The 72,089-nt window shown below is 33.7% G+C and overlaps 2 protein-coding genes and 1 pseudogene across 2 annotated transcripts; 2 read left to right on the top strand and 1 right to left on the bottom strand.

Moving 5' to 3' along the window:
- The first annotated feature begins 30,600 nt into the window (after positions 1 to 30,600).
- LOC127833150 (uncharacterized) lies at positions 30,601 to 33,244 on the top strand (annotated as a pseudogene).
- On the bottom strand, positions 33,055 to 36,913 carry LOC127833266 (THAP domain-containing protein 2-like). The gene is made up of 5 exons (XM_052358456.1): positions 36,781 to 36,913; positions 36,303 to 36,440; positions 35,444 to 35,589; positions 34,571 to 34,677; positions 33,055 to 33,907 (listed from the first exon to the last, which is right to left on the bottom strand). Exons 1-5 carry the CDS (start codon positions 36,894 to 36,896, stop codon positions 33,662 to 33,664), a joined length of 753 nt encoding a protein of 250 aa, XP_052214416.1. The 5' UTR covers positions 36,897 to 36,913; the 3' UTR covers positions 33,055 to 33,661.
- Positions 36,914 to 58,545: 21,632 nt separating this feature from the next.
- On the top strand, positions 58,546 to 63,341 carry LOC127833543 (beta-1 adrenergic receptor-like). The gene is made up of 2 exons (XM_052358883.1): positions 58,546 to 58,673; positions 59,672 to 63,341. Exon 2 carries the CDS (start codon positions 60,770 to 60,772, stop codon positions 62,288 to 62,290), a length of 1,521 nt encoding a protein of 506 aa, XP_052214843.1. The 5' UTR covers positions 58,546 to 58,673; positions 59,672 to 60,769; the 3' UTR covers positions 62,291 to 63,341.
- Positions 63,342 to 72,089: the final 8,748 nt, after the last annotated feature.

Here is a 72,089-nt window from a genome sequence, read left to right on the forward strand (position 1 = left end):
GACCTCATCAAAAGGTAGAGGTCCATGCAAGGTACCTACATGCAAAATATCAAAGAGATCGGTAAGGTATTGAAGGTGGTATGAGAAACTGTAACAAAAGTGTGACCAGAGCATGACAAACGGCTGAACTTGGTATTACAGCGCATAGATGAACATAACTTGAAACTGAATAAGGACAAATGCCAGTTTAGAAAATCATCAATTAGTTATGTTGGACATATATTATCAGGAGAAGGTCTCAAACCTGATCCTGAGAAGATTAGAGCTGTAAAAGACATGGTAGAACCCAAAAACACAAAGGAGCTTATGACATTTCTGGGTTTTATAAATTATTTAGCCAAGTTCATTCCAAACTTATCTCAAATAAGTGCTCCATTACGAATACTTCTGGTGAAAGAAACAGAATGGCACTGGGAAAAAGAACAAAAAGAGTCTTTTGAAGCATTAAAATATGCTGTGAGTACAACGCCAGTACTTCGATACTTTGATCCTCAAGAGGAAATCATATTATCTGTAGACGCGTCATCAAAAGGAGTTGACGCAGTACTTCTTCAGAACAATCAGCCTATAGCATATGGATCCAGAGCTTTAACTACAGCACAGCAAAATTACGCGCAAATTGAAAAAGAGGCTCTCGCGATTTCATATGACTGTACCAAGTTCCACCAATATGTATTTGGACAAAACATAAAAGTTGAAAGTGATCATAAACCACTACAGGCAATATTCAAAAAAACGCTACATCAAGCTCCACCGCGTTTGCAAAGAATTTTTTTGGCTTTACAAAGATATAACATTGAGGTTGTCTACAAACCAGGGGCGGAAATGTTCATTTCGGATTGCTTAAGTAGGGCGTTCTTGAATGAAACAATAGAAGACTTGAATTCTGAAGAGTTAACGTTAAATCTAATATCATATTAGCCTGTCTCAAAAGAGACAATGGACACATTTCAAACAGAAACACACAATGATTCAGCCATGAAAGCATTAAAAGATGTTGTATTGACAGGTTGGCCAACCAGTAAAAAACACATTTCAAACAAAAACACACAATGATTCAGCCATGAAAGCATTAAAAGATGTTGTATTGACAGGTTGGCCAACCAGTTAAAAACTGTTTGATTATAGAGTACAACCGTACTGGAACTTTCGCGACGAAATTACGGTAGTTGACAATTTGTTGTTTAAGTCTCACAAACTGATAGTGCCTGAGTCATTGAGACCAGACATGTTGGACAAAATACATGAAGCACATTTTGGAATCACCAAATGCAAAAGCAGAGCTAGGGAAACGCTGTTTTGGCCGGGAATGTCCACTGAAATTAAAAATAGGGTAGCCGCATGTGAGAAATGTGTAGAAAACCAAACTAGAAATCCATAAGAACCATTAGTCATTACAGAAGTTCCAGAAAGGCCGTGGTCAAAAATAAGCGTGGATTAATTTCAATTCAAGGGACAAAACTACTTGCTTTCTGTTGATCGATTCAGTTCATGGCCTGAAATCGCGAATCTAGACGATTTGTCGGGTGATAATACCATAATGTATTTAAAGAGCCAATTTTTAAGATATGGCATACCAGATGAACTCTATTCAGACAATGGACCGCAGTTTTCCAGTGCTCGTTTTACCAAATTTGCCAGAAATTACGGTTTTGTGCACGTGACTAGTTCTCCAATGTACCCACAGTCTAATGGACTGGTTGAACGAGGGGTACAGACAATAAAAAATCTGTTAAAGAAAGCCAGTGATCCATATTTGTCCATCATGATCTACAGACACTAATATAGAAGGAATAGATAAATCGCCAGCACAACTATTCCTCGGTAGACGACTGAAAACGACACTACCAATAACAAAGCCGCTTTTGCAGAAAACGACTACCAACAACATAGTTAAGAAAAAACGTTTTCTGCAAAAAAATGAACAAAAGCCAATTTGATAAACACTGTTCGAAAGAACTGGTTAATTTACAAGATGGGCAACAAATCATCATGAAACGAAACGAAAATTTAAAATGGGAACCGGCGACAGTAGTTCAAAAACATCAATCTCGAAGATCTTACATTGTTCGTAACAAAAACAATGGAGAATTATATCGCCGCAATCGTACACACCTTCGTCCAACAAAGGCGTGTTTTACACCACATGGGAACGACCGAGAAGATGTTCCTTATCTACATCCGGAGGATAACCACCAATCAGAAAATAAGCACCAACCTCCAGCTGACATTCCATTACCAGTACCAACAACAGAGGGAACAACCACCCGTTCCGGTCGAAACGTTAAGATGCCAACAAAATACAGAGATTTTGTGATGACAAAGTGATCTGTAGTGTAAATGGGCATAATAAACCCCAAAATACAGTGAGTTTGTGATGACAAAGTGATCTGTAGTGTTAATGGGCATAATAAACCCTTGCAGTCACTTGTCAAGATATTTAGCTGAGTTTCATAAATAACAAATAATTAAGAAACACCTCATTTTAATGTGTTGCTAAAACAATAGGTGTTAATAACATTTCATAGCTCTAGTCAAGTGTTATACATTTTATTATGTGTTTTTTTGTGTGTGTTTTTTGTTTTCTTTTCATTTTAAAGAAATAATTTCTGAAAATTTAATTAAGCATTACATGATGATGATACAATATAAACATTCGGAACATTTCACCAAGAAACATTCCAGAAGTCTAAACAGTTGGAACACTCCGTCAACAAGAAGTTCAGTGATCATTGTTTTAGTAATATATATATATTTATGTACTGTATGTTTTTAAAGGCTTCAACTTATTGAAAAAAGGGAGATGTCGTATATTTATATAGACGATGTTAACATTTATATGCATACCTCTATTCGATAGAGTTTTAGCAAGTCTGCTTTCTAAGTCGAGGTCTTTGAGAAGCTCATGTAAACTATGTACGTATTTGCGTCAAGTAACGCTGATTGATTAAAACGTCATCAAATGGAATCGAGCATGTTCGTTGTGATAATATTACACATAACGGCCTATTTCAAGTGTGTAAATATGTATATGTATTTGTCGAAATAAAAGTTCTTCTTCTTCTTCTTCTCCTTCTACGACAGATAATACGTATATATATATATATATATATATATATATATATATATATATATATATATATATATATACATAGTTAAATAGCTTGCGTTGTTTAAAATGGTTAATTCTTAAGCGAATAAACATTGTATGGTATTGTTCAATTGTGTTTTTGTTTGTTTCTATGAACCAGCACATATAATCGTTCATCCTACAATATCTTGAAACTTAATGCTTTTAAAAGAACTTATATATTCGTCCTGCGTACCTTTTGCTCGAATTGACCTTCGTTGTGACCACCATTGAAGGTCTCGGGGGAAAAAGATATGCAGTAAAACATACCCGTTAAAGACTATATTAAAGTAAGATTATAAATGCTCCTCTGACAAATGACAAATATACAAAGCACTGTGCGGTAAACAGTTTAAGATCTTGCAATACATCCTATTGAAGATTAATATGTAATACAGTTCTTTTGCAATTTATTTACATGGTTATATATCGATAACTGTTTATTGCGAACATGAAGGCTAGCCTGATTTGTCTCAATGTCGTTAATATGATAAGTATTAGACATATAAGAAAGGATACCACGGGTCAGCATATCATGAACAAGCTGACTTTGTTATAAAGAACTAGAATTACAAACTACTGATGACGGTATGAATAGATAAAGGAATTCGCACTACGAGTTTAACGATATGCACTAATGTTTACGTTAGCGTTAAAGCAGACAACACTTGTATATCATCCGTGTATTCAAGCTTATGCTTAAGGAACATGTATAAATATATATGTGTGTATCATAAATTTTAATTAAGCGTTTAGTCCAGAAGATTTGAAAACATATTTCAATATCCTTTCTTGAAAGTCCATAATTACATAGATTGTTGCCCAGTTTTAACTTCGTATATGTCTATGCCTGGTTTATGTTTTTTTCCAATAGTTATGGAGTTGTATATAACCATGTGAACTTGGTGAATGTCATTAAAATACCAATCCAAAAATGTAACTATTTGCTCTTCAATAAATACATATATAATAAAGTGCATCTAACTACCGCGTATTCCACGTTACATGAATTTAGTGCTCTCTCCCTTGCGATATTTAACGACTAGAATTCAGAGGTTATCCACAACATAAACAAGACAAAGACATATACGACGCTAAGGATTCGAAACAAAGACATTTACGACGCTAAGGATTCGAAACACTTTATGCATTAATGCACTTGCAAGAAAGGATATTTAAATATGTGTTAGAAGTGGTTGTTTAATAATATTAAAACTCTGAAGTTTATTATGCAATGAGATTAAAGCAATCGATAACTCAATAAACGTGATATTTTGTTTTTCTCATTTTAGCAACAAACGAACATAAAATGCGTATTTTTCTTTCCAAATCGATTAATTATTAATCAATAATATGGTTTTTAGATAATAAAATATGCAAAGCAAATAGATCATATTATGTTAGTATGTCAGATTTTTTTCATATATATATATATATATAAATACTGCACTTAATATCTTATATCCCATTTCCCATTATAAGACTATACGAAATGTTTTTTACATTTATACGATTAAATGCTTTTAAAATAGATTCATAGTATAATATGTTGACATGTAAATATTAAAGTAATATAACTAAAAGACGCATGAAAGTCATGAATGACTCTTAATATAAATATAAACCTCAACATAGCTGCCTATAAAATAAATTGTTGACATAAAATTGTTATGTGGATGATGCCACCGCCATATACGTAATTGCAACTTTGTAAATGGCAATATTTCCGTAAACACTAGACCTTTTATCATTCGTATTATATATTGTTGTAAACGTTAATAGCTAGCTTCGCTCTTTATCATACATGCAGCTTGTTTATACTTGTTTTGTAAGCACTTGTCGTATTTAGAGGGCAATGATATGTTGAACACTGCTTTACGTTTCCTACATCAGAGATGCTACAAGAGCGAACTGTCCGTGACCTTGGGTCCATTGACCGAGTACAATAATAATATCAAGTATCTCATTACATCTGTTGAACATGTGCCTTACGCACATATTCAAGATGGCGACGTCCATACTGAGACATTTATTTTTCGCCGTTTTATACCCTTTATATGCTTCGGTTTATTTTTTAAAATGACGCTCACTTTTAAGCATATCAGTCAAAAGGTGATAAGCGTTTATTTCGTATTTATATTCGCTTTATATTTCGACTTTACTCACCGCAAATTTTCTAAGTGGAACCCTAATTAGGTCATCCCGCTAAGAAAAATTCGCACCGATCAACTTACTTCGAGATATAGAGCGAATATTACTATGAAATAAAAGCCAGTAACTTTCTTCCTAATATGGCTGGAAAGTGAGCGGAATAAAAAAATATACAAGTAATAAAGCGTTTAAAACGACGAAAACTACCTGCCTCGGCAAAGACGTCGCCATCTTGTTTGTCACGTGATTACCCCTTCTGATATACATCAACATGAAGAGTGATTGTTTATATAGAGCGAGCGCACCTTAACAAATTTTTTCGTCGCTGCTAATACCCTGTGGAAGATAAGGGGAGAAAAATGTAAGTGTTATAAGGCGACTGACGTTTAGCATTGTTGTTATGATCGTTGTAATCTACTGGTAACAGTTTGTTCAAAGCTAAACAATTTTAAAAGAACAAATATTGTATTATAAAGCTTCAATCATAAGCTATTAACCGGCAACCGTGTTGGGTTATTGTATGTTATGCAGATACAATCACATGTATCAGGTACCATGCCATTCACTCGTATTGCAATTAACCTTAACACACTGTTGAAGAAAATAAAACGTGTTGCAGTAAGTGTCAAGCAGCATGCTACAGTGTTAAGAACATCTTACAATGTGATACTAATCTTAATTTAGAACTGTAAAGGGTGAGGCAAAGGTCAGAATGACATCGAAAAATAAAATCAACTGTATGAAATATAAAACCTATATGTTCTTTACATATACCGAGTAAATTGGTATACATTGAGGATTCAATAAATATGTGTTGTCCCATTTCTTAAATAACCGGTTTTGAATAAAGTGTGTTGGATACAAAACTCCGACAATTAAAAACTTGGAAAGGTACGTTATTTGGATTAGTGTTACGTAATATGTAAAACTATGCTTCAACTGTAGCACGCAGTACGGTGCTTTAGTAATATCAATGTTACGGTATACATAATTGCCAAAGGCTTTTGTGAGACAAGTTCGAAAGTGTTTTTGCTAGTATAGACCATCAAAATTTAAAGGAAATGTAGAGACTGTTTTGTTTTGATAAATTTGAAATAAGTGTACTTATTACGTCTTAATAAATAATAATGTGCGCGATTATTACGAAATTATTTACAAAGATAAAACCGTTTGTGTTCATCTTTTATTATTATACTAATCAGTTTCACAATTTTTGACATTATGTTACTCATAAACATTTTTAACTGTTTGAAATAATGTATTCAGTTCTTACCTTTAGATCCGTTGAATCGAAACAATTAAACAAATTTTTTCTTGGTTTGACGTGAATTTTACTCACATTTGTAAAATCTCCACTAGGAATGTTAATGTGTATTTTTCTTGTTTGTGATGTTAAAGCAAATGCAGACATGCTTATAGATAGACAACTGTACTAAAATAATGGAAATAAAAGACCATTTGATTTTTCCTATCTGAATATATATTTGACTTTAAGTGAAATAAGTTATGCGTGAAGGAAAAGTTATCGTTATTATATCACTGCAAACAAAAATGCGTTCCTAAGCATTCTAAATGCATAAAACGTGCTTTAAATACAAATTACGAGCCAACATCTTAACATCGACTGCTCTTTCTCAATCAATATTTTACGTTTGTACTAAAACGATTGAAACCTGTAAAGGGAAGCGATGTTAATAGTTCGTTTTGCAATAACTGCGCCGACTAGCATGCGATGCTGAAACATCTACGATGATTTGATTTGGAAGGATTGCAAACAAAAGACTTTGTAGTGGGCTTAAGAACTCTAGACAGATGGGAGCGATTCCTATGAATTTTATTTCCCGTATCAATAAGTGGATGTGCTGGTAGATCTTTAGAACGCAGCAGCCGGGGCAATTAACCTCCGAAAAGGTAGTCTTATATTAGAAGGCTTTGTTTTGTCTTTTGACACGTAAACAAATACAAATAAATGTTTCAGAGATTAATGCTTATAATACCGTTTACATCATCTGAGGATAAAAGTGTAATAAATATCTTGTTTACAAATTATATTTTTTCTTTACTATAAAACACTTCACTGATTATAAAAAACTCTTAAGTTTTTTAATGTATTGATATGAAATCTATTATTTTGCAATTTTATTCGCAAGTTATTAAACAAAAGTAGCTTTAATTCAACTCAGACTTTTTACGTACTCTTTAAATTTATTTAAATAAATTACAAAGATCGCATAAAAAACGGATATTTTAGATCATAACAAACGTTATGAAAACAATATAAACGATAATACAATAACATATTGGGTAAATGTTGAACATGTTGAAGATCATAATTAGTGCAGTAAAGTCAAGCTTATTTAGTAATAATACTAAATAAGCAACAACAAACAAACTGGGTCATTCTGTGGTAAGAAGTGTGGTTCAAACCGCACATCATAATACAAATAGTTTCATTCAGATACTATGGATATACCTCAGGATACATATACGATTTGTTTACAGAATAATAACATCTCCATTTTTATTGAAGCAATCATATTAAACAGTAATACTTACGTTAGTCTTGCGGCACGCTCAGCAGATATAATCGAATCAAATGTTTGTTTCCATTTATTGAATGTTAATGCAAAACCCCAAAATGCATCTTCTTTTAAAGTAAACATGAATGATTCTACATCAACACATAAACCATCACATTTTAATATAAAGAAAATTATACACCACTGTACACCTTCGTGACATTAACATACATATTTAAAGTTTATTAACGACAAGAAAAAAACATGTGTCGAAGATATGTTTGTATTCCGTTGAAAATACAACATGATGTTAAAAGCGTAGTTTCTCATTTGTATGCGGTGTACATTTTGTTGAACGTGTATATGGACATTTTTAATTGCATGTCTTTAAGTCTTAATAAGCCATGCGAATACTAAACGCTCGTAAAGAACATCGACATGATAATAATGTTTGTATTGCGAGTTTTCTGTCACTTCATATTTACAGGGACGACACTTCCCCTTTTATGATAATTTCTGTTTAACGAACGTCTCTTTTTGGCAAATATCCAGCTCTGGCGGTAAGCGTTGTCCCAGATTATCCTAAACTGGATCTAAAAAGCTCCAGTTAAAAATCAAGAATAAAATTTAAAAAAAGAAAAAAAAGTAACCCTCAGCAGGGCTCGAACCATTGACCCATGGAGTCCTGGAGTAAAAAGTCCACCACTTAACCCACTAGGCCATCCTTCCACATACAATGTAGAATGTATTTTATACTTCATATAAGCAATCCTTGAAGTTTCATAAAATATAACGACAACAACAGAACTCTCAAAATTATGCAATCGTTTCGCGTTGCAATGCTTTATAATTTCCAGGTTTTTAAATCGTCAAAAGCACAGGTGGTTAGCGTATTGCTATGATATTAATTAGTGAAACATCATTTTGAATGATAAATAATCATATTATAACGAAAAATAATCTTTTCTGGAAAAAAAAAACTCTATAAAATATAGGTATTCAACTCGAAATAACCCGAAAACAGGTTGTATCGCTTCGAACAGCCATTACTTCATCAACTTTGCAGCGATTTTCACGATCTCGGTCTTATTCAACGCATAAATGAATTACCTTTCTGGAAATGTACATGTCTTGCAATATTTTTACAAATGCTTGGTCAACTTTTAAGAAATAACACGATACACAACATGTGTAGAAATATTACAAGATAGATACATTTCCAACGCTCGCGCTTTTTGTTTTCTAAGCCTCGCATGATAAACCTGATCTATAATCAACACTAATCTATTATTCTATTTATCCCACTTGTTATTCAGTAAAACGTTTTATTTAAACAAAATTAGTTTAACTTGATAATTTCGCGTTTTCATGAGTGTTTGTCGTACTTTGATAATGATTATAGTGTAACCAAGGTCAGTGTATTACTCCGCGTTCCAAAAATAATCATTGTTTTAGATCAGAATATCGTTCTGTGAGAAAGAGTCGTGCGTTATTAATTACAATTTTATTCAAAAATGACTTCGAACGTACTCTTACAAAGGGAAGAAAATTATACCGACTGACAACAAGTTAAATATGATAACAATACAGCAGACCGACACAGCTTGTGAAATTTAAGATTTTATTACGAATGCATTGCTTGTCTTTTAAAAGGTAACTATACATAGCTACATATTAAAGCAAACCGGTATCTACATTTACGCCATGCATTAGATAGTAAAATCATAAATAAAGTTATAAGCATGACACATATAGCTGGGTAACACGATTGCAAAAAGCTATACAAGTTGTCTTTTCAAGCATGTATTATCTTTCATAGGAAACGAATTGCATTTTATTTTAATTTGCATTGCATATCCTTGTTGAAAAATGAGTATGTTTCGGATGCTTTTTTATTGTCGCTATTAAATGTTACAATGCTTAATTTATTCCTTACATGATCACTTGTTAATTTTGTATGGCGTCCGACGCGTCACTTGTCTTAGGAAATCAACTGGAAGACCTGCCGTGTGATGTCTTCTAGAGGTTTCTCAAAGTATGACCAATACACCTCTATTTACGCATTGCAAATTGCTGTCCGATTGGGTCGTGGTTTACCTATTCAAGTAGGTGTTCTTCAACTCGCTGTCCAACATATCTTGATGATGTTTCGAAAATACATGTTCATGAAGATTTGGGGCTTGTAGGTCATATGGTTGGAGACTCTCCATGTTTCATAACAATTGATGAAGACGTACTTGACATTGCTGTTTAACATCTCTAGTTTACTGCCAATAGAGAGGGGTGCTGCTTTCCTGACTGGCCTTGAGTGTTGAAGGCATATTTGGCTTTCACGAGTTTAAAATTTACGTCTTCATCCGAACCATCTGTGGCTGACACGCCGTTGCCCAGGTATGTGTTATGTCTCGCTTGTTTTGTATCAGGATCCATATTTTGCCGGAAAGTCATTATTTTATTGTGTGGTCTCTTTTTCCCAGGACATCGTGGCACTTAGTGGCACGCGTCTTTCCATGTGTGCCTCAGAAACTCCAAATGTCTTACCGTGGCATTTTTGTTGTCACCATACCGAAGGCCTAAACTCTGTTCTTTAGAGAAACTGAGAAGGTGTTCTTGAAGTTTGATTGTTTAAGTCGTAAGGTGCTGAATTGTGACTGAGGTCTATATGCAGTGTTTTTGAAGGCTGAAAACTTGATTTGGATGCCTCCCATCACAGTTGATGGTAAAAATCAAAATTGTCCTATCTTTGAGATCCAGTACACATGCCTGTAAACAGCTAGCCATTTTCAGTCATATATTTGATGGTATTGGTACATATGATAAGTTCTTTTCCTGTGTTGTCTGCCCAATAACCGGATCCATTCGATCGTCTTTTACATACATGTATTTCAAGTACTTAGATGTTACAGCGCTTCATCCCATTTGCTATTTGAGCTGCTCTCCATGTTTCATATATAGTTCCTACAGTTTAAGTCCCTATGTTTGTTGACGCCTTCATTTTGAAAAAAAAAAGTAAAGAAAGGCGGGCTTACATGAGGCGTTCACCAACGTGGATTATAGTTTCTTCTGTATAGGCATATTCTTCAATCAAGCGCTCGTTTTCGTTCATTGTTGCTTCGGTTGCTTTAGCGATGAGCTTTTGTACGGGGTTGGATTACTCGACGACACACGACCTTCCTCCTTTAGCACTACATGTATATGTCTATTAGGGTGAAAACGTTAAAGATTATTGCGCAACTCAACGATAATAATTCAAACTTGTGAATTAAAATCGTGTCTAATACATTTTCAATTTACACGACATTCGAATATGCATATAACTTCTTTCGTATTTTGGATTATTTGTATTATGTCTTGCAACTAGTACATAGCAAATTCAGTTGAATTCATGACAGCTGGTTAATTGAATTTATATTTCATTTAAAAGTACAGTTTGTATCCAGAGACGAATAGTTCATGAGCATATACCACCACAAGCACATGCTGCGTGTAGCCTGATCCATGTCAATATGATAGATGAGATAACTAATTACTACCACCTGCTTACCAGCATATTAACTTGAGCTTTCACATAGTTATATCAATATGTGAAGTTTGATCTTAATGAGGTACTCAATGTTTGTATTGAGCTTTGTTAGAATTTTGGTAACAGATATTCGATGATATGAAAGGTTTGAAACAAAAGGCTTTGTATTGCGCATAAGTGCATACTTCAGGCAATTGGCCAAGGTTCTTTGGAAGTTAATTGTCCGTTTCGATTTGAAGATGTGCCCATAAATCTGTAGATCGTAACCTCTGCAGACCGACACAGTTAGCTTGTGAAATGTAACATTTCATTATGCACGCATTGTTTGTCTTTTGAAAGGTAACTATACACATCTACATATTAAAGCAAACCGGTATATACTTTACACAATATATTAGATAAGACAAGTTTTAAGTTAAGTTACAAGCATGACACATATAGCTGGTTAACACGATTGCAATAAGCTATAATTATAATTATATAACAATAAGTTTTATTATTAGTATGATTATAATTATAGTTATTAATAAGTATTATTATAATTATAGTTATTAATAAGTATTATAATTATTATAGTTATTAATAATTATGATACTTATAATTATATTTATCAAACCATTACATATCGGTTCAAGACTCATTGAATGAGAGCATATTTGTAAACAAATTCATGAGTCATGTTCCCATTGTCTTTGCTCGAATTGTTTTCAATCGTTTTTAAACGTCAACAACACGATTGTATTTCCTTTACGTTTAATTTATAAAATGTACAAAGGCGTGTATTTATGACTGACATAAAATCACCGTTCTTTATGAAGTGAGCCCTGGTAAATACAAATAAATGGAAATATGGAGCATGACTGAAACATAAGCTCGAATATTCGACCTTCTTTAGGGATCTTAATTTGAAATCGGCATATTTTACTCAGTCATCTATCTGTACATTATCTTTATTACCATTCGGAAAACGTTTTCATGCCTTTCGAAGTAGTTATCTATGAAGCGACCACATTTAGACATGATACAGATGGTCAGATCAACCCTATTTTATACATTATTATTGTGATAATACCGTTATGAGGCAATGAATAATTTGTCTGACAAAAACATACTCGCACAGAAACATGAACAACAAGTCTGTTGTTATTTGATAAATATTTTTCATAAAGCTTAAGACAAAACATTTTATTGGCGAAAAAAAACGTCTGCCATATTCCAGATATGATCTTTTATATTTTATACGAATACAGACTTTTCAAGAAAAAATATTTAGGTTTCATTAAAAAAACACTATATTATGTTGTATGTGTATGCAAACAATAATGTATATAAGTGCTTTATGTAATCATTTTTTTCGCTCCATATGACATGGTCGTGAAACGAAGCCATGAAGTATTAAAGTAAAAATAATATGAACGCCTACATTTTAACGAATTTTGTATTTGGATTATTGCAATTAATACGGTTTACACTCCACTATTTTGCATTTAAGTTTAAAGCGTGTTGAACCCATTGTTAATAATTGTACTTCTTTATTATATGTGATGTATATCTCGTCTTTTGCCGTATAGAAAATCGATAGTTTACATGAAATAAATAACGTCTGGAGGTAAACAAGATTCTTTTTCCCGAAAATATCTCCGGAGTTTCAGTGGTCCGTTATTCGATTATGATTTTCGGCACTTTATTTTATACTTTCCGGTGGTTTATAGAGAAATATCAGTGAAATAAAACTGGTATTTCACTGTTTTAAACAGTGAAAAATAACAGTGAAAAATATCGATATTTTTCACTAATTTACTGTGAAATGACGTCATTTTGTCGACGGAATGACGTCATAAATCCAGCGAAATTATCCAGTTAAACTCTTTTGCAATGTAAATAAACGATCAAAAAGCATAAAATAAAAAGAAAATTTGTTGGATTCGATGGAATATCGATTTTTAATTCACTCGTGATCATAAAAAATACATATTTTAACTCGTGGCTGCGCCACTCGTGAAAATATTAATTTGTATGATCACTCGTGAAATAAAATCGATATTCCATCGAATCCAACACATATCCTCTATATACTACGTAGAATGATTAGGCGTGTTTGCAGCATTGTTTTGTTGCACGCTCGCAAGCATGCTACATATTCGCATCACAAATATTCTAGTTATGCAAAATAACCGCTTCGAAAACACGTGAGTAATTAATGTGTGTATGAGGCTCTGAATATTTTCAACAAAGGCATTTCAGAAAGTTTGAATACGCACTTAATGTACCTGAGAACGTTTCTTAGATAGCAAATTGTCCGTTTCGAGTTGTCGAAGTGCCAGTAGATCTATAGAACGCAACAGGTGCACACAAAATTAATGATTCGAAGTAACATTACATATAATTGCCAACATATCTGAATATTTTTGAGTCGCATATTTATTTTATTATTGTCTTTTGTGCGGCGACTTGTCCTATAAACTCGGATACATTTATATGTATCGAAGTGATACATTTTATCGTCGTACAAATACAATTTTATGTTGGATTCATTTGTTTTTCACATTTTATACATGTTTTTTAGTTAATCCCTTTTCTATTTCCTTATCTATTTGAATGTGGGCATGCAAGGTTTAACCTTTCATCGCACCACAAAATTATTATTATGAAAGAAACACCAGTTGGCATGCCTCATGTGTTGTACATGACGAGCACATAAATTACATCACGATGTACACTCATTTGAAGAACTTCGTTCGTCGACCTTTTATAACAGAATGAAAATAATATGTTCATGGTATACAATTAACAGTACTTATTATTAAAAAAAAACAAACGTTTTCTTTCAGCTAATACGGCGAATGATTTACTATTTTAAAGAATGTAAAACAAAGTGCATGCCTGAAGTGAAAGTGCATGCCTACTCACAAAAAAATTATCCTCTTACATCACACGTTTTGATGTGACGATTTGATTAAAACGCCATAAAATAGTCGCTTTATCGCTAATTCAGTGTCTTGTACCACCAAGCAATTATCAGTGTATCTTACATCTGCATTGGGTGCTAATAGATATCATATATCTAAATATTGTAATAATGTTCATAAAAGTAGTAATATAAACCTAATTTGGTCCATAAAAAACTCCTGAAAAGTTATTGATAAAATTGAAAATAAAAAATAAAAGGTTTCACAAGTGAGCACTTATGATTTTTCTACACTTTATACAACGCTTCCTTACACTTTAATAAAATCCAAACTTGTTTCTTTGATTGAAAAAACATTTGCTAGAGAGAAGTGTTCGTATCTTGCTTTAAACACTAAAACAGCCTTTTTTTACTAATCAAATATTAGATAAACACAACATTTGGACTTGTCTTGATTTTTGTGCAGCACTTACTTTTCTTCTGAATAATTTGTTCGTTGAATTTAATGGTACAATATTTAAACAAATTATTGGCGTTCCTATGGTTATTGTGCGCCACTTATAGCTGCTCTTTTTTTATATTGTTATGAAGGCGATTTATGTTAGAATTATCGAAAACTAAACAACTAGATTTGATTCAACGGTTTAACCTAACTAGTAGGACATACCTAATTTAGATATCTCATTCTTTGAACAATATATTCACAAAATCTACCCAAACGAACTAGTCTTAAATAGATCGTGTCAATCCGATACAGGTGCTGCGTTTTTAGACTTACATCTTACTATTGATGATAATATGATTAAAACAAGTTTATACGACAAACGGGACGACTTAAACTTTGTAATTGTGAATTTTCCGTTCCTAGATGGTAACATCCCTAAAGGTCCACCCTATGGTATTTACATTTCGCATTTGATACGTTATGCCAGAGCATGTTCATGTATTATGGATTTTAATGATCGTAAACGTATATTAACAAAGAAATTGCTAAAACAAGGTTTCTTGTATCATAACCTAAGAAGTAAATTCGCTAAATTTCACTCCAAGTATGGTGATTTAATTTCAAAATATAATGTTTCTTTAAAATGGCATTTAACTAATAGAATTTCCAACCCATCATTGTATAACTCTTAAAATTTGGAATCATTAATGGAATGACCATTTTATATGTTTGATTCTTAAATATTCAATCACCTAAGCTGGTTTAATTGGTAATTCAATTTAACAGTACCGCCCCTGTAATATGTGTATGCCCCCCCCCCCTTCGAAAAAGAGGGGGTTTATTGTTTTGCACATGTCGGTCGGTCCGTCGGTCCGTCCACTGAATGGTTTCCGGATAATAACTCAAGAACGCTTACGCCTAGGATCATGAAACTTCATAGGTACATTGATCATGACTTGCAGATGACCCCTATTGATTTTCAGGTCACTAGGTTAAAGGTCACGGTGACTCGAACCAGTAAAATGGTTTCCGGATGATAACTCAAGAACGCTTACGCCTAGGATCATGAAACTTTAAAGGTACATTGATCATAATAGGCAGATGACCCCTATTGATTTTCAGGTCACAAGGTCAAAGGTCAAGGTCACGGTGACTCGACACAGAAAAATGGTTTCCGGATGATAACTCAAGAACGCTTAAACCTAGGATCATGAAACTTCATAGGTACATTGATCATGACTCGCAGTTGAGCCCTATTGATTTTCAGGTCACTAGGTCAAAGGTCACGGTGATTCGACACAGTAAAATGGTTTCCGGATGATAACTCAAGAACGCTTAAACCTAGGATCATGAAACTTCATAGGTACATTGATCATGATTTGCAGATGACTCCTATTAATTTTCAGGTCACTAGATCAAAGGTCAAGGTCACAGTGACTCGAACCAGTAAAATGGTTTCCGGATGATAACTAAAAAATAATTAGGCCTAGGATCATGAAACTTCATAGGTACATTGATCATGACTCGCAGATGACCCCTATTAATTTTCAGGTCACTAGGTCAAAGGTCAAGGTCACGGTGACTCGACACAGAAAAATGGTTTCCGAATGATAACTCAAGAACGCTTACGCCTAGGATCATGAAACTTCATAGGTACATTGATCATGACTCGCTGATGACCCCTATTGATTTTCAGGTCGCTAGGTCAAATGTCAAGGTCACGGTGACTCGAACCAGTAAAATGGTTTCCGGATGATAACTCAACAACGCTTACGCCTAGGATCATGAAACTTCATAGGTACATTGATCATGACTCGCACATGAATGCTATTGATTTTCAGGTCACTAGGACAAATGTCAAGGTCACAGTGACTCGAACCAGTAAAATGGTTTCCGGATGATAACTCAACAACGCTTACGCCTAGGATCATGAAACTTCATAGGTACATTGATCATGACTCGCACATGAATGCTATTGATTTTCAGGTCACTAGGTCAAATGTCAAGGTCACAGTGACAAAAAACGTATTCACACAATGGCTGCCACTACAACTGACAGCCCATATGGGGGGCATGCATGTTTTACAAACAGCCCTTGTTATTTTTTAATTTTACAGTCTGCCCCTGGATTTTTTTCACGTCATCGTGTCATTGCTTCTGAATTACGTCATACGATACACCTTACCTGTTCTTGGCTACATTTTTTTTGACATCATCAATTCTTTATTGCTTCATACGACACACTTTCACAGATTTAATCTACATGCATAGGTCAATGGGTTTATATCGTTCAATTTTATTATATTTGCTCTCGGACGGGCGTTTTATGTTTGATTTATTTTTAGCAGTTACATAAACAACCAAGCTATGTAATATGGATCTTTTACACCCATTATTGCTGCCTCTTACGGAATCCGGATAGTGCCATCTATAATCTCGCCCTTCTTTCATCAAGGGCGACACTACACACACGAAGCAATGCACGATATATTTCGCGACGCATGATAAAAATATTATTATTACAGCGATATTTGAACAGTACAAATATCATGCGTCGCCGCGACTGTCGCGCTTAATATCGAGTATCGCTTCGTGTGTCTAGTGTCGCGGTCTGAAATTAGACCCCGATACACGAGATTCAAATACTATGGACGATATTTGAATAATAAAATATCGTGCGTCGCCGCGACTGTCGCGCAAAATATCAAGCGATACACGATATTTTTTCGCGACAGTCGAGGCGACGCACGATATTTTTCGGGACAGTCGCGGCGACACACGATAGTTTGCGCGACAGTCGTGGCGACGCACGATATATTTAACACGATATATAGCCTTTTGGGCTACCTACACAAGGGTGATATATCGTGTTAAATACATCGTGCATCGCCGCGACTGTCGCGAAAAATACCGTGTATCGCTTCGTGTGTCTAGTGTCGCCCTTGATGAAAGAAGGGCGAAATTATAGATGGCACTATCCGGATTCCGTAGCTTCTTCCTGTATTTGCGCGATGATGATCTGAAATATTAACTTTATGATGCTATGTTCTTAAACCTTTTCTTTTAAAGACGGGATGTAGTTGACACTTGTTCTTAGTTTTATTTCATCGTTCCTCAAAATATTGCAACTGTGTTGCTCTGGTCTCTTTCCACCCAATGAGTAATTAAAGGGTAATTAAATTGAATGCGTTTTAATTCCATTTTATTATTGATTAATTTGAGTTGCAATGCTATAAGGTTAAATTTTATTTACAATTATACATCATGAGTATTGCTGGGCCAAGTGTGAGGTTGAGCGCTCTAAAACAGGTTTAAACCCCCAATGCTTTGAATTGACCGTTCCAAGGCGGTGACCCCAGCTTTATTCGTATATGTGTTTATGTTGTTTTGTATTGTGCTGTTTTGAACTGTTTTGGCAATTCATGGGTCTCTTGCCTTAAATAAAGGACCGACGTATTGTATATCATGAGAATGCAATACTGCTCCAGCAGTTGGAGTTTCACTTCTTTATATTGAAATGGAAAACAGTCTATATGTGTATCAACTTATAACTAAACATAGCATATATTACATTACTTCACCAATATGTTGGTTTATTGCATGCACACTTAAGTGTAAATATATACGTTATATATACCAATAAAAACATGTAACGACTATTGGTCAGAGTAACGAGTAAACATATCATTTCTAATACGACGATGCTATGCATTTATTCAAAATTAAAAGCAATGTTACATGTTTTTTTGGTTATAAATTGCATATATAAATTAAATGAATATAGATTTTTTTACAACAATAATATGTGTTCGCATTAATTACCCAGATAAAATATTAGAAAATTAGATAAACCATGCTCATTGTTTCTAGTTATCCAAAGCGTCTACCTCGGTTAGTCGTTTTGTAGTCCTAAATTGACAAATGCAGTGAAATGGTGTTCCGTAGCACGCATTGAAGCAAAAATTATAGATATATTTAACCAGCACATGAAAAAATACAAATAAGTTTCGTTATAAATGGCTGAAACCAAATGCTGTTATACCTATTACACAATGAATGCTAACATGACAAAACGACACCACGTCTCCATGTAATATTATATGATCTTCGATTGAAATGGAACGATGTTTCGACATCTGAAACGCAATCGTTGTTTACAAATATGTGTTTTGCGCCGTTGTTATGTTCGCTCATTATCATATCATATGAATATAATAGCAACAACTAACTATCAGACATGCTAATCTAGTAAAGCATCACATTTAATAAAATTATGTAACCCATCCTTCCTTAATTATACGACTTACTACGTTGTATGAGCGATCGATAGAAAACGATTAGAATATCGTTGACAATGAACAGCTTACCAAGATTGTGGTCCATTAAGCTTCATTACGCAAAGGGGGTTACCACGTGACGGGTAACCATGTGACTATCAAGATTGTGGTCCATTAAGCCTCATTACGCAGAGGGGGGTACCACGTGACGGGTTACCACGTAACTATTAAGATTGTGGTCCATTAAGCCTGATTACACAGATGGGGGTACCACGTGACGGGTAACCACGTGACTATCAAGATTGTGGTTCATTAAGCCTCATTACGTAGAGGGGGTAACCACGTGACTGGTAATCACATGAAGATCAAGATTGTGGTCCATTACGCCTCATTACACAGAGGGGGTTACCGCATGGCGATCAAGATTGTGGTCGATTAAGTCTCATTACGAAGAACGGGTAACCACGTGACTATCAAGATTGTGGTCCATTAAACCTTATTACACAGAGGGAGTAAACATGTGACCATCAAGATTGTGGTCAATTACGCCTCATTACACAGAGGGAGTAGCCACGTCACGATCAAGATTGTGGCCCATTACGCCTCATTACACAGAGGGGGTACTCGCGTGACGATCAAGATTGTGGTCGATTAAGCCTCATTACACAGAGGGGGTAAACATGTGACCATCAAGATTGTGGTCCATTACGCGTCATTACACAGGGGGGGGGGGGGGGGGGGGTGGTAACCACATGCCGATCAATATTGTGGTCGATTAAGCATAAATTACACAGAGGGGGAACCACGTGACGATCAATATTGAGGTCGATTAAGTCTCATTACGAAGAGGGTATAACCACGTGACGGGTAACCACATGACGATCAAGATTAAGTCTCATTACGCAGAGGAGGTATCCACGTGTTTATCAAGATTGGGGCCCATTAAACCTCATTACACAGAGGGGATAAACATGCGACCATCAAGATTGTGGTCAATTACGCTTAATTACACAGAGGGGGTTACCACGCTACGATCAAGATTGTGGTCAATTACGCTTCTTTACACAGAGGGGTTAACCGCGTGGCGACCAAGATTGTGGTCGATTAAGCCTCATTACGCAGAGGGAGTAACCGCGTGACGATCACGATTGTGGTCCGTTAAGCTTCATTACACAGAGGGGGTAAACATGTGACTATCAAGATTGTGGTCCATCACGCCTCATTACACAGAGGGGGTTAAACTGGTGACGATCAAGATTGTGGTCGATTAAGCCTCATTATACGGAGGGGGTAACCACGTGACGACCAAGATTGTGGTCTATTACGCCTTATTAATCAGAGGGGGTAACCACGTGACGATTAAGACTGTGGTCGATTAAGCATCATTACACACAGGGAGTAACCAGGTGACGATCAAGATTGTGGTCGATTAAGCCTCATTACACAGAGGGGGTAACCACGTGATGACCAAGATTGTGGTCCATATCGCCTTATTACACAGAGGAGGTAACCACGTGACGATGGAGACTGTGGTGGATTAAGCCTCATTACACAGAGGGGGTAACCACGTGACGACCAAGATTGTGGTCGATTGCGCATCATGACACAGAGGGGGTCACCACGTGACGATGAAGACTGTGGTTGACTTAGCCTCATACACAGAGGGGGTAACCACGTGACTGTTAACCACATGACGATCAAGATATTGGTCCATTACGCCTAATTACACAGAGGGGGGAAACCACGTGACGATTAATATGGCGACTCGCGTGCCGAAACATTGATTTTCGGAGTATTTTACCCTGTATTTCTTATGTTTCATTTTAAAATTTCCCTAATTGTCATATCAGCCATATCAGTAAAAAAATGATACCCGCACATTAAGTATTAATAAACGCTTTAAATCTGGACTTAACTCGCTACGATTTTTTTTTATTGTGAGCTGTACATTTGTGATCTCACTTAACAATTTCGAAGCGAGTAAAGTCAAGATATAGAGCCACTATTGACACGAATGAAATGCTTATCTCTTTTTTACTTATTTATCTGCAAAGTGAATGGTATTTAACAAAGTAATAAAAGTAATTAAAGTTATAAAACGGCGAAATTGTGGATTGATTTCCGTTAGATAATCAAGGTTATTACCCCCCCCCCCCCCTCTTTCAATTAACTGTCGCAATTATTTGATTGCTGTGTAATATCCGTTTATTCTGCGAAAATTATGTAGAAAGTAAGCTGCAGCAAATTGAAACTAAAATTTTATAAATAAACTACATTTTCATAATATATTGCGGTTAGATGTAGTGTCTGTGACATTTAGTTAAGAATAACGTCTAAATAAATATGAAATCTAGTTCTATATGTCTTAATTTAACATTGCTGACCTTTATTGACACTTACTCATAGCCTCATCATTTTGGCGGAGAGCCAATGAGAAAGTATGATAGAGAATATCTGACATTTTTTATTCGCAGAATATGTTGTTGCAAAAGTCGGGATGTTGTGTCGTGTTTTGGGGAAATTTATTTTAAGGCAAGTCTTCAATGCTCAGCAATCATATTGTTTATTCTAACCAACATTGTATGTCTTTGTGTGATGTACCAATTATGGAGGTTGTCTGGTTAGCTTAGGCACTTACGCATTCTATATAAAGCAGTATTATACTTACATGCCGTGGCGGGTGGGATATTTATTTAATCGCAAATACCTGAATGTTGTTTTTTTTTAATAAATAAAGACGACCTTTAAGAGCCATCCTTCTTTAAATACCGACTTTAAACGAATACATAAATGAGTCGCGCTCTGTGCAAAGGGGATTTAACGCATGTGCGGAAAGTGTCGCCCAAATTAGCCTGTGCAGTCCGCACATCTAATCGGTGACGACACTTTTTGCCTTTATGGTATTTTCTGTTTAAGAAATTCTCTTCTTCTCAATAATCCAGTTTAGGCGGAAAATGTCGTCCCTTGTAAGCCTGTGCGGACTCCACAGGCTAATCTGGGGCGACACTTTACGCACACGCATTAAACCCCTTTATATATATAAATAGCACTAATTATGAAGAGGGATAAACAAATTAAAACATGTCGGTTTTATTTTTTGAGACGCAATTCTATATGTATATATTCCAAATCACTGCATTATTCAAGTAGAAATAAGTCTGATTGACTTACACTAAAACCATCTTTCGCTCTTGAGTTTTAAATTATATTATGGTATTTTTGTCTAGCCTGTGAACCTATCTAGATCAAAAGTTTACTCACAATTCTTGTAGGTAAATAAATATATTCGATAGGCATCGCTAATATACGCTTTTATGTGGAAGTTACCTATTCGGTAGACGTGATGTTGGGTCAATAACCTAGGAATATCGAGTTGAATACATAAGGCGCCTGTTTTGAAATAAACAATACTTCAGAAACGGTTACATTACCTCCAACTGACAGGCCGACCTTTAAATGGCTATTTCATTTACATAGTTTGCAATAACCACATGTTTAATGCAAATATAACTTACATTAACTTACATTAAAATGAGTGTGTCAATAAATGTGTCAATAAATGAGTTCACGTAATGCTATTATACTTGGAATATTCTCAAACACATGCTGTTATAAAGAAAAAAGTTACAGTAGGCAGTATGCAATTTCTAATTGTAAAATGCAAGCTAATTCAACAATAAATTCAACATTTGTAGATATACTTGCACATATACATATAATACACATATTTGTCAAAATACCATTACATACGTTCTTACATTGTGATGTTCATATAATCATTGAAGGTGATTTACAAACAAAACGATGTTTTGAATGTATTTCGTTTTCTATGAAAGTGTTCATTGTTCTTAAATATATATTTGGCGAAGTTTAAATACTGCATACATTGCAAAAAGCACATACTCTTAAATAACGCCGCTTTCTACATTTAATTATTCATGCCATCAACACAGATTATTGAAACCAATTTTCTTAACTACATATCTACGATTTTACGAATGATTTCATTATCTATACCCATTTGCAATGGAGTTTTGCGCATGCCTTCAGCCACACGAGCCGTGCTCTGTTAATAGCGGGTTCAATTGTTGTGCGCAAAGTGTCGTCCCTGATTAGCCTGTGCAGTTAGCAAAGGCTTATAAGGAACGAACTTTCCGCTTTTATTGTATTTTTTGTCTAAAGATTGTCTCTTCTTAGCAAAAATCTAGTTAAGGCGGAAAGTGTCGACGACACTTGACGCATATGCATTAAACCCCCTTTTCACAGAGCACGGCCAAAATGTATTGAAGAGGTATTTGACACGTTATAAGCTAGATATCATTAGTGTGTAGCAAACGTACTTAACTGCATCACTGAAACTTTTTGGATATTATTTTAAACACTAGATTTTGATATGACCTGTAAGGCGTTGGAACGATATTACATATGATGATTCCAAGTAAAAATATTTCCCCATGATCGTACAATAAATATACACGTATGCGGCATCTTGTGTCTGTTGAAACAATTTCATATCATGCTTAAGTTTTGCTATTGATCCAACAATTAACTTCATTTTCTCAGAACATTATATTTTTCAACAGTATTGTTTCCCACACGCGCATTTGAATAGTACGACATGCATCCTTCAAACGCACTAATATGAAAGCAATTATCAAAATTTCACTCCAGAAAGAGAAACTATTTTTAAACGCATATCTGTTTATTTTAATAAAGCACATCAATTGCATAGCTGCAATGAAAAAGAGAACATATTGATAACTCTTATTGGTATAAATCTTGATTGACATGATTCGCTTTGGCTACCATGAGGGTTGTATTGTCTTAGAAAAAGTAACGTATGACTAACGAAATATCACAAACGGACAACATCTAGTTCATTCGATTCGATTAAATGTACTTATATATATTTTACTTAATTTTGACGTAATCCATTATACAATTCTGGATAAAATTGTCGCATCAAACTGTTATTTGCCTTTTTATCGTTAACTACATCAAATATAGTTCAATTATACACTTATAAACGTATTAACAAGAGAGAGCTTATTGTTGGTTTATCTTTTATTTTAGACAAACCACCATGTTCTGTTTCAATACAGTACACTCCGTTCTACAAAACATTAAACGTAAAAGCAAGATTACAGAGTTCGACACGGTCTTTGAACAGTCAAAAATGTATTATAAAAACATTTCAAGTTTTAACCGGTTAAGGTCTAGCCTATCCACAAACTAATCCAATAATAAATACCACAACACGCAAGTGTAAGTACACATAACACCAAGCTATTCTATTTTACAATTATAATGTGAAAAAGCTTTTAAAACATATGTATAACAAACACAAAAATGTTTCAGAGTTGCTTCATGCCTAATTGATGTCGGTCCAAAAATGTATTTGTGATTTGGCAGTTACTGGTGAGATAATGAAATTGTTCTGTCCCAAATTAGGTGTAATTGATTGCGTTACATCTTTAATTAACATGGTTTGTTTGTGATATTTGTATCATGAATATTGATCGTTGGCCAAATTTTGAAATAAGATTAAACCGGGAAAATGACTGCAATATTGCCCCCTTGTATAAAGCAATGAGATAGTGGGTTTCATACCCGGAATCAAGTAGTGTATTGAAAAGAGATTAAAACTTGCAATCTGTGAATTAAATTTATAGGAACGTAATATCACAACTTATTTCTATACAAAGTCATCGTATCTAGAAGGTTCATAAATAACAAGTTAATGAAAAACGGTTCAGGCAATACATGTGTAATGTCTGCATTGCGATGACAAATTATAATATTAACACGCAAGTGTTAATATATTGATCATGTTGAATGTTTAAAATTATTTCAATTAATTGCTGCAAAACGATTTTGTAAAAATTATTCTGAGGTGTTTCAATATTACATTTCCGGATACATACACAGTCCTAAAGCTACTTGTATTCTTCGCATCTAAGAATCTGTGAATCATTACTTAATCTATGAATGCTATGACTGTTTCTATAAAATACAAAATACATTAACATTAAATGAAGAATGTGCAGATAAGTCAAATCAATCGGTCTACTCTTTGAAAATTTCTTCAAGTCTGCAAGTGTTTATCTGACATTTTGTTTTGGGACATTCTCGTGTAGCGCGCACTTGTTCACTGACTATTACCGACACTTTCTCATCAATTTCAAATCTTTACCCCGACGCTGGCTTAAGCCTCACTTTTCCATCGTACATTTTGACAAACTATTGTGTGTATATTCCGCATGTACTTTTCCAGCGCCTTTAAACATAGAAAAAAGGTGTTTCCTATTCTTTAGGACAGCTTAATAACAGCTTAACCCATTTATGCTTAGCGTCTAGAAAAAAGGCTATAAATTCTGTTAATAAAAAGCTGTTTGAAATAAAGCATTAACTCATTTATGCCTAGCGTCTTGAAAAAAAATCCTATCCTTTAAAATTGGATCAATTTATTTCCAAAATTAGGGAGTTCTAGTATATTTATTTCTATATTTAGAATATTTCTTACAGAAATTCCTTTAAGCAAACAGCACAGACCCTGATGAGACGTCGCATCATGCGGCGTATCATCTGGGTCAACGCTGTTTGCCAAGGCCTTTTTTTCAAGACGCTAGGCATAAATGGGTTAATGCTTTATTTTATACAGCTTTTTAGTAACAGAATCAATAGCTTTGAATATAAACGTTGGTATCTTTTAATCAGATACAACATTATATCATAAATATCATATGACATATATTAACATCAAGACTCCAGAAACATCGCCAATTTGTTATCATCTGCTTGTCATGAGTACAATATCAATTGGCCGTGTCCAGTCAAAAGGGGTTTTATGCATGTGCATAAAGTGCCGTCCCAGATCAGGCTTTGCAGTCCGCCCGGGCTAATTACGGACGACTCTTTCTTTTAAACTTGATTTTTGCTTAGAAGAGACAATCTTTTAACTAAACAATACAATACCGAGCGGAAAGAGTCGTCCCTGATTAGCCTGTGCAAACGCATATTTTACACCCCATTTAACAAAGCACGGTCAAGATGAACTTTTTAAAACAATACTTATGTTTAAAAAACACTAAAATACGGTATTAAGAAACAAACATGTGAAATTTTACCATTTTGGATTATTCAATTGCATTTTTAATGCATTAATTTATCAAATTTTCAATGTGCTTACAAATAACTTGTTTATCAAGTTAATTTTATTATGCCCCTCTTCGAAGAAGAAGGCGTATATTGTTTTGCTGGATGTCGGTCGGACTGTCTGTAGGTAGACTATGTCGGTAGACCAGTCTGAATGTCGGTAGACCAGTTCGTTTCCGATCCATTACTCGTAAACGAATTGACAGATTGGCTTGATACTTCGCATGTACATTGGCTTTTGACAGTAGATGACCCCTATTGAAATTGTAGTTAGTAGGTCAAAAGTATCACTATCACACTTAGTGCGAAAATCGTTTCCGATTTATAACTCGTCAATTAATTGACCAATCGGCTTGATACTTCACATGTTTATTGGCCTTGTACAGTAGGGGACCCCTGTTAAAATTGGGGTCACTAGGTCAAAGATCAAGGTCACTATTACATTAAGTATGAAAATCGTTTCCGATCAATAACTCGTCAAAGAATTTACCGATTGGCTTGATACTTCACATGTGCATTGACATTGGATAGTAGATGACCCATATTAAAATTGGTATCACTAGGTCAAAGGTCAAGGTCATTATCACACTAAGTGCGAATATAGTTTCCGATTAATTACTCGTCAACCAGTTAACATATTGGCTTGATACTTCACATGTGCATGGGCCTTGGACAGTAGATGACCGCTTTTGTAATTGCAGTCACTAGGTCAAAGGTCAATGTCACTATCTTACTAAGTGTGAAAATCGTGTCCGATCAATAACTCGTCTACTAATTGACCGATTGGCTTGATACTTTACATGTGTATTGGCCTTGGACAGTGAGAACCCCTATTGAAATTGAAGTTATTAGGTCAAAGGTCAAGGTCACTAGAACACTTAGTGTGAAAATCGTTTCTGATCAATAACTCGTCAACCATTCGACCGATTGGCTTGAGTCTTCACATTTGCATTGGCCTCGGACAATAGATGAACCCTATTGAAATTGTGGTCACTAGGTAAAAAGTCAAGGTCACTATCACAACTAGTATGAACATCGTTTCCGATCAATAACTCGTCAACCAATTGACCGATTGGCTTGATACTTCACATGTGTATTGGCCATGGACAGCAGATTATCCTTATTGATATTGGTGTCACTAGGGCATAGGTCAAGGTCACTATCACAACTATTGTGATTTTTTTTACCGATCAATAACTTGTCAAACCAATTGACCGTTCGGCTTGATACTTCACATGTGTATTGGCCTTGGACAGTATATTAACCCTATTGAAATTGAGGTCACTAGGTCAAAGGTCACGGTCACTTTTTTACGCTTAGTGTGAAATTGTTTCCGATCAAAAACTCGTCAACTAATACACCGATAAGCTTGATACTTCTCATGTGCAGTGGCCTAGGACAAGAGATTACCCCTATTGAAATTGGGATCACGAGGTCAAATGTCATGGTCATTTGCACAATAAGTGGGAAAAGCGTTTCTGATCACTAACTCGTCAACAAATCGACCGATCGGCTTGATACTTCCAATGCGCATTGTCCTTGGATAGTAGATGACCCCTATCGAAATTGGGGTCACTAGGTCAAAGGTCAAGGTCAATCTCACAATAAGTGTGATTTTTTCCGATCAATAACTCATCAGCAAATTGACTGATTGGCTTGATACTTCACATGCGCATTGGCCCTGAACAGTAGATGAACACTTTTGAAATTGGGGTCACTAGTTCAAAGCCCTGTTTGGGGGCATATGTCTCCGACCGCGGAATACTTGTTTTTTAAGGTAACCCAGAATTAAATATTCAAATATAAAAATTAAATATATACAGTTGTGAATATAAACTAAACAGCGATACAAAGGATGTTTAATTATTTTCAAAATACAATTTAATAAATCGCACTGCAATACAATTTGCCGACACGTCAAATCAAAAGTGTTTGGTCATACATGTGATGTTGTTGATAATAAATACGTACGTATATATTCTACTGCGTGCAGACGGGACATCGTGTGCGTGATGTAAAACATTTTTGAAAGAAGTATGAATCTACTTATTTCATGCGAAAAAAAGTCGAAGATGCACTATTAAATAATTATGGTTCCGCTACAATTCAATCTAAAGACGCTCGAATTGTCTTGAGTATACATTTGAAACAAATTTCAGCTAGATTTTTTTTCTTCAAATAATGAACTTTACTTCAAGGATGATAATTCGATTTTAGAAAGTAATATAAAACATCAGTTTCAAACCATTGGCTTCGCGCCAGTGTGTTTTGTTGTGATGTTAGTATTTACTTTTTTATTCCTAAAACAAAATAACGAATTATGTTGTAATTGCAGAGATAAGTCTATTATAATATAAATGGGGGGCACCATTCCAATTCAATTAACACTAAACATATGTTGTATTATACACTGAGCAGAATGTTTATTGTAATATGCACATTTCCTATCGACTTTTTAAAGCATTCCTCTAAATAATGTTATTGGCTTAACACGATGCATGGATCCGTGTGCAACACGATTACCGATATTGCCTTAGCAACGTAACGTAACAATTATGGTGCCAATATGGTCATTATTTTAATCAATTTTGGGATATATATTTATTATTCAATCCACAAATAATGTTTATAATCATATACATACGACGAAAAACATTTTAACATACATTAACTTGTATAGTTATGGTAAAATGATCTGTTTTCACCAGCAAAACTTACAATATCGAATTTTGTTGAAACGTTCCTAAACATTTATACCTGTGCATGCCAAAATGTAGACCTGTGCATAAGCAATGACTTCATTTATTTACTCGTGCAATGTTTTTTGCAATGAGAATCTTTTTCGTGGAACTTTGTATTTGTAATCTTCATAAAGTTTACAACAAACTTTAAATGTTATTTATTAATTGTGTGTGTGTGTTATGCTTGGTTTCGGTTAATTTATTTTTTATTAAACAGCTCACAAGATATATTATACAGTCCCCAGACCATGGACGAGTCTCCCTGCGAAGTGTAGAATATGCAATTTTGTTCAAAAGTTTCTGTTCCATTGCTCGTCCAATTTTCTGACTATTGTGTACTTTAAGTACAGCTTTATTAGACAATATTCACAACTTGAAATGTTTTATTGATCTCAATAATCGGATTTTTCCACGCAAACATCATACCTATGGAGAATAAATGTACACCATAAAATAAAAACATAATTTGTATGATATGTTTATTATTTAGACATGGTTGCTTATTTTTATTTGATTTTTGTTAAAATATTGATCCTTTTCTTTTTTCGGGACCTGGTACTTTGTAATTAGATCAAATCGATGAGCATTTGTTTTCGGGATAAAAAACCACAATCCATATCGTTAGTGATTTTTACGAGATTCCCTTGAAACAGTGACGTTAATATATGAGTATGCTATTGCAAATCGCATCGCTTCTCTTTTCAGCAACTGTGGAAGAACACTATCCGATATTGCTGTTGTATATTGTATACATCGGACATGCGCCATATGTAAATCACGATACTCGACGTTTGCGATGATACTATTTGTTGGGCTTGTCATTCAAATCTGACATAATAAAGTAAATTTAGTTTTGATGAAAGTATCGGGTTTTATATATCGTTTCTTTTGAACATAATGATGGTGTACACGGCCAGAATACGGACAATCAGGAACATATGAAATAAAAACATGCCAATCTGCTTCCATTATTCCTATTATACGAGGAACACACTTTAACGCAGACCTATTTTAAGTCGAAATGGTTTGTATTCCAAATAATAGATGGCAGAGAATATCGCCTGTGCAAGCGAAAACATACGGCAGCAAAGTCATCTGTGTCCACTCCATGCTTCTCAAATTATTCTTCAAGTTTGATCGAGTTACGAGTTTATGTTATTTACATTATTCAAAGGCTGTACTTGTGCAATATTTACAGTGAATGTAGAAAATAAGAAGTAGCTTACATCAGCAATATCAAATGTCTTCATCAAGAATGTAATAGTGTTGACTGGTATATGGTAAATATGAAACTATTATTAGCTTAACATTTAGGGATTATTGTTATTTGTCACATGCCCTACCCTGTTTCCCATGTTATCTAACCATTACGAATATTTTTATCTTATCCTGTCACATGCATTTAAATCAGCCCGATAATCAGGTCGCCTAATATCCAAAAATTTATAAGGCTAGATGTATACGTGACCTTGAATATCCTTCAGTCGCTCTCCTGTGACGGACTACTTTTTTCTATTAATAATATACATAATACCTTATTGGGACGCATCATGAATGTTATCGTTATATTATATATCATCCTTTTTCTTCTTTAATATATATTATCGAACCAGCTTTCCGTATTTATCATATTCATGTACTTGATTACGCAATTTATGACGTATCTAGTGTGACGTCATTTCTCAGACCAAAGATACTATCTAGTTTTTCTTAGGATAGGGTATGTAAGTCTCGTCATGTGACCACCGATATTTCACGAGATCTCCAACTTCCGCGTACAAACAAAAAATCAGAATGGCTATATCAATAATGTACTGGTATAACTACGTTGAATCGCATGTTAAATTAAGTCGAAAGAGTGAAGCATCGGTTGAAAGCGACAGGGTATTGAAATTCTTTATGGACGAACTGCGTGTAATCCGTGCCAGCGTCCAGGCTTCGATTAAAAATACATCATATAATGTTACGGTTAGTTATATACATCCGAATTACTATGACAACGTAAAATGTTAATCGTACTCGTAATGGTTTAAACACTTTTTATTTTCTCATTCAGATTTTGTTATATATTTTTCATTAGATTCACCTTGAACCAGAGGACAATGGCGTGATACAATCATCGACATGTCAGTGTCCAATGAGGGAATTCAAATGTCATCATGTGGCTGCTGCCTTACTGTTTGGGTAATGCATAAAATTACATATATTTGTATTGTTTATGTTTTAAACATGCTGTAAATATACTCAGAGAAAATAATTATCTGTTAACTATTCATGATACTTTTTTCAGCTAACAATTACATTTGTAAGTTTTTCATAATAAACACAAATATCCTCACAGGGAATGTAGAAGCAAATGCTTATGTGTTACTATAAGTATTAAGTATGTCTTGTATGTATTAAAGCTTTTAAAAGTTGTTATTAAATTAATTCATGATAGATCTACAGATACAAGAGAGCGAGCAAAACTGACATTAAGTGTTCCTGGATCAAGCGTCCGAAATCCGCACCACCCAAGAAAACTGTGACGATGGCGGAAATGTATCCACCAAATCAGCCTGGATACAGGTAAAGAGCAAAAGAATTTTAAACTGATTAAAAAATGTCATCTCAAAGCTGTTATTTTGAAATAATAAAATTGTGTACTCTATATAATTCTTATTCGAAACATCTTAGATCTATTCATTAACTCATGAGAATAATTGTTTTCATAATTATTTTTTAATGCAATGTACCTTTTTTACTCGTTACTCAGAGCTCTAAACAGATCTGTCTCAGATGATGACAGAACTTTTATTTATAAACAACTTGGACAGTTGGGTCGCTTTACAGGTTCGCATAAGTGGTCCCTGTTAGAATTTTTTGTTCCTGTTATCATGATTTTTTCCTGTTAGCATTTTTGGTTACTGTTGAGCGGTTCCTGTTAGTATGAGTATTTCAGGTATGTGCGTTTGAATATATATGTATATGTTAAGCAATAATTTTCACGTACAAAAATTATGCTGCACAAATAGTGAGATATTACTTATTAAGCTATCTCATTGGCACTTATGTAGTTGTGATAGTATGACTTATACATAATAATTCCAAAAAATCCTTGGTATGTAAAAAATTATCAATACCACATGGTCTTGTTTATTTTTAAAAAATCATGAGCATTATTTTAATGGTCTTTTGCTAATATTTGACCTGTTCTTTTTCATGTTTAAAGACTTCTGAGTGCGTATAACCTGGAAAAAAAGGCACCTGTGCAGTGGGGAGTAACACATGAGCAGGTGTGCATAGCTGAATACTGTAAGGTTGGAGGAGTCGCTGTACGCCCGACAGGCAAGTGAAAAATGTGTTTTTTTATAAGTTTGAATTGATCTTTAGTTGTAATAGAATTTTATAATGTGCTTATTCTGCTGTTAATGCAGTTATGCTTTGTAATAAAATTAATTTTTAAGGTCATATCTTATGTTCTATCATTTTATTACAGGAATTTGGCTGCACGAGTCTGGTGTCTTGGGTGCATCACCAGATGGTTTTGTCGAAGGCGTGTTTAGGGGTTTAGTTCATCAACAACATGGACAAGCAACATTTAGTGCAAACATCATAGAAGTTAAGTGCCTACACTGCCAGAGACATGACTATCCAGGAGGCGTGTTCATCTATCAAGGATTTCTACCTAGGTAAAACTATTATTTCTACATTTTCAATGTTGTAATGCATATTGATATAGTATAAACAATTAAAAAATATGCATCAATTACCCATTTTGCATACAACATGCAATTACATCCATTCCTATAATTAAAATCAGTGTGATGTAAAAGATGGTCTTGCTTTTACAATCCCTTTATGTATATAACACTACTACAGGGATTTCAATAGATTTGTGTAAACCAAATTACCCCATGCTTGACTTTTTCGGGGGTCAAATAAAATAATCAGGGGTCAAAAAATGAAGTTATCTGTTCCTGAATAATTTTTATATAGTCTGTAAATGTTGTTTTGCACATACTAAAATGAAATACTATGCAAACAATAATTGTATAATAAGAAATATATTTTGAAGTTAGTTTCTTTGTTACATTTGTGTCAAAATGATGCTATGCAGATTATTTGCAGGAGTCGAAAAAACATCAATTTCAAAATCAAAATCATAAAAAAGCATGATTGTGCTTCAATTGAAATTCCTGCTACTAGCTGACAATTGCCTTATAACACATGGATGCATACTCATTTCAGATCAATCTTCTGATGGACGGCTTTCCCTCAAGCTAGCCCACAACTACTGGCATCAGATTCAAGGACAGCTACACATAACGGGAACTAATACATGCGATCTTGTTGTTTGGACAAATAAAAGACTTGCAAGTGATCAGCTTTGAAGAAATATGTTAATACATGTACTACCAATTAGTTGGTTATTTATATATTGTTTATATAAAGATAAATAAACCATTTTGTGACAGTACAGATATTCTTTAATTCTACATTTTCAGCAGAATGTTGTTTTTATGTCCCCCACCACTATATTGGGGGACATATTGTTTTTGCCCTGTCTGTTGGTTGGTTGGTTTGTTTGTGCAAACTTTAACATTTGCCATAACTTTTGCAATATTGAAGATATCAACTTCATATTTGACATACATGTGTATCTCATGGAGCTGCACATTTTGAGTGGTGAAAGGTCAAGGTCATACTTCAGGGTCAAATAAATGGGGACATAGTGTTTCACTAAAGTCTTCAAATGACTTCGGCATGGATCCTTTGCATTTGAGTTGGCTTGGAATTCCTACTTTAAGTAAAATTCCTTCAAACAATATTTCATGAAGCACTAGAAATATATGTATTTATAATGTTTGAAACAGTTCCTCTGCTTGTATCGAATCTAACTGCCAAATCTAAGTCCTTACAATTCAGACGTAATTTCATAAGGGTGATTAATAGTTGATCCTCTAGGCTGAAGCAGGCTACAGTCCAGCCAGCATAGTAGTTGAAAGGAGCTAACCTCTTCAGAACACCCACCAGGACTTGGAAGACATCGACAGGAAAAGATGTGTAGAGCAGCATCTGAAATAAAACAGTGTGACATGAACATATTGAGTTGTGAGTGAGCAATGTTTTAACTGTGGTAGGAAATAAAAAGGATTAGAAATGATATACAAATAAAGCTTTTTAATACAATCAACATTACATTTGTACTCCACTGACTTTATTCCATATTTTGTGTAACAAAAAATCATTCGGATTCAGTGATATAATTATTCTATATGTTCCAACTTAAAAAGAAAAGCAATTAGCCACTTATAAGTATACAAGAGATGTGTTCATCTGTGCCGCTTTGAAATATTTTATTTATTTTTTACCTTTGACCTTAAAGGATGACCTTGACCTTGAACTTCCACCACTCAAAATGTGCAGCTTCATAAGATACACATACATGCCAAATATCTAGTTGCTATCTTCAATATTGCAAAAGTTATGGCCAACGTTTAAGTTTTTTTTCGGAAGGACGGACAGACGGACATACTGACTGACGGACAGTTCAACTGCTATATGCATAAAAGTCATTCATATACTTGTGCACAGTATCGAAATGATGGATTGTACCGAATTGCAAATGGAACAACAATTACAAAAAAAGAAACTTGTATTATAACCAGAATGAATGAATGATATATTTTGTTATGTATTTTTTCATTGAGTACATTTTACAAGTATAAAAATAAATACCTTATCATTGTCACCAATAATGTCCTGAACCGACATTTTGGATGGGCGCAATTTCATGCGGCCAAGTTCACCCTCTAGACGGGCTATCTCCCTTTCTAACTCTTGAACTGCAAATAAAAAATAATGAAAACTTTTATTATTAAAATGTTGCTGTATATTGAATGTAAATCAGTGATTTTTACACCCAAGTCCTGCATCCTGTAATCACAAAAACATCTAGGGATGCAAAGTTTTGAATTATGTGAGTCCAAAAAATGCATTGAAATTTCTAAAAAAATAATATCGTTTAATAATTGGACTCATTCTTTCATTTCTGGGGCTCATAGATTTGCCAGTTATTGAGTCCCAGGACTCAGATCAGAAAATTTGTAAAAAAATATCACGTGTCACGAACACTGTATTATGTGAATTTGGAATAAGACATCAAACTGGGAATGGATATCCTTTTAGTGATTTTCTCAAACAAAACTAATTATTTAAGATCTGAATTTATTTTATCAATACTTCAAGCTTAAAAAGCAATTTTCCATGACTTTTTCATTAACAGTGATTGTATTTTTATCATTTTCGCTGTATTTTAAAACTGTGTTCATGCGCGGCATGGACACAGTCTTATTTTATGAGGATTATAATAAAAATTCATAAAAAATCCAGTTTTGATGTAAAATCAATTTAAATGAAGCTATTATATATGCAAGTATCTATTTTAATCATAATTTGTCAAACTAAATAAATACAACATGTAAAACTGTATATTATGCACAGTTGAAAAAACACAATTTATTCCCAAGTTGATGTCTAATTCCAACTTCACATAATATAGTGTTCGTGTGAGTATTAAAGTAAGCATAATTGAAAAATTCTGTAGCATACTAGATTTTGTTGGTAGTTCAGCATCAATGTCATCATAAGCACTGTAGTCATGCGTGTAATAATTATGGTCCTGGGAAATTGTAGTAACATCTACTGGTATGCTTTTTTTCACATCTTCCCTTTCCTTCAACTTCGGCCTTTTGCATCTGTTGTAAGAAAATAATTAATATAGCAAACACTGAAACTGAAGAAACCTTATCAGAAGAGAAATTATTGTTATTATCCACTTCTTTTATAACAGAATACCAACTATAAACATAAAATAGGGATATCTGGGATCAGCACCATTGAATGGTCAATGTGAACCATGATTTAATACTGTTTTTTATGAACATATACTTAGTACATTCTACTACAAATTCTTTACTCAAATTTAAACTGTTAAATGAAAATTTAATTTGCTTATGTTAAAAAACAACAACACAAATATAACATGTTAAAATAAATATTCTACACTTTTTACTATGATTTTTAAAACAAGATATGTGTTTGTCGGAAACACTATGTCCCCTTTTGCGCCGCTTTGAAGCTATATATTTGACCTTTGACCTTGAAGGATGACCTTGACCTTTCACCATTCAAAATGTGCAACTCCATGAGATACACATGCATGCCAAATATCAAGTCGCTATCTTCAATAAAGCAAACGTTCTTGCAAAATGATAAAGTTGGCGCAAACCAACCAACAGACCAACAGACCAACCAACCAACCAACAGACAGGGCAAAAACAATATGTCCCCAACTATAGTGGTGGGGGACATAATAAAAACAGAAAGTTAACTTGACCAATATTTTGTTCCGTATATAATTTTTGTAATTTAACAATATTTTGTTCCAAATATAATTTTAGTAATTTACCTTTTAGGTGTGTTCATTTCTTGGAAATGTAGATCTTTCTTCTGGTAATCAAAAATGGTTGGGCCATTTTCTTTCTTGCCATCTACAAAATGACAACTGCATATCCGGTCATTCCCATTAACATCTCTGTCCGCTCGTCTGGAAATAATTAATTTCGTTTTCATTACGTATGATATTGGTGTAAATAATATCTGCAACATTCCATTTGATATAATCTTTAAACAAATTATACTGTCATAAAATGTGTTTTCTTGTTAATGGATACATGTTATACCAATCAATTCACTAAATAAACTTAGCCGTCTTTTATTCAAAACATATGCTTCAAACTTGATACTTACTCTACAAATATAAATGTTTAATGTATGTAAACAAAAAAGTTGGCGTAAACAATCCAAAACGTATCATATCCGAAAGCGTTAACACTCGTCAAGGGTAAACAAACTGGTTTGTGATTGTGCAAACAAAATCACTATACCTGCATCTATCAACCCATTTCTTCTTCTCCTTTGGGTTTATGGGGAACCTGAACAGACTACAGGTTCCATTGCCCCCAGTCCTGTGCACACAATGAATGGCAAAGCAATACACCATTTCAATGCTATAGCTGATGTACCCGGAAGTTCAAAAGCGAAAGTGAAAGTAAACGAGACTTACATACCCTATTTTAAGGACAACAATTTTGACGTGGTGGTTTTAACAGTATTTTTTAATATTTTAAAAGCATCGATCGAATCATAAACGTATTTCGGATTGCGTGTTTGTCATTCATAATTGTTAACTTCGATAGGAATACAATATAAAATACGACAGGATTACGATTTCGTAAATCGGGTTTGGGTCAGATTGGTTAGCATTCGATACAAACGCTATCATAAATAGTGTGGTTAAAATACATTTGATAATAGGGATAGAAACAGAAAATAGATTTCGACAAAGGGATGGAAGAACAGAACATGGATGTGTATATCTTTGTAACTTTATTGTTATAAGCACTGGATTAAACTTAAAGTTTTAATTAAGGTAAATACAATCTAGTTTTTGTTTTGCTGCTGCATTTTTTCCCAAGAAAAATATCACATTCTCGATTCGTTTTTTTAATTTTTTCTCATATTTTCAAAAGAAAAGAAAGCTATTTATCATTAAGAGTTAGTACAATTAAGCGTGTGTTGCTGATTATAATTTTTCAACACATGCAAGTATTTAGTTAAAAGGGCCTATTAATACATCATGATAAATCGCTACGTGCTATACTATCATAGTAAATAACATTTGAAGTGATGATTTATATCTAATGAATACATATCAACGATTGGGACAAACGTTTGCAGACAGGGCAACAAGATTACCGTTAAGAATTTTAGAACATAAAATGTATTACTCCCATGTAAATCAACAACAACAACAACAACATTTATTCAGCAATAAAGCTTATTTAAGCTCATAGCCTTAATTATATATGCATTCTACAATGTATAAGTAATGGTAAAAGATAAAGGTTGGAAGGTAGTGATATGAACTTGTAAACAGGGTAAGTTATGAACGGAATAAATAATTGCGTCTAATATTGCAATTCACACCTTATATTTACTAATTAGTTAGAAGGCATACGATCAGAAGAATGTGCATTAGGGGGATGAACATATTGATACTATTTTTTTTCAAACGAAAATTATTAACGTAAAACAATTAAAATAAATGATGTAAAATAAATTATTTATGTGGGAATTAATGATGCAATTAAAGACAGTTGTTTTATTAATGACCTGAAACATAATAAAATGAGCTCAAGCAATGGGTAAATGTTCTATGGGTAAATGATCGTGACAACGATAATCCATAGCGTGCTTATGTTTCAATTGTTCAGTTATAGAATTAAATATATTTAAGTTATAGCATGAAATAAATACATGCATACACACACATCTAAAACTTTGTAAAAATGTTTAAATTTAGCGACTAAAATAAACAAGTACAAATTAAAATAATAACAAATTAAATTATTGTAAGATATTTTCGCAGAGTTTATCAGTTCAGTTTTACTTTCGCTGGACATTAATATTGCAAGTATAATATCTGTTGGCCATGTATGAAGTTTGTTCTCGCTGTGCCCCATATTTCGGATAAGTAGTTTACAACTGATGCAACTAGGATGTCGAATGGTTTCAGTTTGAAGTTTTGCACTGAATTCGTCTTTATTAAAGATATGTATTAATATGATTTACAGTGTCTAAACGCGATTTATAATATTATTCAGCGTAAAACAAAACGAAACGTGTACTACACAATTTATTATCTTAGAGGTGTGGCATAAAAATGTCACGGCTGTGGTAATTTTGTTTTACACAGATCTCCTATTCACTCCCTAAGAACGGTTGGAAATTTAAGTTCATATGTCTGTCCCCATTTACGAGCGAAAAGTGTGTTCATGAACGTGTATTGTAATGTAAAGAGATGTTCTATGGATCGCATAGCTTGTGTAAAATGTTTGCCCGCGAGAAACGTAAGACTAACTACCTTAAGTTCATGGCTGAAATAATGATGCTCGTTGGTGAGGGTCATATTTTATGAATGAATTAGTATAAATTAGTGCCAATCAAGTGTTGGATCAGTATACATATGTTTTCGGTGTTGATGGCTAATATTTCAAATGGTTTGAATAGTATTATTACCCTTGAGAATTATAAGAACAACGTCATGACTAATGTAATGGGGTTTGAGTTGGTGATGGCTGATATTTCTTATGGATGGGATAAACAAATCCCGTTCGAAGAGTCAGACCAGAAAATTGTCTATAAAAGTTGTTGGTTATCGCGTTTTATTTATATTTCGATAGCTAGTGTACACTATTTCATTTTGGCAATAAGTAATGTACAATCAACTAATTAGCTATAATAATGATGCTGTTTGCAGCGATATCTTATTTTGCTTCTGGTTTGGGTTACACGAGTTCCGATGAGATGTGTCAGACCAATAAATTGACAAAAAAATAATTGTGTTGTGGTGAAGTTTTACCACTCTTATGGTAAGTGAATAACTTATATCGTGATATTGGTGGTGTTGGCGTCTTAAATTACTCATGTCTAAAGTAAAATAATTGTTCATTAGAAGAATCATACCAGTATATGTGGAAAAAGGAATATTTATGTCTTAAATTTGTCGTGGATATACAAGAAATGCCATTTAAAAGCATAAGACCCAATTGGTTATTTAAATAATGATGTTTGTGAAAATGGTTATATACCATTGTTAGGCAAAATAATATTTCTTAAAAGTGTAAGACAAACTTATTGACTACTATAATGATATAAATATTTACTTACGTAATGATTCTGGCGGCAATGGTGTCCTATGTTTCTCATGGCTGGGACAAAATAATTGCAGATTAGTAAATTGAGAAAATAGCAATTTGGGTAGTGGTGAACTTTTCTATTTCTACTGACTAGTGTACATTATTTACGCGAAATCAGTGTTAGACCAAATTAAGAAAATTAGTCAAGTGGCGTAAGTGTCTTATATGTCCCATGGCTACAGCAAAATTATAAATAAGATTAAAACCAAAGGAATGACAAAATAGTGATGCGTGTGGTGTTTGTGGAGTCTTCTTTTACTAATTGTTAGGTTAGAAGTATTTCCTGTGAGAAGTGCATGACCAACTCATTGGCAAAAACTATGATTTTGGCGGTGATGATGCAGATATTTCCTTTTCTATGGTATGATTATTTTCCAGGGGAAGTGTAGGACCAGCTTATTCACTATAATTATAATGGTGGTGATGTTTGCATGATCTTTCATTTATTTAAGAAAAGTTTGCGATACACCAAAAATGGCGATTACTATGGTTGACAATATATACATTATCCATTTCAATATATATCATCAGGGCATAATACAACATATTACAAAGCCAAAATGTCATGGAGATAACGTCATATCAATAATGACATCATAGCGTCAATAAATATTAAATGAAATTTAATTGGAGTTTAAATACATGTATAAAATGTTGTTCTTTTGTTAACCTAGCTGAAATATTGGTCGAAAATAACTTATTAAATGAAAATATTTTAAAGTTTGGTTGATAATGTGAGCATTCATCTAAATGCTCACTTAAATGCATCTGTCTTGTTGAGGGGTCTCGCATTTGTCGTTCATGGACAGATCGCCTATTTCTAAGTTTATCGCCAGTTTGGCCTCTTCAATATTTTTTGCATCCTTTGCATACTAAAACATAAATCACATTTTGTGTATCACATGACGTATCAGTTTTTATTTTGAACACTTTGCCATTAAAATAAAAAGAATTCCCTTCAATAATATAACCACAAAGGGCGCATCTATATGATGAATTAGTGACTAGTCCGTCTTCACACAAAATCAAACAGTTAATTAGTTATTGTAAAGAGGTATATGTCAAATGTAATAGTTCATGCTAGTGGTGTTCAACTATAAAATATCGAAACAGCAACACACTTAGTTATGTAGTTAGTTTGTTGTCATCAATAATAATGAGGGTTCCGACACAATGTGTTTTTCGTTAGAAATTACTCGTCGCACACTAGAGGGTTACTGCTTCCTTGATGTTACCATGCTTCGTTAACGTTGATAAGTAGCTGTCTCGTTATCTTGTTATTTATCAGGTGTGCAGTAGAACGATACAGTATTCATTATATAAGTATAACAACCTCATCGTATGAACCTTATATGATAATTTGTATCGTTAATTATTTATATGAAGTTTATACTACGACACTAGCGTTCGTGAAACAAATACGAAATACGATTAAGTGGCTTCTAATTTTCAAAAACAAAATTTCCGAAGCCAAACTGAATAAAATAGTTCTGTGAAGTAAAAGGCTTTGTTCAGATAAATGCACACAATACACGCTTTCTTTTTAAATGCAACACTTATTTCTGTATTACTCTTCGCAGCAAAACAATTGTTTGCAAACCGTGACGTAATATACTATTCCATGAAATTCGGTGGTTTAGGTTGTCTAAATGTAATTGTGCGCTTTTTACGAAGCAGAAGTAGTGTTTAACATATGTTGAGGTTGTTCAACCGAGATTTAGTATTAAGTCATCTTTCAGCTGGTATTCAATATATATTATTTATTTGTGTGAAGAAGCAAACGCGTATACACGTGTTAAAATCAGGGGTATAATACTTAGTTCTTAGCCATTTTTGGTTTAGCCATTTAAATATTTCAACCACCTGTTATAATCATTAATTTCGTTTTTTCCCTCACCTTTCTATTGACGTTATACCAGGTTAAGTCCTTAAACGTGTTACATAAGTAGATTTGAAATGCAAATTGTAATGGGGTCTGAATCGACGCATGTCTGATACAGTTTTTAGTGTTATTTCCAGCTATTTACTCTGGCTACGATTGTGTTATTAAAATCAATCACAAGTATAAATGTATATTTTAACAAAACTGACGGGGAAAACATTAACCGAATTCTAGGGGTATAAATGAATGTTAACATCGCACGGCGTTTACTTAGAGCAAGTGACGTATTGCCCATAGTATACTATACACTGCAAGCATATCGAAAAGAACAATCTTTACAAGCTGGCGGGCGGTACCGAACATTAATTGATTAATTGTTTTAACCAGTTTAACTGCATGCATATCTTCAAGCTTAACACAGCAGAAATCATCTATTGACTGGCGTCTATAGACATATGACAACTTAGACACCACTCAAAATATTCAAAATATTCAAAAGAAAGTTATATATCAACAGTGATTAACTCATGTATGCCTAGTGGACTCTCCCATCTTTCAAAATTGGATAAATTTATTTCCAAAATTAGGGATGTCTAGTATATTTATTTCTATATTTAGAATATTTCTTACTGACATTCCTTTTAGTAAACGGCGCAGACCCTGATGAGACGCTGCATCGTCTCATCTGCATGGGTCTACGCTGTTTGCCAAGGCCTTTTTCTAGACGCTAGGCATGAATGGATTAAGTCTGAGATTAGCTATTTGAATCGGGCCGTTGTAAAAGCGCAATTTCTTTACTTGCTTGCCACAAAATGTTATCATGACACCATTATTATGGCTTAAGTAATGACGTCAATTAAAAGACCGTTATTTTTAGTGAAATACGATTCCCTATCATGTAAACATTTTATTGGAAGTACCCCGTTATTTGAGTCTATTCATCTTGTGTGTGTGACAAGACAAACTAGCTATAATTAGACATAAGGCATAATAATAATTGTATATTTATCCTTTAGAAAGGTTAGAAAATAACTGCACATCAGGCAGAAATAATTAAACACATATTATTAATTTCATGTTTTAGTAATGATAATTTTCTTATTCAATGCCATCGGGCCATTTGCTGCATGCGAGCCAATATGTGCCAATTAGACAACAAAACCGGTTAATATTATAAGCTATGCTCCACCACCAACATATACGTGTTACTTTTCATAAACGAAAGTACCGCCACGCGCGGTCAGTGACTTCAATAACTTGAGTCGATATGTCTTTTTAAAACCAGCAAGAATATATATACTTAAACGTATCAAAATGGATACACGCTCATTCGAATGTATTCGTATATGTATATTCAAAACAGAACTGGGTCGTTAATGATCCCGTATCACCAGCAGAACTTATTGATTTAATATTTATAACGTTGCATTTTGTTACACAATAACAAATGTACATTTCCATGAACGCCCTATAAGTGAAAAAATATGTTTCGATTTATACATGTTTGTTGATTTTATTTCATTACACAATTTTATTTACCCGTGTGCATTATATTAGAGTTGGACCGTAGGTGCTTTTTTCTCATATGATTGTTTCATGATCAATTCACATGACAGGTTGATTTATCAGTTTGATTGTTTGCATGCATTTGTATTTGATTTTCATATATATGAATTTATTATTGATCACGATGTTAAGTTATCGAAGCCAACGACAAACAAGCGTATTTCACTGACATATAATGTTTCACATGATATTGTGGCAGTGTTTTTTTTTATCTAGTATGTATACTTGGGTCAATAACCTGTAAAACTTTGAGGTCAATACCTTAAGAGAAGCTGTTGAAATACACCACAAGTCAGACAGCATTATTGCTATAATAAACTCCCTCTGAGAGGCAAACCTGTGAAATACAAACTCATATGTTTTAAGTGCCAATGCGGAGATATTAACGGCTTCTACTATTTAAATTCCATCAAGAGATTGGATGTTTTAAAAAGTGTTCTCCTGGCAGATAAAATCATTTAAAGCATTGTAACAAAATATTCCCCTAAAGAAATTACATGAAAAACTATACATTCACAAGTTGCAATATCGGGACTGTTAACACAGAAGAACTGAAACAGCTTATACATTTATCAACCGACTATTCAGACTTTAGATATTATGTTTTAGTATATTCGTGTGTTGGCCATTTATGCCAAAACAGCAATGAAAACAACGATAAAGACTCTTTTAAGAATGTTCCTATTAACATTGAGGTTATACTAAACAAAATCTCAGGAAAGAAGGGCAGTTCAATACACTTGGTTGTCAGTCATCCGATGAAAACCGTTAAATCGTTAAGGATGTTTGCAAGAAGAAATCTTGCCATTGTATTGTGATAATAATAATCGCATTATTAACATGCTTGTGTATGGTGCAACTTAAACTTGTTTTAATCAAAATTACACGGCTTTCAAATGGTACGTTACTGGGCAGATATTAGCCTTAATAAAATTATTTCACTTTCGTAAAGTGTTTAATGTATTATTATTTTTCTAACATAAAATGTCTTACTTATTGAAGTTTTAACATATTTTATGAGACGATTTACAATTGAGAGTAAAAAGTAACGTTATTTTTAGGCAATGATGTTATTCGGCTAGTGGCTAGATAAACAATTTAAAAAACGTTTATCGTAATTTGAAGCTCTTTAAGTAATTATTTTAAAGGTTGTTTGATCCTTATATTGGACCTAAATAATGCGACAAGCATCTGTTCCGGTTCGGAAAGATTCTTTTAATTTTTATTAATCCAGCTGCTGATATGCATATTAGAGCAAAGAAAGAACAGTCTGGAAGAAGTTTTGATAAAAAAATTACTTGAAATATATTTTGTCTAAGGCCTTCTTTGATGAAAACGTTCTCATTCAAATATATCTCTAAATAGTGAACTTACTGATATTTTCTGCTTTCCGTACAGTAAGGTTTATTCCATCAGCAAAGATAATTGAATTCAATTATCCATTTACGAAATCAAGGATAGCAACTCCCAATTGATTTGCATTTTTCCGAAAACCCAATTATCGGTTTGAAAAGCAAAACGAACCGAAAAAGATTGTAGCTTTGATTGGGAACTTTGGTCTGTTGGTGCATACTATTCCACAAACCCATACGCAAAAAGCATTCTTGTCCAAAGCTTTTTTAGAATTGTGCTAGTCAGCAAAGTCTGTTTATGCAGTAAAAAAGTATTTCCTACAAGATAATAAGATTCCGATAAAAAATTAAAATGGGCCGATGGATTTTGGTCGTGAGAATGATAGTTCTGTAAAAATTTATATTTACTTTCAACCCAATTATACAAAAATATGTGAAACGCTAATTTGTTCTTAAGATGAATGATAGGTTTACAAGACGCCCTCATGTATTTTCTTCTGATGCACTTCTTTGCCAGTTTAGTTGATCTTTGATGGAAGTAAGTTTAGAATCATTGAATAATCTAATTGTCACATAAACATTGAAGGAAATATTTTAGTTAATTAACATTTTAAAAAAGAACATCGCTGTTAAATGTAAAAATCGCATATTGTCCGATGCCATTATCCCTAAGCAACGTGATACAAAAAGTAAATCTTATTAATCTGATGCAAATGCCATTCACGTTTAAACAATTCTGATTGTAGATTTCAAAGGATAATTTATTTGATGCAAATGCCGTTTCTTTGTGAACTTATCGAAGAGTATATATACTTAAAATTAGCTGTTTACATATAATCTTTAAATAAAAAAGGAGGGATGCGTTTCTTATATGTAGCAATAGCGCCGCAATAGCGTCTCGCCGGTATGGGTGTATTGTTATAATAGCTAGGATATGAACGCCGTGAAATACTTAAAATTACTATGACTATTTTATCCAATCACAAAAGTGCTTGACTATTGTCGACTTAGATACAGTCATTTAAGGAAAGATTTGAGTGATTATAAAGCCAGTTAGCGCGTGTGCCAAACGCCTTTCGATTACGTTTGAAAAGAACAGTTTATGGATTTAAAGGAGCCTTTTCACAGATTTTGGCATGTTTTGAAGTTTGTCATTAAATGCTTTATATTGATAAATGTCAACATTTGATCTTAAAAGCTCCAGTAAAAAATCAAGAATAAAATTTATTAAAGGAAAACAAAGTAGCCCGCAGCAGGGCTCGAACTAGTGACCCCCGGAGTCCTGGAGTTAAAACGCATTAGCCCGCTCGGCCATCATGCTATTCATACATGAGACGTATTTTATACCTTATATAAGCAATCTTCGTAGTTTCACAAAATTAAACGACAACAACAGAACTCTCCGAATTATTCAATCGTTTCGCGTTGCAACGCTTTATAATTTTAAGGTTTTTAAATCGTCAAAAGATGCATATAATGGCTATATTAGACCATGGTAAATGTTCAGTAATACTGTTTCCTCACAAATATCATAACTAAAACGAAAATTTGCGAATCTGAAACAACTTTTTTCAATTTTGTCAATTTGCCAAAACGTGAAAAGATCCCTTTAACAAAATGCCGCCAGAGGTCCATTCTACATGTGCTTTTTTGATAGATGAAAACGACCGCTATTTTTGTTTGGGTCTTTTGCTTTTATAAAAAGATAATTTCTATTTGAAGAAATTGTTATTTTTTCTATGCAGGAGAGTGTATTGTGATTCAAAGAATTCTTGTATTTAAGTCAAGTGACCACACGACAGTAGGAACATAGCAATATATTATGATAACTATTATTATATTTGCTATGGGGATGAATATTCAGTTAAGGTATATATCGCTTTATCACTATACGATCTATGAAATGATGAGTCCTTCAAAATATATTTTAACCGTATCTAATACTGTGTCCGCGGTTAAAATTGCATTTACTTTGATACTTTTGCTATTTATCAACTGCGTGACGTGTTCGACAGCCACCTTCTCGGGGAAAAAAATAAAGCAGTATTGTTTTTCGAGAACACTCAATTGAATCTTTGGATATGCATTTGCAATGCCTATATGAAGAGAAGTAATTCGATAAAATAGCTGTATATGGAATACAAGTACACAAATGGCACTATAACGGCACCGCAGGATCAAATGCCGTGCAGAATACAGAATTTAAAACCATCGTATACAAACGCACTGTACGCAGCAAAATAACTGCCTACAACAAAGACCCGTTGTATTGTTATTTAATACAATTATCGGATACCACCTTCAGGCATTCCTGTTTCACGACAGATTGCTTTCTTTTTCGACCAATTGAGTTGCAATTATTGCTTCGTATGTCCTTGAGCGGTTAATAAATGAGTGCAATAAAGCAAAGTATAGTAACATCGATTGTTATTATGCTAAACATTCTACAGTCTGCTATCTGCGTTGTTAAAAATATAAAATGGCCAAATCTAATTGTGAAATGCTTAACCCCACGGCTTCATTACTTCAAATAACTGTTCATTTCTTAACTGTATGTCGAAATGCTAGTATTCATGATTTAATATAGGACTGTATCTTCTGTGTTATGTTTACTACACATCACTCAAACTTGACGCAATCAGGTTGCATCATTTGTATATTGTGCAGAAGTGTAATGTATCAAATAATTGTTTTTAATGCTTATTTTGTATATTGCACGAGTCGTTTTATATAAATTATTATTGACAATTACAACATTTAAACAGTAAGACCATGAAATGTTTCCAGATTGAAATCAAGATTGATTGAAGAATGTTGCTGATCATGTCGTATGTATGAATGTTGAATATTGTTAGCTTACGACGGTACTTGCTCACGGGGTAATATCGTGGTATATTATCTCAGTGAATTAAAAAAAATAATATGAGCGCTATGTTGTTCAAGTATTTTACATCAAAAGAACATTTACACAATATTAGTAATTTAGGCTGCGTATACGCATTTTGGGAATTATTTCATCATTGGCACTCATGTGAGCGCAGTGGGTGGTACATTTGCTTTTCCACACAAAAACAATTTATTTCCCGCTACCCGCACATGAGAGCTTGTATAGTGGTCGCCATACCGAACAAGAGGGGTTTTCGCCGGTATTCCACAAAATTCCACACAAAACAACTACTTTTCATTACAAAAAATAAATAGCTGGCAATTGCAACTATCATTTAAAATTTTACAAAACTTAGGTGAGTCTATTTAGGTAAATTAGGAAGGAGTTCGAGTACCCGCATCGCGTACACCGGATGCATTAAACGTTTGTGATAGGGGCAGCATCTTATTAATCGACTGATCATTGATTTAACACATCACGAGTTACATGCTTTATTTAATAATTGTTAAAATGTTCAGTTGCAAATCTAAAGTTTATTTGGATGTTACTATATTAGTTAACATATTACACAATTCAGCTGGCTAATGCTGGGTATATTTCGCATGTATGCACATATTATTATAAATGTGTATATAAATGTGTTTTAGTTCTTATAAATTATGCAGAACTTATCACCATTGGTTTTATGTATTACTTAGGCGTCTCTTTGGGGTGAAATGTCCTCTGGTCTAATTTAAACTTAAACACGGTTTAAAGACCATTGGCAGTGTGAATGGTGTGAAAAGTGTGAAATGGTTGTGCTTGGTATTTATATACGTGTTTTTTTCGCATCTTATAGGTCGAAATTTTATGCACGTGTTACATGCACATTATATATGACGCGAAATCGTTTTCATAGAAGTTGTTTCAGTGGAGTTGTTTAACCCTTTGCATGCTGGGAAATTTGTCGTCTGCTAAAATGTCGTCTGCTGAATTTCTAAAATTAGCATTTTCTTCGATTTTTTTCAAAGAATATTATCAGAATAGCAAACAGTTTGGATCCTGATGAGACGCCACGTCTCATAGGGATTTTTTGTAACTTACTTGTCTCGTTTATCAAGTCGTTTATATCAAGTAACGAGGATGATAAGGTTAGTTGTTTAGTTGCGTAGGCTTGCTCCAAATTGGAAATTTCACCTCAAACAAATGAGTCATTGACCGATAATGATGTTATTCGCATCACAACAATCGTGTAGCGTTGATTGTTAATACTCTTTGAGACTTTTCTAATGCAAAACGTATTCAAATCAATAAATCTCCCTTATTTTTGAACGGTTTTGTTGAAATTTGCACTCAGACTTACTCTACACACATCTAAATACTTCATGTTAATTTAATTGAAATAGATCAGCATTCAAATACTAAACATAACCCAAGTAAATAAATTTACTGCACAAGTAAAATTCTCAAAATCGTACAACGTTTAATAATAACGTGAAAAGTAAAACGCATGTACAAACACTTCTTTATGATCGACCGGCTTTCAAAATTGCGCTCTGAATGTTCATACGAGTCATATTGTTTTTGTTTTTTTTAATTTAAGTTATGTTTTCCTGGTGTTAAAACCCACCTAGTGTGATAAAATTGAAGCTGAATTGGAATAAAATAGCGTTGCACTACACTTGGTGACTTTTCTAAATCATTTTTTCAAACTTAAATATCTCAGTTATGAGTAAATATTTGATTTAAAATTGTACAAATGATTATTGGACTACAGTATGTGCAAGCGAACGATACAATCATTCATCCGTGACGATCGGACGTTTTGGCAAGTGGGGAAGGAAGCCTGAAACATGCCGATTGCGCTACTGGTTTTGGATACGAAACATATTAATTTTTAAATTAATTTTATGTTTTCCTGGTGAAAAAAGACATCTTAAATCAAGAAATTGAAATAAAATTAGAATAATATCGCGTTTCACCGTTTCCACGTGCAGAAATATGAAACGACGCCTTCTTCGAATGCAAAAGCGTACGATTGTCACGGATGAATGCTTGCATCGTAATCTTGCACAGAATATAGTCAAATCAAAGTCGAAACTCATTACTGAAATATTCAAGTTTGAAAAGTGTTGCGTTAGAAAAGTCCCCAAGAGTATACATTGTAACATGTGCAATATATCCGCGAAAAATGATTTCTCACAAAAAAGCCGATTTCATCCTTTTGAAAAATGTACAATATCTATGTGGGGTGGGGTTAAACTATTTAAAGTTCAAAACGAAATTGTGTGTACAATATTTGTGCAATACGCATTGGCCACGAATTAAACGTAAATGCATGTTTTAAAAAAATTACATGCTTTAATAAGTTTCATTTTTTCTATAGTTTTACAGAAAAATCGTCATACAGTATCGGCAATTTAAACATGTAAACGTATATCAACTATTTAATGAAAACATAATATAATTTGCTCTTTTAGTGGCAGAAACGAAAGAAAGAATTGAACGTGACAAACTCAAAAACATAAAAATAACACTATGTAAATATTCTTATTTGTAATGACGTTCTCCATAATTAATATTCCTTCAGCCATAATTAAAAGTGGCCTGATATCCTTGGAAAAAACATATAATGTATGAGCTCTGCTCTGTGAAAAGGGGGTTTAATGCATGTGCGTAAAGTATCGCCCCATACAAGCCTGTGCAGTCCTACATGCTTATCAGGGACAACACTTTCCGCCTCAACTGGATGTTTGCTAAGAAGCTACTTTCTTTAAACAGGAAATATCATAACAGCGGAAAGTGTCGTCACTTGGACATGCATTGAACCCCCTTTTCACAAATCATGGCTAAAATAATGTGTGCCTGTGTCGATTCTTGAATGAATAAATGAATGTCCCCTGAATGTCCCCTGAAAGGACGTGTTGGACTTGTTTAATTAAAACTTGCATTATAAAATGCAAATTATATTAAGATTGTCAACAAAGTACGTCATACTATATGTAAGGTATTCCAACAAAGAATCCTTAAAACGAAGCAGACATATACGTCAGTTCTGAGAGAAACCTTTTGACTGTTTACACGATATATTTTTTGATATTAGTTTACTAATGTTTGTGTCAAAATATAATTAACAAATTAAAAAGAAATAATAAAAAAACATCCTCGTATGAAATGGATACCAATTCATGTAACCCTTTTCAAATATACCAAACAACTGTACGTATGTTACTCTCATGGTTCGCAACTTATTTCTTATTATTTTTTGGCTACAATTATTCGATGATTTACACCAATGTATGGAGGTATCTACTTCTGTATGAATTTTATTTTATCCTATTACCAGATGAAAATCGATAGTATAACAAAACGATCATATAAACTTTAGCTTTATACTATCGCTATTGTTAGATCAGATTTTTTTTTCAAAAATTGGAGAATATGTTTTTATCAACTACGGAAAGATAAATTCGTCAACAAATGTGATATTTGATAATAATTAACGAAAAATAGGGAAGAAATAATATGATAAATAGAATATAATGTGAGTTTTTGGATAAAGATCAAGTTTATCTTTCTCGGCTCGAAAAAATGTTAGCGCTCGGCAAGCCTCGCGGTACATCGGTTCTAAGCCACGCATGATAAACTTGATCTTTATCCAAAACAAACACAATACTCTCAATATACTCGTAGATATCGTGTGTGATTAATTATTGACATTGTCGTGTTATAAATTCGGACTTTATGTTTGAAAAGCAGCGATTCGTCCAGTTTTAAGCTCTTAGTTTTGTTAACATTGAGTTTCGCGTATCAGGATATGCCGCCATAATTTAACTGTAAATAACATGTATTCATACATGTATATCTTCAAATAAACAAGACATCGGACAGCGAAAACAAACGATGAATGCAGACATTGCTCTTGCTAATGTTATGTTCTATATGAAATGGTCTAATATATTCCTATGCTCGTGGTCGTTCGTAGGTGTCTGTATAAAGTGCTTCCGAATCCAATACAATCCATTATACTATTAAGAGAGAGCCATCATTTCAATAACATTAAGCGTAATAAAAGAAGAAGAAAAATGCCAAGACTTAACTATACAATAGTTTACAGTTTGTGTTCTGCAATGGTGGTATTTTTAACTAAACATGTTCAACTTATTAGGATTTAACTATCTAACAGAAGTTATTTATTTAATTTAGAAACTCTTCAACAAACATGTGTCGACCGCATATATAAATATATATATATATATATATATATATATATATATATATATATATATATATATATATATATATATATATATATATATATATATATATATATATATATATATATATATATATATATATATATATATATATATATATATATATTACGTTTAGTTGTTGTTTATGTGATGTTAATTATCGTAAGTTACTCAACGGATGTGCTAAAAACACATCCTTAATAAAGGTTGTTCCTGCTTATATAAAATAAATTTTAGTCAAATCTTACAAAAACATAGGGCGTGTCTTTTGAAAGACGCTCTGATATTTTGTGTGCTGAATGCTTGGAATTTAAAAAAACACACAATAAAACAGGTTAAGAGGCGACAATATTTTAGGCAGCCGTTATGCAGTTAACAATTAAATGTAAAACCAATTTAACCCTGGTAAAACGTATATTTCTCGTCGAACCAATACAATAAAAAAGAGATAACTTAATGAACCTTACTGAGACTTTAGAACACAGAAAAAGAACGCTTTGGATACATTCATTTTACCAGACGAAATTCGAATCTATATTTGAGAACATTAAACGCGTTCTGTCACCCAAATCAGTTTATATAATAAACATTCACGCAGCTCATGTCTCGATCAATATGGAGATATCTCTCTCAGTAATTGTTTTACGCGCACGTATGGGGGATCCGGAATTAGAAACGGTAGGTGGATGAAGCATGAAATTGTCGTAAAACGGAACAAATCTGGTGTTATTGGCTTGTGCATATCAAAAGCAAAGACACGGTTGTTCTACTATTAAGCTCATTGTTTCTGGTATATAGATGTAGGAAGTTCGTGGTATAAAATCTTCAGGATTGAATCGCATATATGAGACACCAATGACTAGAATTTATTCAAATTTAAAGTATCTTAGTATTTCAGTATAGAACACAAGACTATATAATATTATTTTCAGTTGAAATTTATTTCATTTTCACGTTTCATAATTCATATATTCATTCATAGCAATGCATGTCAATATTTAGCCTTAAATAGCTATTGATCCCCAAATCGTTTTTGAGCTACACATCAACACCGTTATTTCAAACACCCGATTTTGATTCTTGTTTGTTTAATGTAAAATTTCATTGTTAATCCGAACTTGGTTAAACCGAAGAAATCGTTAATTCGAAGTGATTCTGTTGGTCCCAACACTATAATTCGCACCTAATTAGCAATCTTTAATCCGAAGTTAAAACTGCAAAATACTGAGCGTAAGTTCACACCTTTGTCGTGGCGCGTCAAAAGCCGATAATTACACCTTTGTCGTCTGCGCGAACGCCGGTGTTCAGGGAGACATCGCATCCAAGTTCGGATTAACAATGAAATTTTACATTAAACAAACAAGACTCAAAATCGGGACCTATTATATACTTCGAAATAACGGTGACTTCGGATTATCGGTGTTCGAAATAACAGGTGACTTCGGATTATCGGTGTTCGAAATAACGATGACTTCGGATTATCGGTGTTCGAAATAACGGTGTTGAAGTGTATGTATATTTAAGGATTGCCATTGAACAAGGTTATTCGTTAATATCCAAGGTATAAACACTTGTTTAACAATATAAAAATGGGATGATGATGATGAAACGATACTATACGAGAGGTTTTATGTGCACAATAAAACAGGTTATCTCTTGAGACAAACGCGACGATATTCTTGTAAACATCACACGTTTGTTGATTCGTCATGAAATAAAACAAAATTCGATCTTACAGAGAAATAAAATACGTGTCGTTATATTAGCATTGGCATTATGTTGTTAAGCTAGTCTTCTTGATGGTATAAACTCAAATACTTGCAGAATTAGTGTAAATGATTATTCCCATACTATTTGTTTGAAGATGGAACGCGTTATCAAATTATATCCGAATAATTGTCAACGTAGACATGTTAAATGTTAAAGGGGCCTTTTAACAGACTTTGGCATGTTTTGAAGTATGTCATTCAATGATTCACATTGATAAATGTAAACAATGGATCTAAAAAGCTCCAGTAAAACAATCAAAAATAAAAAAAAAATGAAAAAAAAAGGTAACCCCCAACAGGGGCTCGAGCCTCGGACCCCTGGAGTCCTGGAGTAACAAGTCTACCACTTAGACCACTCGACCATCCTTCTCGATACCATGACAAATGTATTTTATAATATATATATATATACGCAATCCTCGTTGTTTCACAACATATAACGACAACAACAGAACACTACAAATTTTGTATACGTTTCGCGTTGCAACGCTTTATAATTTTCAGGTTTTTAAATCGTCATAAGATGCATATAATGGCTTTTTTAGAGCATGGTAAATGTTCAGTATTACTGTTTCCTCACAAATATCATAGCTGAAACGATAATTTGCGAATCTGAAACAATTTTTTTTTCAATTTTGTCAATTGACCCAAACGTGAAAAGGCCCCTTTAACTTTAAAACGTCGGCAGCTGTGTTTGTTTGACATGCGTGCATTTACTTTAAGTAAAAAGAGATGTACACATAAGCATCTACAAAATATATACGATCCCTTGTATGGGAAAACCAATTGTATACATGCAGGTAGGATATCGCCCAAGTGAAAAGGCCATTGAAGTCCATAAGGCTTACACCAATGGTATACATGCGGGTAGGATATCGCCCAAGTGAAAAGGCCAGTGTAGTCCATAAGGCTTACACCAATGGTATACATGCGGGTAGGATATCGCCCAAGTGAAAAGGCCATTGAAGTCCATAAGGCTTACACCAATGGTATACATGCGGGTAGGATATCGCCCAAGTGAAAAGGCCATTGAAGTCCATAAGGCTTACACCAATGGTATACATGCGGGTAGGATATCGCCAAAGTGAAAAGGCCATTGAAGTCCATAAGGCTTTCACCAATGGTATACATGCGGGTAGGATATCGCCCAAGTGAAAAGGCCATTGACGTCCATAAGGCTTAGCAGGGACGACAATTTCCGCGTTTATAAAATTTTCCGTATAAAGAAAGTATTTTCTAACCGAAAAATCTAGTATAAGCGGGAAGTGCCTTACCAGATAGGCATGTGCGGACTGCATTGTGTCTGCAAATGTATCACAGCTACATATGAATTAAACGAAAATATGTATTTATTACAATCTATAATATAATAAGTGGAAAGCAATTTAACCGGAAGTTAATCACTTCCAATGATAGCTCCTGACAGATACAATCACAAAATGTGCTGTGAATTAGTTTCGAATGTCATGCTTGATTTACTGAATTATTTACTTTACAGACACGTGCATATTAGTAAGTTAGGTTTTGTTATGTGTACTTGTACGAGAGCTTATGAGCGCATAATCAGGCTCAGTATTAAACGGTTCGACTATGTTCAAGCTCTTTTGGCAGGATCACTAACACTTTATATTTACATTGGTTTTATAGGACAGCCATGAAATGACACGATGCATGACGAGTTTTCAATGTTCACCTAATTGGATTTTATGCATCTTTTCTGACTATAATTGCGAAATAACCAAATAACCCGTTTTTATGAGCGTGGGGAAATCCAGTGTAGCACGACACATATTTATCTTTTAATGGATGCTATATGATGGCATTTATGATGGAAAAAAAAAAAAATGTAAATTGTTGTTTTGCAAATACTATTAAATAATCTCTAATCGCGGTAAAAAATGATAACGTGTTCTAATTACCGTTTTTCAGTTCGCGTAAGCGCCATTTTATACGTGCGTTAAACGAATTTAAGAACGCATTTATTGCACCTTTACGATTACATTTTAATATTCTACAACCTTATGAAAAAAAGTAATAATTGCTATGTACTTAAATATAATATAAATGCCGTTTTGACGAAGACATTATTGAGAGGTTTTGAATTCTATCATTAGATATATTTAAGATTCATTTTCGCACAAATGGATTTCAATTAGTTATGATAAGTCAACACGTGCAATTAACATAAATGTGAATGCGTATGGAACAGGAGTGTGACGTAAGAAGCAAGCTAAAAATATTGACGTCGATAGGCATTTTGCGACCAAAAACTATGATCCAAAAACGGTTAGTTTAAAGAAAAAAAGGTTTTTACCTTATAATATGTCATTTTTTTATAATTTGCCTTTACATTCACGATCTCAATAATCTAATGTCAAACATTTTGTTCTAATCGGGACTCATGAAAACGTCAATATAGTACTACCTAATTATGACGCCGGTATGACACTGACAAACAAAACTGATGAATCGAAACACTCCATTTGTAGTCTTTCAATTTAATGAAAGCCAGTGTGCACAGTGTGCAATATAAATGCAGCAATAAAACAGCTAACTTACAAGAGCTTGATGCAACTTGCCTTGTGACAATAGTGAACTACCAACAGCTATATTGAAGACGGTAATATTGTTTCATAGTAAAACGTGAACGACCTGCATTTGTAAACTAACATATAGTTATGACCATAAGCAACCGTATTTTGTTTTATCGTGATTTCCATATAAATCAAATTGCAATCTGAAACAAACAGCCGCTCGATCATTTACCTGCATCATCTATCTTAAGCGAAACAATACAACCTGGCATACTGCATGTGCGTAAAGTGTCGTCCAAGATTAGCCTGTGCAGTCTGTGCATTATGCCCAGTGTTCTCAGAACACGACTCAACTTATATCGATTCTTTTTGTTTGGAACTGAGTGTCAGGGGCCGCTTGCTAAATGACCTTGCGAACTCAAGAAGCCGGGCTTGGATTTTAAAAATTCACATTCATCAAAAGCAATGGGCAAAGGCTTCGTGGGCCTTCCATAGTTTATGCGTTATACAACTAAGTGTGTTTACAATAATTTTTTCGGCGTTAGCTGTATACGCCAGCTTTTCACCTTAGCCTGACCTTTGTTAGCGTCCAATAGAATTCAAATAAAACTTCCCGCGGCCAAGTACAGATGAATACACTTCATTGACTGCATTGGCTGATTTGAGAATACGACCAGAACATTGGAAACATGTCCGCGTCTTTGTAACACTGTTTTACTGCGTGTTCAGCATGAAACAATTTTATTTCTAATGAAAAGGCTTAATAGATAGAACAGTTTTACACTCAATCTCGACATCAATACAGTTTGTGCGTCCACCTTTTATTTTCAGAAGATTTTCAGCGCGAGAACGTTTGCACTTAAAGGCTATGTTCTTATATTTAGTACTAGCTTCCATATTCCTGTCAACATGTTAACATGTTAAAGTTTAGAGAGCAGTGGAAGCGAAGACTCACTTTAATGCATTGCATTTCAACTCGCGAGGTATATCGGGTCAATTTGCGGCCACTGTGTGTGAATGTCAGAGTTTACATACAGGTCATCGCTGCGTCTCTACCCTATGTGCTGATCGGAGTTCGCGGCCAGGAAAATAATCGTTACATAATAAAGACGCTATAGCGTGAACTAGGTGAACTGGAATTTTCTTTAGACCAGACAGATGTTAAATGAAGATATCCAGCGATATCATATGGTATGTCAATATTAGATTCTTAATTTGTTTTACAACAATACCATGATAAATATTATTTTTAATTAATTTAACAAGAATTATACCATCATATTGACTCATGAATTAAGCATGAGCGCAATGATTCTCGATACTGTTAATAATCGAATCAAATAGCAACGCCAGACAAACCACTAAAACAGGTTTGTTCGAAGAACGCGCGTATAAATATTTAAAATATGTACGGATAATTCGCGTGTGGCCGGTTGACTCATATGTTTTAATTTCACTCCCATTCTTCTTTTGGTTTTCTGTTTTGTATCTATACGTTTATGACCAGCAATATGTAATAATGTAAAATAAGCCGCGAAAACTCCGCGTATCATCCCGTACTGCGTTTGCTGCAGCTAAGAACTGCACAGAAAAAGACATTCGCTATCTTTGATCTCATTCATTGAAGTCTTTACCTTTCATTAACTGAAACCACAATCAACGCCGTATATCCTTTTTAAAGATATTTCTTTTTATTATTGCAGGGATAAGCAGTGACACGAACAGATAACGATTTCCGTGAGCAAATACTTCTGTTTTGTAAGCAGTTGTAAACATCGGCATATTAATATAGGGCAAGTGATTGGTAGAATAAACAATATAGGCAAATTCCATTATTTTGAGAGCCTTAACATTTTTTTAAAATGACAACGCTGTCAATTATTCTATGTTATTTTAAAGAATTGAGATATAACAGACATAAAAAGCGACCTTATTATTTAAATAAGATATTGCAGTTACTGACTTATATACGTTTTGATTAACAAGTAAACAAATATCATGGGGTTAATATTAATAATTCTCTACACAAAAAACCATGCTTGTTTTTCTATCGAAGAACATTGAACGCTAATCACACATGATGATGCTTAAAGTCAATAATTAAGAATAAACCAACACCAAGGAAAAAAGCAAAAATACCATTGGAAGACACATTTTCTCATGAATTTAAAAGTGAAAAATGCATCTTTAAGGCAAAAACAAATTATCGTGAATACAAAATATCACGTACTTTACTTCAAATAGACCATCCTTCAAGAAAAAGGGTACATCAGATTGCGAAATTTCGGTTCCGCATTTTTGTTCGATGACTATTTGCATACTTTTCACGTAAGAAACAATCATGACCATATTGCAAAATTATTTTCAAGTATGACCATCCAAATGTCTAAACTAATGGACTATAGAAAACAGTTTATTTACATACTGTATGCGCCATGTATCAGGAACTAAACTAAATCTTATGTTAAAATGCTAAACGCATCTTACATGCATAATATTTCGAGTGTTATTGAGACCTGAAGCATTGCTGGAGTTGGTAAACATTTGTGCGAGTTAATGGCCGCTTGAGTAGGTATCGGTAAACATTTTAAAACCAGAGCTACTTGAAAATCTCGTATACACCGATTTGCCCAATATGTTGAGCAGGTATTAGGGTATAAGACTACAGAATAACTAAACCTTTGGATGTTCTGAATTACAAAACCTTTGGATATTTATGTGTGTTTCGATTATGTTGACTTGAACTCATTTGGTGCCGGATAAGTTTTAAATCCAACTATGCAAGATTTCGCAGGTCGTTATTAATTTACTAATATTGTTTATTGTATAAACACATTACAAATAGTGAAACATATTGCGTAATTGCCAAGAAATAGAACGTTTTGTGATGATACTCCACGTTTCTTTATTCATTTAGTTACAACTTCTATTCATTCTCGGTATACTAATCATTATAATATTACCTTTTTGCATACAGTTTGCGTTCAAACTCGATAAAATGAATGCAATGTAATTATATTGCTAAAGATAAAAAATGTAGCCAAAGTTGTGATAAAAATTTCACTAAATCTATAGCCATGTTCATTATTTCCTGCCATCTTTTCACTACCTTTTATTATAACTTTCCCTACCTCTTATTTTAGTAGGGCAGATGTCAGTTAACCCGTTTATGCCTAGTGGACTCTCCCATTCTTCTAAATTGGATCAATTTATTCCCAAAAGTAGGGATGTCTAGTATATTTATTTCTATATTAAGAATATTTTTTTACAGAAATTCCTTAAGACAAACAGCGCAGACCCTGATGAGACGCCGCATCATGCGGCGTCTCATCTGGGTCTACGCTGTTTGCCAAGGCCTTTTTTCTAAACGCTAGACATATTAAATGGGTTAAGTACTGGTAACTCACAAATCATAGGAAACGTTTCAGTTGTGATATGATTGAAATCATTTAGGAAAAAAAAACACGCATACTAAATTGGCATACGATGCATGCTTTATTTGAAGGTTATATTCTAAAGAAATATGTATGTTTCATATTCGATATGTTAACCATTTACGTGCCCTATGATGTAAGCGTCGGACTTTGATAACGTACTGATACATTCTTTTCGGCTCTTCATTTTGAGCTAATTTCCAATTTGTAATATATTTAAATTGTCGTTGCAAATAACCGTGCAAATATATATCTAGCAAACGATGAATCCCAGTTATTAAAAAAAATACTCGTGCGTATTTATAGCTGGAATATCCTATTTTCAATCATGCAATGTTACATTCACTCGTCGTTTCAGATCCAGATTGCTCTCTTCGGTGTTAGTTGAGAGCGAACCCTACAATATCAGAAGACAATCTATACAGCAGCCGAAACCTAGCTAACATGCTTCCCAGTCGTCTGCATTGATATAGGATAAAAATAGTAACATAATGGAACAAATATAATTTACGCCAAGGGATAGGAAGCAGACGTGCGTAGTGGTTTAGTGGTATATTTACCTAGAGCGAGGCAGAAAACAGCGGAAGTTGAGTAGCAGTTGAGATGAACACTGGGTGTTATGTTATGAAGCTCTTAGTTATTTTTTACATAGGTGGATAATATAAACGCTAAAAAAAATAATATTAAAGTGTATTGTGGCTTTCAACATCAAAGGATTCACTTGTGAACACTGACTGTGTGGTTCGAACTATTTGTAATAATAAATGAAATTTTATTATATTCAAGTTCGTTACTAAAAATCGCGTATTTGGATGGATACAAATTAATACGCGCATCTGTTAGTTAGTCGGTATAATTATATTATATTAAGTTTTACACGTGTTCGTTGAATAAAAACTTTAGTTTAATACACGAACTCGTGTATTTCGTTTACAACATTTGAACGTTTTCCTGGAATTGTTTCTGGACATAAAAATAACAAGAAGTATGTGTTCCCACTTCGTGATTTCATGACGATATCTTGAGGTATTCATGGCTACCTGGAGTGCTTACCTGGCTTATCAAGAATGCGTTTAGACAAAACTTAACTCTTTGAACTTTCAATTCTTCTTGAAATTAACATCCAAAAGATAACGCGTTGGCACGTTATTCTACAACACTACGAGACATCAAGTTCAGAAAAACGAATCTTGTGTGCTTTGGAAGTTTAGGAAAGCCATCAACATCACGCCAAATTAGCGATGTTGACTTTTGATTTTGCTAAAACCTAATCTCCCAAACGACGGAATATTAATGTGCGTATATTTATGTGTATAGGAGATTGTTAATGAAATAACAGATGACATCCGCGGATGATTATTAGTATGTGTTGAATAAGAGAACTGTAAAACACAGTCAAGAACCATTGTTTGATGACAAATATGATATTGTTGTAAGAGCTGTAAGAAATTGATAGATGTCTACCGCAAAACGACAAATGCAAATTCAAACAGATTTTCCGCAATCAGAATCCGCCATAGTTGGACTAGACACCCGATCGGATTATATAAACGACACTACTTTCTTGGTTACACACATGAATGGATCAGTAAAGTATAACGTCGCGTCCATTTACCTTAGCTCTGACGTCATTGTGGCGGACGTTTCAGAGACAGCGAGAGGAATCACGTTAGTAATATTTGTAGCGCTGGGTATAGCGTTCAACATATTCATGATTGTGTCTATTTTTCCTAACAAAAGACTTCACACAGTAAGAAATATATTACTCTTGCATCTGGGGTGCACCGGCTTGTGTTTTTCCGTACTCATTAATCTCACGACCACCGCGGTAAGCTTTTCTGGACGATGGATTGGTGGCGTTGTGGTGTGTCAAATATACGGATTTCTTTTTTCGGTGTTTGCACTCGTGACTTCGTGGACAATAATGGCTCTGAGTTGGGATAAATATCAAACAATTGTGTGCCCTTTGCATCATTCTTTTACAGCAAAGGCTTTCAAACTGAGTGTGATATTTATAAGTGTATGGGTAACGGCCTGTTTGGTGTCCTTTCCACCGTTGCTAAGTAGTATTCGTTACGAGTTTCAACCAGAGAAGGGGATTTGTTTTGTTTGCACCAAATCTACAGCGGGAAAAATCTATATGTGTGCTTTCCTCTTAACGGCCGTCTACATACCGCTTGGGATTATGGTGTTTTGTTACACGCATATATACAAAATAGCGCGCAGCCAGTCCAGTCGAATTGCGGCCACAATGATACAGATGACTTGTATCGTACAAGCAACGGTTGCGCCCCACAGCAATCCAAGTATGTCTCTGAAAGGTTCTAAGGCCATGTGCACAATATTTCAGTTAATAGGCTCGTTCGTGTTAGTGTATATTCCGATGTCTGTGATATTGACCATTGATATTATCGTTCCAAATACCCAAGCGACAAATGTCGTCCTTTTATCAACCGTTGTTTTGATATTCTTGTCAGCGCCAGTAATTAACTCATGCGTGTATGGATTGCGAAATAAATGTCTACGAATGTCTTTCAGGCGTTATATTCGACGCAAGATACGTTACTATTGCTACAAAGACAAGCGTAGAAATAGTGTCAAATCATTCCGTTCTTTCCGATCATCGTCATTGAAAAATGGTAATAAAAGACAAACAAATCAAAATTGTACCCGAGTGACAGGTGGGCTAAGGCGGACACAATCTTTTCCTGTTCGAGGTACACGTGGAACACTACGTAACTTCCGGGAAGCTGTAAACAAATCTCGAGGTAATCATCTTGAAGTGTTTGATACTACAGACGCAATAGCACGTCCTTATTCGTACAATGCCCTTAATCCGGAGATATCAATAAATAGGATTTCGCCAGCGTCATCTGTTTGCAACAGTATAAAACCAGACACAAGTCTGGTGAGATTTCAAATCGAGGATGAAGTGGAGCGTTTACCAGAGGATATTCCAGACATTGATGCAGATTGAGTTTTACAAGCGAAACCTGTAGGTTCTGACACTTTTATTATATACTTGCAATGTAGTCGTAACTTATGTTCATGGTAATATTGTTGTGAAGGAATTATGGCGATAGTGCATTTTTTCATTTAACATATGGCAGTAATTTGTTTTTTAAACATAATATTGTATTACTAGTTTTTTCATTCTACTTAATATAACATAAAACCAAGTCTTCCTTCATAAACTGGATGGAAAGTAATACAATTTCAATTATTAATTGTGATCGTATGAAAACAATCAGTGCGAGCGCGAACTTAAAACGCATCAAATGTACACATTCTTTGTGTGTGCGCATTGAGTCAATTGAGGTCATTCATGCCGTTAATTTGAACGTCACAAAACTCTATTATTTATATAGTCCAATTTAGTTTCTTACTTTTCGATATTCGGTTAATATTTTTTAAACATGTAATGCTATTTAATCACATGTCGACGAACACTTTTTTTCTTGAATTTTAACAAAAATAATCAAAACGTGTTAAATCATCTAATGTTTATATAGTAGCCGTCAGAAGTGTTAAGATATTTATTTACTCTTACAGTGTTCCGATGTCTAATTTGTTCCGTGTAAGATATTATTGTTCATATAGAAAACTACATTATCACGGACAAATAAATAACATAGAATTACGATATACACGTACAAACACTAATATTTTGTATTTTATAAAACCGATCAACTCATTACAAAGAAAGTTATATGTATTTACAAATCAATAAAAGATATGATACAATTCAGTGCAATTGTATATATTTGATAATGAGAGCATGGGGAGTGCTTGGTGTAACGACGAGCATTTATTATTTTAATTTTCTTTGACATTAAACATATTAAAATAGATTACTGTTGTTTGTGATTGTATTTATTGATATTGTATATTACGTTATGTATTATTGCATATGTCAATAATATGCATCCATTCATAAGACATCACATTTTCTACCATAGCCTGTTAATTGTTTTAGATGTTTAAATGCGTAACGTTAACAGTGCAATAATAAAATCTTTAAAAAAATACAGTGTTTTTGGTTCGGTATGTAATTGTGCAGATATTCCGAGTAAACAAAGTTCCACATCCTCAACAAACAATGAAAAAAGAATAGGAGACATTACCTCCCTTTGTCGTAGCCTTACGGCTTAGCTAAAGTATTCAGAGTATGTCGCGCATGCTTTTACACATGATTTGACATTTTCATACATATTTTTAATAATTCGTAATATTTTGCCTTTTATACCGGATTTGTACATTTCTCGCCATAATGCATTGCGATATATACTATCAAAACATTTAAGCATATCAACGTAAACATCACACAGACGCTTATTTTCATTTAACAAATGTTGTACAACTGCCATAAGAATATATATGGCATCAACGGTTGAACACTCTTTTCTAAAACCGAATTGTGCATCCGAAATTTTAGCATTATTTTCGCAAAATGATTCGATGCGCTTGTTTCAAATAGTTGTAAATAGCTTAGAAAAACAACTAACAAGGGTTATCCCTCTATAGTTATTTACGTCATCCTCAGAGCCTATTTTATGCAATGCTATAATTATACCTTTGTCAACTTTTCAGGAAAATAGCCCGAGGTTAAAATACTATTAAAAACATCACACAAATAACTGGATACTATATCAACACATTCAATAAAATATTCGTTTAAAATACAGTCACATCCAGGCGCTTTATTACGTTTCAAATGTTGACTTGCATATAAGACCTCATTTACCGTTATACGTTGGTCTAATTCTGGAAAGATACAATTTTCAAGGTCAAAGTTATTATTCCAAAAAAACAATTCTGCCTCTGTATTATTATTTTCCGACTTAGATTTACTTACTTTGACGCAACTTATTTTGTCTAAATTAGGTTAAAGTTTTTTAATCGCAAGTTTGAAATGAACGCAAGCCATTCAAATTAATAAAGAGGTTGCCTTAACGCACCAGTCGATACATGAATTCACTGTTTATCATCCTATTTATGTTATAAAGATAACTTAAGACAAAATGACAACAACATGTCCCTTTGTGATCTTCTAAAAGCATAGAAAGTATGATTAAAGTGATATTATGAGAATTAAATACAAAAGAAAATTTGCAATCACCATCATATTAAATTGAATAGTGTTGGAATGTCGAATATCGTTCGCAATAAGAATATAACTTTATGATGGGAATTCCCTGTACTAAACTTTTGACTTGTGACACCATAAACAAATTCAAAATATACAATCCGATCATTGATGAATATAAATAAAAAATAAATCTGCGAGCAGTACTTTGTACTCTCGAATTAGGTAGTCATAAAGACAGCTCTGTTGACCCGTACTTTGTTGTTGATGCAATACTTGTTATCCTAGCAGTTCACACGGTGTCAACTAGTCTCTGACTTTAAAATCGGTATTTTATACTGTTGTGTTTTTTTTTGCGTAGCTGTTTTACCCGGCTTGACCTTTACATTACGCCATCAGACACGAATAAATACAACGAATATATCATCCGCTGATCGAGTGAAATCCTCTGAACTCGGTCACTAAATCGGTAGGGGAAGACATACCCGGTAATTGACTATCGAAAAACACAGTTTTTTTAAGGATGAGAAAACAAACACTACTGAAATAGTTAAGTGTCACGATGAGATGAAAATCTTTTAATCATCTAACCAAAAATGTTTATCGTGCTCGGTCGGCACGACTGGTTATCAGTCCTTAACGCCTGGATAGCGTATCCTTATCTGCCAGTTTGCTATATTTGCTATTTTGAATTTCAATTTTCGAATAGCATTATGCTTGCATAAGCCAATTAAAATTCGCAAATAGATTTTTACAGACTCGCGTCATGCAAAAATGGGTCGTATGCCATATGCGCAAATTGTATCTATAGCCCACCCAGTCTGCGCATCTCTCAGTCTGGTCAGGAGAAACATAATGAGACCATACCACCTTGAATGATTTTATTACGGACAGCAACGCCTCTGACTAGACTGCGCAAATAGACAGGTTGGGCTTGAGCTACGTTGGACGAAACGCCATAAGACCCATGTTCGCATGACGCGGTTATGAAAAGGTGACTTAAATGTGTCGAAAGAAAACTGCGTGTTTATAAAATATTAACATACGATATATTTCGATTGTGAATAAAAATAAACTCATAATAAGCCATTTGAGGACGCATGATGTGAACTCCCGAAGTATAGTTTGGTTCTACTTACACTAATGTTTGGTTTGACTATAATAACACACATTTCATTTAGGGAATATGCGACTTATAAGTGACAAACAAAAACACAATAGTTAAACCTTTGTTTTCAATTTAATTATTTAGAAAGGTAAATTTCACACTTAATTTCCAAGTCAGCATTTACACCGAATATAGTTTTAAAAGATATTTCTTGTTATGTTAAGTTTTTTTTATCGGCCATAGCGATTATAAAGAATTTTTTTCGTTGTCTATGGATTACCTGTAGTTATTTGTGAACTCATGTTCAACGTTTTATGAATTGAAAACTATGAATATAAACAAACTTAACCTATCGCGTTTTTATCACCCATGCGGTTGAGAGTACAGGAGAGATAGCCGCTACCAGGTTGAGAACAAAAGAACGTTTGCCAAATTCAACCCGCTGTACTAGCAAGCACTATCAACGAGGTTACGCAACAGACGCCTGAGAGTGTATTGGACTCTCGATATCCCGGGGTACGGACATTAGCCCTCCAGGACATTAGCTCCTAGGACATTAGCCCCTAGGACAAAAGCCCCTAGGACCAAACCCCCTTCAAAAAAGTGGACGCTTGGACATTAGCCCCCAGGTGTTTTAAAACGTTCAATTTTTTTTTAAGTAAGCATTTTTATTCCATTTTTTTTATTTCATATGTAAATACAAACAATATATAGCTTGTACCGCAACATACATTTTAGTGGGTTTTTTTACAATTTCTTTACTTTTTTTTTCTGTGGACTCTATTTATTTTGCAAACATTTTGCTATCTGACACCATCCAGAAGTCTAAAATTACCTTATAATTAGATACATGAGTAACATAATGTGTTGTTTTTGATGTTTTCTAAAAAAATAACGATTAATTCGATTAATTTAAAAAAAGATGAAATTAACTTCCTAAAAAATGAATGTAAAAATAGGTAGGGGCTAATGTCCTAAGAGGCAAATGTCCAAGGGGGCTAATGTCCAAAGGGGCTAATGTCCTAGGGGCTTTTGTCCTAGGGGCTAATGTCCCAGAGGGCTAATGTCCTGCACTCCGATATCCCACTATACCTGTTGTTCAGCAGTAGTTTTAATTTTTCATATCTATTATTAGCATCATATTTTGCTTGACATTTGCTGCGCAAATATGCCACATGATTAAGACGCAGTAAATAGTGGACTAATTAAATCATTAATAAACATTCGCTTCCGCGACACGTATTATTAAAAATTGTTTATTGATTTTTTTCTGTATACGCTCCGTTAAAAGAAATCATTTAACACGATATTCACATTGTGTCCATTTGTGAATGAATAAAGTTGAAGAACTGAAACCTCTGACAAAAAGTATACAACTCTTTCTCGGCGCGGATGCGGCAGTTATCTATCAGGTGTCTTGTACATAACAAAATTGACTTTAAAAACGTGGTATTAACCTAACTTGTTCGCAAGCGGACAACAAACAACTGTCTTCTGTCAAAGCAATATAAAAATATACAGCGGTATAACAATTTCCTCTTACTTTGGCGGCGAAGTGGTATGATAAAGGTCGCTCAAAAATGTAATGAGTTCGAGAAAATCTTAAATGTTTCATTATTTTGAATAACTCTAGTTTATATTTTCTTATTAATCCTGAATAAATTATGCCGAATTAATGTATTCTTTTTTCATCATGACTCATAACAACAGAGAAAATAACAAAATTATATAATCGCATTAAGTTCAAATTTCTTCTTTTGATCAAGTATTATTTGTATAAAGACGTTCACTTTATAATGCCGAATGTGAAGTTAAGACTTTTTATCTTTAATTTTACACACACATAGAGCGCTAAATGCAAACATTCATGTCGAATTTGAACCAAAAATTAAAAAAATAAATAAATCGCGTATTGGAGTTTTAATACCAACTTATTAGCTTGGTGCATTTACCATAACTCTATCAGAAAAGGTCGAATTTTTGTTGTTCTTTCATTACATAAGACTATTATGATATCAATTAGGCCTATCCGCCTCTAAGTACTGAATTTAAGTGGCAACGGATTTAAACGATATGTTTCTGCCAGGCCGAATCCACACTATTCCTTTCAGTCCTAGCCGTTTTGACCGTAAGAATAGTTCTTTTATTTAAATGATGCATAATTTCACGGTGGTGAAATATATTGATTTTGTTATTGTGCATATCGAATTATTAACCTGTGGTACAAATGATAGATATGCCAAATATGAAATAAAAATAACCTAATGACTAATTGGTCGATTGTCGGATAGGTTTTTATATAATGCTTTTATGAGTGTACGTTAACGGCCTTGGTTCGAAATATTGAACAACATTTTTTTTTGTATTGCATTGTAAGCATTTGTATTTTATGCAAATGGCTATTCTACAACATGTTTGAATGTTATGAAAAAAAGAGCAAAATAGTATGATATAAAAAGACGTTAATAAAAAAAGGTGTGACTCAACTGCTTTGACCTATATGAAAAGTATCAAAATTGTCATGTGAACGAAAAAAAAAAACAAGTTACATTTAAATATTTACAATACGCGGTTAGGACAATTTAAAACAATATAACAAAAACAATCGGAAAGGATGAGTCTCGAACCGGCGTAGAATGTGCGTAAAGTGTCGTTTCATATTAGCTTGTGTAGTCCCGCACAGGCTAATCAGGGACGACATTTTCCGCTTTCATGATATTTTCTGTTTAAAGAAAGTCTCTTTTCAGCAAAAGTCCAGTTAAGGATTCCAATGCGGACTGCACACGCTAATGTGGGATGACACTTTACGCCCTTGCTTACGCTGCCCTTTCTTACGCCACCATATATCAGGGACGACACTTTCCGCCTTAACTGGTATTTTGCTTATAAGTGGAAAGTGCCGTCCCTAATTAGCCGGTGTGGGCTGCACATGCTAATCTGGGACGACACTTAACGCACATGCATTATACCCCCCCTTTCCACACAGAACGGCTTATATTCAGTTTTAAATTATCAGTTCCTTTGACAGAAACACATTCAAATGCAAATTTGAAATTTAATACCAGTTTAAAAATACCATCTTTGGTAAAAAAAAACAAAACAGAAATTCGTGGTCACAACTGGCAAATTTTCGCATGATGTAATCACTGAAATGAATAGGTGGTTTTTGATATAACATTATTAGGTTATAGTCAAAAAACAGACACGCATGTTTCGTGTTATGTCAAATCAGGTATGTGTGTAACGTTATTATCGACCAAATTTAATGAGGTTCGGGTGTGTTTTTTTGTTTTCTTTGTACAGCAGGTGTCTAATTATTTTTCATATAAAAACAACTTCTAAAGACGCAAACATTTGTTCTACAAAACATAATTATGTTTTACATTCGAACAACTTGGTAGATTTATGCAATAATGAAGACATGCACTTAATATCGTTAAATTACTACAATGCATGGAAGCTTAGGACAGACGAAGGCATTAGTGTTGGTTTCCGTTTTACATTAACAAAGATTATTTTAATTGTTCTTAATATACAAAACCCTTAATATTGTATATACCGTTATCGTGAGTGAAAATATGTAAACTCTTTCTGTTTGTTGAGAACATATAACTATGTGTTTCAATCTTAATTGTAACTTGTAATAAAATATAAAGACAGTAACCAAGTCGACAGGCACACAAAAGATTGCAATTTACTTAACTCCCTATTTGTATGAGTATTAACATATGTACTCTTAATGTAAAAGGGCTCAATAACAAAGACAAACGCACTTAAATTTTCAAATGGTTAGACGAAAAAATATAACATATGTCTTTTACAGGAAAGTCACCTAACAACTACCTTAGCACAAACATTGAAAAATGAATGGGACGGAGATATTTATCTAAGTGGACAACATACAAATAAACAAGGCATCGCTTTTCTGATCAGAAGTAATACAGAAATAACAGTAGATAATTTTAACGAAATAATTGTTGGCAGACAAGCAAGTAAAGAGATAAAAATACACGAAACCAATTAACATTAATAAACGTTTACGGCCCTATCATAGATGAATCCAAATTTACGAAACATTACAATCCTATATAATAAGTAACCAAGATAAAAACATTATAGTCGGAGGTGATTTCAATATTTTTTTTAACCCAGATAAAAGAAATGGAAATCTTCATGCTCACTCAAAAAATATAAACATTTTGAATAATATTATTGAAAACTACAATTTAATAGACATATGGCGTACAATTAATCCGAATGCAAGAAAATTCACCTGGCACTCAAATACAAAACCCACAATATTTTGCAGATTAGACTACTTTTTAATATCTGAGTCACTTTGCAATATTATCGACACATGCAACATACAACCAGGATTTATGACTGATCACTCGCTAGTTGATCTTAAACTGCATAAAATACAACCTGAAAGAGGCCCAGGGTACTTTAAACTTAATAATAGCATCTTATTAGATACACAATATCAAACACAAATAAAACAGGAAATAACTGATACAGTTCAAAATAACAAAGATGCAAATCCAAACACCTTATAGGAAATATTAAAGGCAATATACGTAACACAACAATAAGATACACGTCATTTAAACAAAAAGAAACACACAAACTTGAACATGAAACCATAAATATCATTGAAACACTTGAAAAACAGTTGCATGAAACAAACACAAATGATACCACCGCAATTGAAAATGAAATTGCTTCAAAAAAAACAAATATTAGAAGGAATTATCATACACACCTCAATGGCATAATACTTCGAGCATGGGCACAGCATGTTGAACACAATGAAAAAAATACTTTGCATACATTGAAAACGTAGAAGCGAACAAAAAACTGTGCACAAACTAGTTGTCAATGGCAAAGACATAACAAATAGAAATCAAATACTAGAAGAACAACGCGTATTCTTCGAAACGCTCTATAAACAAAAGAATGTCGAAACTTACACCCTGTTTAAAAATACACATCATGCTTTAAATGAAGTGGAAAAACAAGTTTGTGACGGATTACTATCAGAATATGAATGTGAACTGGCTCTTAAAGAAATGCAAAATAACAAAAGTCCGGGATCTGATGGCATCACTACCGAGTTTATAACATATTTTGGAACGATATAAAAACACATTTAACTAATTCACTAAATTATTCATATAACAAAGGAAGTCTAACAACACTTCAAAAACAAAGTATAATATCACTCATTCCAAAACCTGGAAAAATTTTAGAATCCCTGTCAAACTGGCGCCCGATTAGTTTATTGAACAATGATTATAAAATAGCAACTAAAAGCATAGCAAACAGAATAAAAAAAATATTACCATCAGTCATTTCAAGAACTCAATCCGGTTTCATAAAAGGACGTTACATTGGTGAAAACGTTCGTCTTATACAAGAATGCATTAACTATTTCAACAATTCAAATAATTCTGGTCTAATATTCTTTGCAGACTTTGAAAAGGCATTCGATTCACTTATCACTCGTTTATGTTCGCGTGCTTAGAAAATATGAACTTTGGTGATAGTCTCATTAAATGGGTAAAACTGTTCTATACCGACATTAATAGTATAATTACTAACAATGGCTTCTTCTCAAACAGCTTTAACATTGAACGAGGGGGTTCGACAAGGGTGTCCACTTTCATCATCTCTATTTATTACATGCATCGAGTATCTATCACATCATATCCAATCAAATAAACATATACATGGCATATCAATAGAACCTGACGAAGAAATTAAACAGTCCCTATTTGCTGGCGATGCAACTTATTTTTTAATGACAATTACGATTTTTTCTATAACCTAATAGAGACACTAACCCTTTTCGGAATAACATCGGGTCTTAAACTTAACAAAAGTAAATGTACTGTGCTACGAGTAGGTAAATTAAAACAAAGTAATGTCCATTATAAAAAAGAAATGAAATTTAACTGGACATCGATGAAGCCACCACGTTAGGAATTACGTTTTACAAATAATGAAATGATACAATTCTAAAAAACATACTGCCTAAATTACAAAATTTAAAAACTGCTTAAAATCATGGCAACACCGTAAACTTACACTAATCGGAAAAAACACAGTATTAAAAACGTTTGCAACTTCCTAAATTAATTTAGGTATTAACAGTTCTCTCCCAAATCCACCAAATGACATTATAAACGATATAAATTCAACAATATTTAATTTCGTATGGGACGATAAACCTGACAAAATTAAACGAACTCAGTTGATTCAATCCGTAGAAAATGGAGGTATCAAAATAACGAATATTGACTCATTCGTGAATGCAATCAATGCAGCTGGATTAAAAGATACTTAGATAGTACCAATACGAGTAAATGGAAACTATTCTACCAGAAGATTAAAAAAAAAATATGGCGATTCCTTACTTTTTGAATGTAACATCAGCAATAATATCTTACATGAAATTTCAAAAGAAAACATATTTCTATCTAATGTTCTATCAGCATGGAGTAATGTTACTCATACCTAGAAACTCAAACTAATAGTAAAACTATTTTATGGAACAATAAAGACATTACTTCAAACAATAAG

This window comes from Dreissena polymorpha, chromosome 1 (genome assembly GCF_020536995.1).
Source record: "Dreissena polymorpha isolate Duluth1 chromosome 1, UMN_Dpol_1.0, whole genome shotgun sequence".
NCBI lineage: Eukaryota > Metazoa > Mollusca > Bivalvia > Myida > Dreissenidae > Dreissena > Dreissena polymorpha.

Coding starts and splice junctions, on each gene's coding strand:
- LOC127833543 (XM_052358883.1), top strand. CDS start 60,770: ATGTCTACCGCAAAACGACAAATGCAAATTCAAACAGATTTTCCGCAA.
- LOC127833266 (XM_052358456.1), bottom strand. CDS start 36,896: ATGGTGTATTGCTTTGCCATTCATTGTGTGCACAGGACTGGGGGCAAT. Junction 35,590..36,302: donor GAAATGAACACACCTAAAAG/GTAAATTACTAA, acceptor TTCTTACAACAG/ATGCAAAAGGCCGAAGTTGA. Junction 33,908..34,570: donor TTATTGGTGACAATGATAAG/GTATTTATTTTT, acceptor GTTTTATTTCAG/ATGCTGCTCTACACATCTTT.